This window comes from Ruditapes philippinarum, unplaced genomic scaffold, assembly GCF_026571515.1.
Source record: "Ruditapes philippinarum isolate M1 unplaced genomic scaffold, ASM2657151v2 ctg7373_1_1_1_1, whole genome shotgun sequence".
Lineage (NCBI taxonomy): Eukaryota > Metazoa > Mollusca > Bivalvia > Venerida > Veneridae > Ruditapes > Ruditapes philippinarum.
The window spans coordinates 1-53,377 of NW_026865690.1; the positions used below are offsets into that span (position 1 = coordinate 1).

The 53,377-nt window shown below is 31.2% G+C and overlaps 1 protein-coding gene across 1 annotated transcript; it reads right to left on the minus strand.

The window, feature by feature from the left end:
• Positions 1–12,282: 12,282 nt before the first annotated feature.
• LOC132729999 (uncharacterized) lies at positions 12,283–51,976 on the minus strand. Its single transcript, XM_060715839.1, has 4 exons — positions 51,714–51,976; positions 16,199–16,306; positions 12,748–12,975; positions 12,283–12,456 (listed from the first exon to the last, which is right to left on the minus strand). The coding sequence occupies exons 1-4, from the start codon at positions 51,766–51,768 to the stop codon at positions 12,356–12,358; spliced, it is 492 nt and encodes a 163-aa protein (XP_060571822.1). The 5' UTR covers positions 51,769–51,976; the 3' UTR covers positions 12,283–12,355.
• Between the last annotated feature and the right edge of the window lie 1,401 nt (positions 51,977–53,377).

Genomic DNA, 53,377 nt, shown 5'->3' on the forward strand with positions numbered 1-53,377 from the left:
TGCGACATCGTTTATGTAAAGGTTACTTTATGTAGTTTAAGTATGACCCACCTAATGAATTAACTCGACTTTGAAGAGTATCCAAATAGGCTAGTTCTACTGTCAACGGTATAGAAACTGAGGAACGTGGGTTCAAGCCCCAGAAAAGGCAGCCTTTTTTTCTTAGAATACTATTTACATGTCTCTCGTATCACTCTTTGTAAGAAAAAAGTGTTTCATTTTAATTATAAAATTATTATCGGTATTTATTGGCTAAATTAGGCCAAATTTTTTATCAAATATGGTACCTTATATTTTCAAAGTCTAATAAAATAAACACTTGACGGTAATAGTATTTTATAACTGACAAGACCAACCAATTTAAATGTACTTTTTAGAAAAGCTCGGCAATCTTGGTAAACAGGCCCTCATTTTGGAAAATTTCAGGGGCATTTTGAACAAAAAACTCCAAGTAAGAAAATGGTCAAACAAATATTTAAAATGTGTGGGGCAGGGTAACATTTTTATACATATTTCAAACATTTTGAGTAGAAACAATAATAGCAAAGCCTGGTTTTGACATTGATGCATACATATTTTTGCAGCATTTTATATCATAGTTGAAATAACTTTTAAAAAATGGCGAAGTCTAGAAAATTGAAGACATTTTTTTCTACAAATGAACTTGAGGTACTTGCAAGAGAGAAAAGTGAGAGCAAAGCAGTTTTTTCAGTAATTTTTCTAAATAATCACAAATGAAAGGAAAACAAAAAAGGGCCCAGATAATAGCAAAGGTGAATTCTGTTTCGACCTGCGAAAGAAGCTGCACAGAAGTAAGAAAGAAGTTGAGTGACTTGAGATAAATATGGCACGAACAACAAACAATTTCTTAATAAATCCGCTAAAGTGGGAGGAAATAGCAATTTTCAACTGTTTTCAACGACGCAAGGGTAACATATGCACGTAAAAAGATGACGTCAGACGTTCAACGGCTTCACAAAAAAGTAATTCAAGTTTATTGTCATCATTGCTGTGTTATGTTTAGTTGATATTTGAAGCGAGAAATATGCCAACCAAAATCAACAATTACTTATTATGTAAATTCACAACTTTACTGAATTAGAAAATTAAATGGTATGCCAAAGGTTCGGCAAAACTACTTCAATCATAGTGTGAATGATGGCCTGTCTGTGATATGGATTTAATTTCACTGATATAACTCAGTTTGTACTAAATTAAAATAAGCATTAAATAGATAAAGCATATTTGTTAATTGTAAGCGAATATGCTATATATCCCAGTAAAATTGCAATATTTTTTCACGTCGATGTGTGGTTTATATCATATTCACGAAAAACTAACTAACACATTTTCTTTTTATTTAATGCCTACAAAGTGGAGACAACAACATTTTTTATTTGTTTTCAATGACGTGCGGGAAACAGACACACGTTAAAAGATGACGTCAGACGTTTAACTGCTAAGCGGACCGACGCTACGTAAACAAACGTTATTTTAAATTTATAGTCACAATCGCGGCGTAATTTTTAACTTTTTTATTAACAAAGTAAGAATGACATTTGAATCGAGAAATAAACCATTTAGAACGAAACGCTCGATCAATTATTTATTATCGAAATTAACAAGCTTACGGAGTCATGAAAATTAAAATGTTCGTCAAAACAAATTCAGCTATAAGCAAAGCTATACTAGCAATCTCCTACGCAGCGATTTCCCCTTATCAGTACAATCTAGTGTCTGTGTGAGTGATATAATGTGCACGATATGGATTTTATTTCACTGATAATATGAGGTTATTATACGTTGTTGTGTTAAATACTGAATTCTATCGCCTTGTCAAATATAAGTTTTGCAGCTGTGTACGAGTGCAATTAAACCAGAGTATTGTCAATAACATCTTCATTTCACACCATCAACGTTTTAACAGAACTTTGTTTATTTGCGTACAATATGGATTTGATATGTATTGTTTGTACTTGCAAAAAAACGAGGCTATTTTGATTTCAATATGCATTTGATACAGACTTGTTGGACTATAAAAACGAAAAAGAGGTTTGATTGGAGTACAATATGCATTTGAAATGAATTACCTTTTACTCTTAAAATGAAAATGAGGCTAAATTGACAAAATAGAATCCAATTATATTCGTTATCGTAGACTTACGATGTTGATATGGGGTCAATTTTTTTTTACTGTATCTTAACGAGATGTTTACGATGATTCGTAAATTGCGGACTGTTCGAGACAATCAGAAAAATACCATGATGCTCTTACGTCAGTGTTACGATTGTCGTAAGGGATGCGAGGCTTTCGAGACAACCACACCAGAGCTTCTATCAACATATCAAAAAAGGCAGTGTGCCATAAAGAGATCATTACACATTGTTGAAAAAAATATTCATTATATTGGACACATACACAGCTGCGAAACCTAAGTCACATTCGGCTGACACCTCGTCAAATATAGTTTGACAGCTGTTTAATTGTCCGAAAGAATGAAGTCTTGCTCTAAACTTTGCATATTAACCTCATTATCTTTGACAAAACGAGGAAAACCATTTACATATAATTATACATACTTATATTATGTGATGCAGCTTTCATACAATAATATGATTTAATAGAATCAGAAATCAACAATTGTAAAATAACACTTTCCTTACCTGAGGTATATTTTTACAGGAATACGGTATTTTGTGATTCTATTAATGTTACATCCAAACTTGTCCCAAATATCCTTTTGTATTACACTGACATAACAATGGAACTACAAGAAAAGATAGGTACAACTTTTGCATACAATACCACCATTCTTCAAATATTTCTGCATTTTTGGGGCTGAATGATCAATTATGTTTTAAACACTAGCTTCTGAATAGCCACAGGCAGCTCGGAACAAGATGAATATGGTATTGGGTTGTACAGATATCGTCAAATTAATACAGTTATAAGATAGGTCATTCTAAATTTACTAGAAGTAAACCCGTTTCTTCGCTGAGGTGACGAAAATCTAATGAGTTAAGAAGGCGCAAACTTCTTTGCAAAATACATTTACAAGCTATTTTTATAAAAAGGTTACATCACACCGAATGACATATTAATGTCAGAAAAAGTTAATTACTGCCGTGCTCCATCCTTTAAAATCAAATTCTGTGCTGCAATTGTAAAATTTGCTTTATAATGTATTGAATTTCAAAGTAAAATGCGACTATTCAAGCAATAAACAAGTTAAATGATGATGCTGCACATCAAAGACGCCGCAACACTGATGTGAACAGTCAAAGGTAATGTACAAAATCAGCAAATTGCTCTCTGCAGTTGAATATCCGAAGCAGTAATCAATTTTTTTATGGTATGTGCTGCTTCTTTAATAAATGAAGACGAAAACAAACTTGAGAAGAAAAGTGTGTTCCGATGCCGGGAATCGAACCAGGGCCGCCTTGGTCTGCAACCTAATACATAACTTCGCAAAGTAATGCCATGTCAGACATTCTGAATACTCAGTAAACAATGTTTGTCTGTTTTGACAAGATTGAAATGTCTGCTCCAAGCAAAATAAATTGGGTATCAAATAAAAATGAAATGATTGGTATACTTAAAATAAATTGAAGAAAAAACAGAGGTAGAGAAATAACTACCTTTTATTGAACTTTTAAACGTATTTTTTTTGTTGATATAAAATGATTTGTATATATGAATGAAATAATATTGTAATGAAATATTACACGTTTGTTCGGTAAATATGGTAAATTACCCAAATAGTATATACTGTAAAGGGTCTATACCAACTTGGCACGGGTCAACTCGGCCCTCTATTAAAAACCTAGTATATTAGGATATAGATTGTTAAGTAAGGAGTAAATTACTATCAAAGTATTCAGAAGTACGATCAGAAATTGAAAAAGTTGGCAGTGATGTACCACAGATATATATTATATTATGTAAAATTTAGCTGCGTGTATGTACTTGTTGTTTGAAATTATCTTTGTTAAGAAGAGATATCAAGACAATATATGTTAATTATTGATCCATAAATAAAGTTTTTATATATTGAATTTTTTGACAATAAATGTTTTTTTAACACTTTTTGTTCTTTAATACGACCAATGTTGTTTTAATGTTATTTAAAAAAAGATCTGAAGTAGGTAAAACATGCATATAATTGTAAATTCTTTCTTTCTCAAAATTCACATACAAATTGGTACTATCATCAATAAAACTTTTCAATATACTTGAGCAGAGGTCTGTTATTGTGACACTGTTGAACAATGAAAGTTATAAAAAGATACAAAAGTAATAAAAGCAATCATTGCCAGTAATATATAATTATGGGCAGAGTTGACCCTTGCCGAGTTAGAAAAAGACCGAGCTGACGTTTTGGGGTCGAGCTGACCATGATTCAGTATAATATTATACAGTATAGAAATAATGCATGCTAAAATAACCCAAGAAGGCGGCTACAAAAATAAGATTTGTAAACATGGTTCATAATTTATCTTAAAAATTAATAACAACGAAAATACGTTTTTAATACATTTTTACCGATCTTGTTTTCGCTTTCTCCGGCCATGTGAGATATTTTCGTACGTATTTATTTTTGGCTCAAACTGCACTTTTTTAGATATTTTTTGTTATTCTGAAATTTTGATTTGTTGTAAAATCATTCAAGAATACATAAAATTAATATATGATTAGCATAATTATTTCAACATATAAATGCACTATTTCACAAATAAATCTTATTTTCGTAGCCGCGAACTTGTTTTCACACGTGTGGTTTAAAAACCTAACAGTGTATAAGGGTTAAACAAATTACCAAAATTCACCTAGCCTACATTGTCAAGAAATATTCCCCGACTGACCGAGGCATAAATAAATGATTGTATACTAAATTTAAGATTTTCAATTCAACCCATTTTTATTATTTTCAAAATGTAAGTATACACTTGTCCGTGTTTGTTGTAAAATATTTTCTATATATCGTCGATACAATTACCACTAAATAAAGATTGAAAATGCATTACGGTAATTGAAGGAATTACGCTGATTATACGCTAATTTCCTCAACCGCAACTTTTCGGCCCTTCTTGTTGATATAGATAATAACCGAGGATATTCCGCTTAAAATTTTCTGCTTTAGAATATAGACTGGCTCATTGGCACGTTATTTTATTGGTAAATTATGAAAAAAGATAAAAATTAAAAGAATGTGATATTTAACCATGGAAGTATCATTTTTGTTGAACGTTTATTTCATTCCATGACGCTTGATCACTGAAACTCTGAAAAATGTATGATTTTGTTAGAACAAAAAAAAAATAACAAAACCAGGACTAAAATTTTCCCCATTCCTAACTGAACGAATGCATATCTACTAGACGCCGTGTGCACGCGGCGTCTAATGATGAAGATATAAAATGTTGTCTCATGCTGCATGAATTAGTGAAATCATATGAAACAAGCAATGTTTATAATGATATATTTATATAACCCTTAACTAGTTTGTCTAATGTTTTGAAGCAGTGGTCAATAAATGCAATATGATTTAGTTTATTAATAATTATGTAAGATCGATTGTGTTGAAAGGTAAAAGCTTATTGAAACAATGTCGAGTCCATTCCTAAAATCAACCAGTATTAGTCAATGGGTGTTAAGCTTCTTGCTCAAAGAAACAACGATTTCCCTCTTACGGGGCTTGATATGTGATATTTCGATTACTTGTCCGACGCGTAATTTAGTCGGTCAAGCCGCCAATATGATTAATTTGATTCAAACGGTATGTGCCTGTTCGGACTGCTCAGATGTTCAGACGGGTACCTAGTAAAACATTGCATGTTTCGTCATAACGGGGTAAAGAATATGTTAAGTACGTGCCATCGTCGAAACCCACAGTACACATTTCGTATATACTACATTCAATGTTATGGTAAACGGTAAATAGCCTGGGTTACCGAGGATGAGTACTTGCATACTCAACTTACTGTGGATGAAGTATTCAGCTCAATCATTACAACTTCCAGTATCCGCTGACAGTCCAGGACATACCAAGTTGAGTACTTGTCTGAAATGAAATAATAACTCGTATATGAAATATGACAACGCATTTAGTTCATGTCACATATTTAACCCAGAATGATAGATTACTAATAACAAACTATACACCTATCTATCAAAAAGTGCATTTCTATTGTATTTCTTTTTTATATCCTTTTTCATTTTACAGTAAATCACTTTCTCTATAATATCTTAGAACGTAAGTTTAATGGCAATGATTGTAATTGTATTTCAGGACCTTTGCAACGTCACAATGTGTTGTTTCACCCGTCAATTTTATTTACTATTCTCCAGGCTAGGGTAATCTATATAGACTTAAGAAAAGGTAATGTTCTAGTTGTCTCCCCTCATAAAATCAATATTAATTGAATGGCTCTTGGAGTAATAATACATAAAGGGGAAAAATTACATTAAAATGTTTGTTCGGTATAATTAAAAATAACACGACGGTCAGGACAATAGTGCATATTAGCAATGCTTGAACTGAAAATGCATTCCCGGTGAAGCCTCGGTGTTATATGAGGTTATCAGGTGTAAATGCTAATATGCACTATAATTTTTCGAAAAGTGATATTTTTACATTATCAACATGCAAACATGTGTGGTTTAGGCGTTCAAGACAATATGCTAAATCCTACCTTCATATTTCTTGAGGTTTTGTTCATCATGATTTAGAATCAATTCTGAAATTTGCAAAACAGGAAAGGTTAGCACTACATTTATAGATAACACATCACATCACGACTGTAAACCGGTTGCGTGTACAACAGCTGGTTATATGCGTTATTTTATACAAGATTTGCACTCTCGTAAGTTTTTTATTCTTGCAGCAGTCGGTTGCAAAATATATCAAAGAAAGTTATGCCTTGAAAAAGTGACATAAACGAAGAAAGTATCTTGTGATGACGTTCATCCAGTATATGGTGCTGATTTAAATATATGCTTCTATTGAAAATAACACGAAAACCGTCATTAAATGCGATTTATTACATTAACACATCATCTATTGTGTCAAATATAATGTTTGTCTTAGTTTGTGGCAACATACTTACCAATAAAAATCAATGTTCAAATAGATATGCTTATTTTCATATTTGATTATATTTGATAAAATGGTTGCGGCATTGGAATGCTAGAAGGAAACATTTTGTTCCGTTTGAAATAGATTCATTACAATGAGTGTACGTTTTTGTGGGTTTTTTTCCCAAACCCCAAAACTACACATTGAACGCGCCATTACGTACTAGACATACGTATGCTAATTTTAAACCGGATGTACAAAGTATGTTCTTTGATGTCATTATTTAAAGACAGTATTGTCTGTGATATTTTTATGCAGCAATCGTTTGCAGGAATGACAAAAACTTACTGAAGGTGAATCCTGTCAACAATAGCGCACAGCTCTTCTAACCGTAACGAGCTGGTCTACTCGCAACCGGTTCATGGGTGTAAACATAATCATCTTATAATATATTTTTTCCTTTGAAAATTATACTTAAGGCAAGGGATAACTGAAATTCAATACAGACAAACGCAGCAAATATTTTCATATGAATGTAAGTAATAAACAGGTTTAATTTTTTTATTTATTTTTTATTTATTAAATCCTAGTTATCAGAAAATAAAGCATTAGTTATATGACAAAAGCGATTATTATCCTCTTAAATAAAGTGAGATTATGCCCATATTTAGTGAATGAAAAGGTAAAAATTATTCAAAGTTTACTTTTGACATAATTGTCATCTATTCTATAGTTTACTACGCATTAAAGATAAATAACTCAATACAGCAAGGAAATTTTTATAGATATCCATTGGAATTAACCTATTATGTTAAAATCATAAAATGCGTCCACAGACTTTTATCTTTAAGGCAAATCTATATTTTATCCTAATTATTTTTTTCAAATATTGGCCAATCTGCATAATAATAGTTAATCTTTTGAAATATATAGTCAGCTTTATTCAGCTATTCTTTACACTGTACAAATGAGCATAATGCCACTTTTATTTTGATATTTTACCCTACAGAACGTCTTTTCTGACTGATCGTTTCTGATGAAGTTAACTTTTAGCTTGATATTTTTTGTCTTAAACCTATAAATTGTGGTACAACTACGACTGAGTTAAATTAAATTATAAACAATACTGCAATGGCTTCAGACTTAATCATCATAATCATAAAGTAATCTATCACTAAGATGCAAGCATTTCAGATTGTAAAAATATTTTGCATTGCATGCAATAAATGTCTTATATAATGTATATAATAGTGTTATTGAAACATACCTGTAGCCAGTTCATAGTCAATGTTCACGACTAAAAACAAGAAAAAAGAACAATAAAACATTAAACATTCAACCTTTACCCCTGTCACTTTTTGAAATTATGATCAGATAATGTTCAGAAAACATAATCTGCAGGGAAAATATACATGCATCATTTATTCATTCATGTCATACATAAAAGTTAATACTGTACTAATGTAACGCAATAAACGTATTAAGAAATTTCTTAAAATATTACTTGTGTTTCTTGTCTCAGTTTCAGTTTTAATAATTGGTTTTAGTATTTATAATCGTTACTGATCAAGTGAACGAAATGAGGAAATAACTAACAAAAATCCGTGTTTTGTTTGACCTTTCTTTAACTGAGACTACGTTGGAAATATACAGTGTAGAATGTGTATAAAACATGATAGTTAAAGAAATCCTGTGTCCGCCCGCATGACTCAAAACCAAGGTATCGCTGGTTCGACCCTTGAATGAGGCGGAATTTTTTCCGTTACACTTTATCTCGAAAATTAAGATTAATTGGTAATTTGTCTCTCCCGCTCATTCAGAAATAATATGAAATAATGAGTAGGTCACTTAAAAAAAAAATGGTTATTACAAATTAGTTTTTCTTGAAAGCAAAACGTAACCAAAGTTGTATTATAAAATCCATACAAAATACAAATTCACTATAACTAGACTAACTTTACCAAAAGGCAACATAAGCATAATATATGTTTTATTTGATTTGCCATTTGGTAACCTTTTGGAATTGATATATGACACCAAAAAAATAAAATAAAAGGCTCTTTGAGAAATAAAAATAAAAGCATTGCTCAGGCATGATGGGCCTTTAAAAATAATGCATACATAATAAGTTAAACTGGCCGAAAACTCTTAGAAAATTGTAACATTATATCTTAAATGAGTTTTGATATTGTCACATAACTTGATAAAGAGACGTACCTTTAGGCTTATAAAAGCACGTATCTCCTTCAATCCAATAATAACTCACATTCACTGTTGAAACGTCAAATTTGGGGCAGTTCATAACTGGATCCTGTCAAAATGTAAAGATATGATGTGTTCGCGGCAGGTACATCGTCTACTTTATAAATGGCAATTATGACATTTTACATGTCATAATTATAAACCGTATAAATAATAAACAAAAACAAAAAACAGACGAAAATTTCAAGCGTGTATTGCTAGATCATGATTTGAAAATAGTGCAAACCCTTTCACTGCCATAGGGACGGCATATGCCGTCCCTGTTATTTTCGGCATATTTGCCATATGGACGACTTTAGCCGTTTCTATAATAATAGTAGTAATAATAATAAATCAATTATAATAATAATAAAAACAAGGGTGTCATAGTCACAAAATACGCCCGTTTACGAAAGCTTTAGGTGGAGATGGGGGCATTATGGATCTATAAAAGTAACATTAAAATTCCTCCATGCATGTAGAAAATATGCTCCGGACAACATCTGGATATTTAATCATCTCCAGTGACCTTGACCTTGCAAATATTAACCTAAATTAAATGTGTCACACCTGTAGTCATGATAGTTACCATTTGTGCTACAATCCATCAATAAATGATGACTAAATGGTCCCTATAACCATCTTCAAATTTTTTATCTGAACTTTGACCTCAATGTGTAACCTTGACTTTGGTCGCAGGGATCTGAATTTTGCATGCGACACTCAGCCTCACAATGGTGAACATTTTGTGCCAAGTTATATTGAAATCCCCTATGAATGTAGAAGTTTTGCTCCGGACAAGCGTTTTTCAATGAGCTCTAAGTGTGACCTTGACCTTTGACCTGGAGACCTGGATCATGCATGGAGCAATACATATCATGGTGGTGAACATTTCCATAAAGTATTATAAAAATTCTTCCATACATGTAGGAGATATGCTCCAGACAAAATCTGGATATTTCACCATCTTTAGTGACCTTGACCTTGCATATATTGACCTAAAGTACATGTGTCACAGCCGTAGTCACTATAATGACCATTTGTGTTACAATCCCTCAATAAATGATGATTAAATCGTCCCTATACACATCTTCATATTTTTATCTTTTTTTAAACGGGCGTATAAAAAGTACATGTAATTGTAATTTAATAACTAAAAAATTCTGATTTAAGATTTTATTCTAGGGAAATACATGTCATTACAATTCTTAATATTTGAATGAGCTGAACTGATATTTACTTGAAAATTAAAATATAATTAAATTTCTATGAGAAAGTATTTACATTTGATAAGGTAATTACTGTATGATCTTTATGAACAAATACCAAGTCTACAGAACACCATAGTTATCACAGTTAAGAATCTTGACCAATGAATGAAACATGTGTAAATAAATGTTACATTCTTTAGAACATACTCAAGTCCAAGAAAGAGGATTATTTCATGCCTTTTGATTAAATTCTATTTTTAGAATTGAAAGTGAAAGTAGATCAAGGGGAGTAATTGTGTAAGTCATTTATGAACAAAGTAATAACTTTGTTGCCGCCCTTTGATTAAATTCTATTTACAAAATCTGGATATTTCATCATCTTTAGTGACCTTGACCTTGTATATATTGACCTAAATTATAAGTATCACAGCCATAGTCTTGATAATGACCATTTGTGTTACAATCCCTCAATAAATGATGACTAAATGGTCCATATACACATCTTCGTATTTTTATCTGAAATTTTACCTCTATGTGTGACCTTGACCTTGGCCGCAAGGACCTGAATCTTGCACGCGACACTCCGCCTCACAATGGTGAACATTTGTGCCAAGTAATATTGAAATCCCTCTATACATGTGGAAGTTTTGCTCCGGACAAGCATTTTTCAATGAGCTCTAAGTGTGACCTTGACCTTTGACCTAGAGACCTGGTTCATGTGCGCGACACTGCTCCTCATAGTGGTGAACATTTCTATGAAGTTTCATTAAAATCCCTCCATACATGTAGGAGATATGCTCCGGACAAAAATTGGACGCCGCCCGCCCGCCCGCCCGCCAGGGGCGTTCCCATAATACGTCCGTTTTTCAAACGGGCGTATAATAATAATAAATATAAAGAAAATTATACCATCGACAATAATTATTATTATACTCACAGATTTGGAAACATGTAATTATTATAATACTTATAACAAATAATAATAATTATATTAATTAATAATATAGTAATTTCTTAGAAAACCCTCTGGCAAATACGTAATCAATAAAACAATAACCCTCTGGCAGCGAAAGGGTTAAGAACAAAACTAAAGACATGATCATGAATTCAAAAAGGTGTGCACCAGTATTTTACAGTTATACTTGAATAATAACAACACTATGTAGTACTTCTATTACTATGAAATTTTCAATTATATTAAATTAATTAATCACTTATTTCTAAATGTTGCAAAACAGAAAGACAAAATAAAACATTGCCTTTCGAACATGGAAATCAGTTTCCAACATTCTGAATGTTACGCTTGTATGAATATTTCCCATGTCAGTAAAATTTCTTCTTTTGCATGTCGAAATGTTAATCAACTTTTAGACCTCCCTTGAATGGAATGAAATAGTCATACATTTTGACAGTAGTACACACTCAAACATTGACATACTTTGAAAGCAAGAAAATAAAACCATTAATCCATGAATAAAACATACTTATTTAATTGGATGTCAACGATTAATACTGGAAAATGAAAAGCATCCTATGTCATCAAGCCTAATCGTCTTCTCATGATAATATGTGATATAGAGTGATATCATGTAACATTCAATGAAATCAACCATATAGACCCTTTATTATAAGCAATAAGCGTCGATGAAGAGTAACTTCCCTTACCGGATGTGATGTAAATTTGGGATTGTTCTATACAGAGCGCTTCTAATGTTAGATAATTATTTCTACATTAATTTTCCTTTGAAAGTCCGCACTTTCAGCACCTTTACTATAGCTGTTTTTTATTTGACAATACTTAAGAGAAGACCCGAATCAAAAAATAATTCATATTTTAACACACAAACCGTCTTCTATTACTACAATATTAGGAACTTGACCATCCAGTATAAATTCATAAGAGGAAGACATGCTCGACTCTTCGAATCCTAGGAAATAAAAGAAACAAGAATCAATGTGTTAATGTTTAACATATATTTAGATATATATCTTATTTACAAAAAAAGACTAAAAATATATGAACATTTTTAAATAAGCAATTAGTGGTGTTTTGATAAACGTCTATAAAGGATAGGTCACAAGGGAGCAATTAAAAAAGAAATAGAAGAACATGACAGACCTGATTCAATGAAGTCCGCCAATGCAAAATAATGGCACGTGTAATTTCTCACCTTCCTGATTGCACCTGATTTATGAGAATTCATTCTTCTTATATATACCTGTAGGACATGATGGCCCAGCTTTAAAAATGCTGTAAGTTCCTGGAATCCATTGTCCTTGGTCAAGAGTGCTATCATTTCTATACTTCACACAAAAAGGGAACACTACCTTTCCTATGTTAACATTGCTTTTAAACCATCCCCGAGACTCTGACTCTGGGCAGCCATATATGGTCGGTGGTAATGAGTACGGCCCTGGCGGCCACACGCTTTGTTTTTCTTGCCTTTCTATGAACAAAACGTAATGCACAAATCAATTTTAATAACAATTTTCTATTAAAAATAAATATATATAGAAAGCATATATTCTGAACAAGTTGTCTATATACACTGTTAGTCTTTAAAAAATTTAAAACATCAAAATTTGTAAACGGCAAATGTAAGATTTTCCCATCGTATATGCTCGTATATGCTACCTTAAGCCATGTTTGGTGGTTTTCGTTTGATGTTCGTATAACCCAAAAGCTATGAAAGGTATACAATCTCTATATCGTCACAAAGGGGTTGCTGACTTTAAATCTTTTAATTTAAAAGCTAATTTTGGTCGTTCGGCCACCAAAATAAGAACAGGAGTCGATATGAAAGCCATTTTAATAAACAAATGAAGCTTTTTCCTGTTTGGATTTTACATGAAATTTATTAAATTGCAGCTTTTGATCTGATGTGGAAATGCACAAATACTGTTTTCAGCTGACCCACCCCCCTTGCATGGTCATATGTTTGTTTTTGTTTTTTTAATTTAAAGTTTGAGCACGTATATGACTCGCATCGTTTTTTTTTTGTAAGAAGTCTTCTATTAAAATTCAGTTATTTCAAAATATCAAGTTGACATCGGATAGCAAAAATGGTGCCATAGGTTTGAGTTGTTTTTGTAAATGAAATTGGAAGTTTATCTATTATATATTATATAGGCTGATAGGACAATTATTTCGTAATGAAACAGTTATTGTTTAACAAACACAAATACAAATATTTCAATATCATTAAAGTTTTTCAAGATTTACTAGAGGTATTATAAAAGTGTTTGTAAAATGCTGATACACAAAATGGTACAAAAATGATAGACTTATTTCCATAAACATATACGAGGGGTGATCCAAAAATTCGTGGACAATGTGTGTATCTCCATAACGTGACGTCCTACCGAGGTGAACTCTTTGGATATTATTAATCAATGCTTTTTTAATAAATTGACCAAATTTTAAAACACAAATTGCATTTTTTATCTATATATGACAACATAAAAACATTAAGTATCAAAATCGCGGCGCAGCTTACTTTTTCTCTGTGATGTAAACGTTTTCATCTCATTTAAACACATGTAAAACCTGTGCAAACAAAGAAAATTGCGGAAACGTTATAATAACGTTGTTTTGATGTGTATGACGGCATTCTGTCAGTATTAGAAGACATTTTGAAGTTGCGGTTATTTTACGCTCGTGCTTTAAAGGACAGGTGCTAAAAACAGCTTTATCAAAAATGTACGTCACGGATCCAGCAAAACTTCGGACAGTTATACAGATCTGTGTAAATCTTGGAAAGACGCCTGTCGAGACAAAAACAATGATCGAAAGTGTGACAAATAAACCGTCAGTGTGTCGTTCTTGGAGCAGAAGTACTCAGTCATTCACCATATTCGCCTGATCTTTCCCCGTGTGACCTCGCCTTGTTTCCCAGGTTAAAGAAAGAGTTGAGAGGGAAACGTTTTGACAATCTGGACGAGTTGAGAGGAGCCACCCAATGCATACTGTCATCATTCAGCCAAGAATGGTATGCGAGTACATTTAGAGACTCGTTCCGCCGCTATGAAAAATGTGTGCGAGTTAAAGGGGAATACTTTGAAAAGTTATCAGGCAAAACGGTAACATAGATTACTTCCTATGATAGCATAACGTCGTTTGTGACGTTGTGAGCTGCGCCGCGTTTTGTCATGTCTATGTATATAAACTGGTGCAAAATCGTTTATTCTTGTACAATCTTTACAATATTTTGAGAATTTGTCGACATATGCTCACTTAATAAGATACTAGAATTTCATATGATTTGCTTTATTACTTTTTGTTTTATGCAGCGTGTCCACGAATTTTTGGATCACCCCTCGTATTATACGTGTTGTATAATCCCTTTGATGCTATAGAAATGTATATGCCATTTATTTGTATGATAGTAAACTGCTGATAAATATCACATGTTATTTCTACCAGTCATTTGCTGGAAAGTGTCAATGAATAACAAAACTCATACACATTCAAATATCACAAATATATGTAATTTCACTTATTAAAGTGTATAAAGCTAGATATTTACTGCTTAACTTATTTTGCAAAATGCATTAGTAATAACCTGCCTAAAACATTTTATTTCATTATCATACAATAGTCTTGTATGTTTATAAATAGAGGCATACTACGTCGTAACGTTTAATTTTCGATAATCGAACAGATTTTTGAAACATCATTATCTTATCGTTAGGTATTCTTTTAAAATATTTGATAAGATATAGCTTAATACCCTTTAACTTCTTACTAATTTATCTGAATACAAACGTGTGTTTCTGTGGAAATCATGTAATAATCAAAGGGCTGCATGCTCTGTAGTATTTTTTTTATCTTTCCTGTATAAGTTTATTTTTATATACTATTATTCATCTTACGCAGCGACTGCGTTTAACAGTTTGTGATTGATACATATGGAATTTTGCATGCTTAGAGTTGCATCAAAAACCATTTTTCATTTTTTATTACAGCCACACTTTATCCTTGCATATCGTTGCAACTTCCTTAAAAAAGACACTTAAAAAACATGTTGCCTCGACAAGGATTTTAACCTTAGGCCTCTCACACCCTAAACGAGCGCGCTACCTCTGCACCACAGTGAAGTAATACGTATGTAGCGGGAATAAAAACAAATATATTGTAATTCTAAAATTGAGAATTTTCATTTCATATTTGTACTCCTTATTAATATGGAGGTATTTTGCTCACGATAAACCTGTTGTTAAACACTGATGAAAATAATTTAGCGAAAATCTTCTCGCCAAAACAGTCCGACATGTATATATTCCATTACTCGACAGTCAGATTTATTTGTGTACTACGCTCTGGAGTATTCGGTAATCGACATAGCTAAAATAGCATTTTCATTGATTAAGCTTTACGGAAATAATCGAACATTTTTCATTGGGTAAAAAAGATATTCATCCGCGAATTTTGTGATTGTAACCTCATATTTTTATTGACTAATATAAACTTTTAATGCACTGTAATTCGTTAAATGCTTACATTAAAAATTATTCTTTCTTTTAAATTGCTGGTTTTTAAGCAGTTTTGAGTGAGAACTACTTTGCGTTGTTAGGTCTGTAAGGAAATTGTGTGTTAGACCGTGGATGTTAGCTATGTATTTACTGATCTTGCGATCAGAAAATACAACAAAAAGAGAAATCTTTACATACCTTTACTGAAATTTAGTTTTTCACACGTTACTCGGTTCGTACCATGTTCAAAACATCTTGAGTATTGGTACTCCGTTGGTTTATAAACTACTTTAGGTTGTAGAGATACTGAAATAGCACAAATGAAGGCAACATATTTTAGTACAGAAATTTCGGATAGTGCAGATTTCGGACACAACATAGATCTAACAAATGTCAATAATAATTGTGTAGTTGTCAAGCTATAAAACTAATTTCATTGTTATAATTAGTTAAGTATCTTCTTTTGTAGACCTTTCAATGAAGTTGCTACAGTATCTAGGTGAAAGACAAGTGTTAATAATGTGAAATCAACATGGCAACATTATGTTAACCAACAGCACAGTGCTGTAATGGGAATGCAAATGAAACTGGAGCACTGTTGTTTGGTGAAGCATGTACATGAATGCGAAATGAGCATCTTTAGATCCAATTTGGTGCATCACATGAAAAGAGGATTGTAAACAAAGGACAAGTAATTTGTGCAGACAGGTGAGTTTGAAATATGGACAGTTTTAAAGTTCACTTCACCCCTCTTTCTGATTAAAGCACCACACCTCCCTAATTGGTTATATGTTGCTATGTGCTTTACACAAATTAAGGTGGGACATGTGAAATGCAATCAATTATGGTGATTAAAATATTCATTGTTGTAACTTATTTCTTGTTATATAATAAGTATGGACCAAATCAAAATATTGTAGGGATATTACTTTTCCCCTAATATATTTATATGGTATTAATGATAATCAGTTAAGTACTTTAAATTTTTTTCTAAAATATAACTATCACATTAAAACTTCAAAATAAGTTTGACTATCTAAAATAACTTATTTTGTATTAGTCATTTAAAGTGGGTGACCTACTATCTTAGATGAGATATCTCTTTCACCCCTCTTTTGTTCTAACATTGATACTGGGAAATACATGTATGTCCCAGTTTGACAGTAGATTGATAGTTATGTTGAAAATCACACATAATATTTTTTATCAACAATTATAAAGCAGATTTTTCTTTATTTTTATGTCACATTGATACTTAAAATTGTCTTTCATGTAATGTTTCAGAAAATGATGTAATATATCAAAGTTCCATGTTGCAAGTTAACTTGTCAGTGTTAAAAATATTGAAAATTGCCTTGAGTTAAACATTCCATAAAAAATACTTAAAAAAAGAAAATAATTAAACAAACAAAAGGTTTATTTGTTGATGAAATATTTATTCTAGAAATAATCAGGGATGATGGGTGAAGTGTCTTAATGATTTTGGGATGTGAAGTGTCATCAGATGTTAAGTGTCTTGTTTCCACATTTAAACAAGTACTATTGTTATATATTGTAGTAATGTTAGATTTGTGGGAATCATTATCATATTTACTCATAGGTTTGTTAAAGTTTATGTAGATATTATCGTAGTAGGCTTCTTTTCAGGTATCACTTGATTTTCTTTTATACATGTAAATGCTATATAGAGTCTATGAAATTGTAGCTGAATTTTTATCTGATTCTCCTTACAGATATAAGGCAGCATGAATAGTTAATACTTGGTGGATCTGCTGATCAATGTGTTTGTAAAAGAGATGAGGCTGTATACCACCAGGGTTAGTAGTGACAAACTTATTTTAGAAACAGTATTATAAAAGTAAAATTGCCTTACACTGTCAGAAAACTGACAGTTATAGAAGAATATCAAAAACATTCAACAGCAAGAACCTATTTGAAAGCTCAGTGGCTGTGACTTGACAAATATTATTACAAAGACATACCGAATTATTGAATAAAAACTATTAACATTTAGTTATAAGGATTTCATTTGAATTATACATTTTCATATTTATCTGTTCTTGACATTTCATATGAGATAGTTTGTAAAAAAATATTGTATCAAATTACAATGTTTATTATTTGATTTTAAGTCAGTTTATTCTCTGCAATGTTTCAGAATACTGCTGAATGATGGAAGGTTTACAGCTAATCAATCCTATGATTGGAATCAATATCCAGGGACAGCTCTCCCTTAAAGGGGCCAAGTGTTGTGACCCTGTTATTTGGCCAACAAAGGACATCAAAGTCCTAAAGATAGTTATGAAGAAAGTTATATAGACTATTAAACATTTCATCAATTTATATTGAATAAAGTACATTATGTATAATTTAATACATTCCATAATAACTTTGTTTCTACATGCACAAGAATAAAAATAACACTTGAGTATGGTCACAAAGGGATAGTCAGTGATCTACAATTATTATCCTGAATGCATGTAAGAAGCTTTATTTGAATGCTTTTTTATTAATGATTAATAAAAACATATACATAGGTTAAGGTCTATAAGTTGTTTCTGAGTGTATACATGTACATGTTTGTACTGACTGTATATTCACTTTGTCTTAAGTGTCAAAACTATAGCTATTAATGTATGTTAAAATCAAATATTCATATTTCTTGAAGTGATAACTTTACTGAATCATTCTTTTGAATAACATTATGAAATGTTTGATTCATGTTCAAAACTTGAAAGGAATACGCAGCAAAATGATGTTCTTCTCTGTATTCAATTTGATTACAGTGACTTTACAAAAACAAAGATATATGTGCTACAATTCATCTGAAAGTAAATAACATGAGATAAATCAAAGTATCATATGTGTATATATTGATATTTATTGATTTATTGTTACTTGAATGCATTAAAAATTGTTGGGATGAATATTAAAAACGCAAAGAAAATAACACTAAAGGGACAATAATGAAAATAAACAATCTTAATGTAAAGCTGTGAAACTTTCTATAGAATTCCCTGGAAGTGACATTTTATATTTAATGTGCTAATTTATTATTTGTCTTAACTGCTCTTGTCTGAATAGTGTCTTTTCGTTCAGCTCGACATTATTGTTGTGCTTGTAAATTAATAGTTTCAACTTTTTGGCATTTTCTAGTTGGGTGGTTCCAATATTCCTACTTGAATAATGTTGAATCAACCTTAGGATATGTTGCCTGCTTTTTAAATTTGTCTTTTGACGTCTTATCTGTGATACGCAGGCTTCATAACCTCTGATCCCCTTTCAAAATAAAATTCCATTTCATTTAGTTCCGCCCATTGTTTTCTCGTTTAGGGCACACTCTTTTCTTTACTTGGGGACCATATGCCGCTTTTCATGGAATGGCACTACTGTGTCAGATTGAAGGTTCCATGATAACCGCCGTATGAACTCATCTGCGGATGTTTCTAAACTCAAAATTTTACTATTTCATGTTGAATTCTGCTTAAGACGGTGCTAGGGGGCATGGACGGTAACTTGCACTTTCCAGTACCGTCCATGAACAGGCTCAATCAAACCGAGCCTTCAATATTTTCATATTTGCCGTGTTGGGCTTTCTTTAGGGATTCTGTATTTATCTATTCTATTAACTGCTCTTGTCTGAATAATACCCTGTGTCTGTTAAAACATATTGTTTTTATAATGTTATCTAGTTTCAAGATTGTTTTCTAGCAGATATGTATATCAATTCTAAACAGGTATTATTAAAAATTAATATGAATCATGTCATTTCAATGTCATAATTTTCTTTGCAATATGTATTCATTGTCATACTGGAATAATAATAAAAGACTTTGTAACATTCGAACACTAACTGTTCTGTAAATACTTTTACAAATAAGCCAGCCATATTGTTTTCAACTTTTCCTTAATCTTAGCTGAAACTGCTAAAAAATTATTCTAATGTTTGCAAATGTTGTTTAGCATTTCACCTCAGAGCCCTGTGCATATATTTTGTGTGCCACCTGTAACTTATTCAATGTCATGAACGCATAAACATGTTGAACCTTGATGGGTGTCTCTGTATTCAAGCATCAACAACGCTTTGTTCGAAGTAAACACTAGCTTTGCTTTGGAAGCCTTTTGCTTTACTCACACAGTTAGGACAAGATTCTTTTCAGTTGACAGATCATAATGATGTATACTATCACTTTCTTTGACTTTAAGTCAGAATATTCTCATAAATACAGGGATGTAAGGGATATATTTACATAGTCATTGGTGATATTTGATTGTATCCTTGGATGACCAGAATTACGCTACCGCTTTTATTAGAAATAATGTGCCTAACATGCAGAAGGGATTTAAATTTTGACATCGTCTATAACATGTTTTGTAGACGGATCTATGTCCTCCTTTTTGATGCATGTCTATGTTTTGATCCGCAAATAAGTATCTATTTGTCTCACGGATTTATATAAATCCTTCAATGATTTACTGTTTCTTTTTTTTAATAAAGATCAATATAGAATGTGTCCCATGTATTTTTTTAATCTTCTACAAGAAAAGAAATCGCATTCTAACACAAAAAACTTATCGTGTACTCTACTTTATGTAGTTAATTTGGAAAACAAAGTAAACCCTCGGAAGCATTAATCACAACAAAATTACATAAAAATTGCAGGCTCGGTTTGATCGAGTCTGTACATGAGGGATAATGAATACGTGAAACATCCCTCACGCCCTTAAATGTATTTAAATGTACAATTTGATCCTCCCCCATACTTTGCCGTTATCAAAGCTACTTCGACGAGGCATACACGGTATTCAGTTTATGCATAGTTTTTTTTGTATAGTATATATATGAGATTTTTTCAAAAATCGTTATTTCTTTGTTTTGGATAGAATTTCGGGGTCCTGTGGTTCATGCAGTCGTGTTTACATTGACAGGTGCGCGGGAAATCACGTGACCCGGAAACGTACTTTCGACTATATGGTAACAATATACGGTCGTACCGACCGAAAATAGTCTTAGCTGCGACTGAGGGCGTACGACCGTGTTCATAAAATGGCCATGAGTAAATCGTATTCTCGGTCTTAAGTATCGGTCGCAGTTACGACAGTCTTTGTTGATAAAACTGCACCCAGAACTTTAACTCAGGACCAGCTGCCGGTATCCTGAATAATGAAAAGGGTAGTGACCCTACGATGTAGGCAGAGACGGCGACAGAATGGTGTGCTAGTGTACGTGGACCCCTAGTAAAGATAGACGGTTTGTAAGGCAGGCCCTTTGCTGGGCACCAACAGCCCTTGTCAGGCCTACCTCCTTATATTATTGCCTAAGGTTACTGTACGATTTAGGATGTCATTGGCCGCCGTACTACATCTTATGCCCTTACGGGCGGATGGACCCTCATTAAGCATAAACTACATACATACAGACTGGTCATGAGAGATCTTCATATCACCGTTAAGGTAATACAGCCATTTCATGAAACCGGAAGTGACGTCACATAAATAATAAATCGCTTTACTTTTGGGACTAATAAAATGGTTCGTATTAACATATTACAATACAAAACAATACCAAGAATGTGTTCTTGTTTCTTCTATATAGTGTTCAAAAAGTAAACAGTAGCTTTATGATATTCTTGTCTCACTTGATAGTATCTCAGCCATGTCCAAACCATACACACCGTGCATGTCTGGTCGGTCGTGTGACAAACATATTTTCTGTAAGTCGTAGATGAACTCAATCCTCCAAACTCGCAGTGTATTGACCTTGTTGCTGATCCAAAACCAAACCAGCTGACTCTGCCATTTTGGACCGATTTATTAATAGAATTATGAACCGTTTTACTGTTTCATTGAACCGAATATCGTGTGAGTACTTTATTCTGCGGGAACTTCATTTCTGCTATTTCTGCGTTTCAAAACGACACCACAGATTTAAAAACCGCAGAAAGTAAGCCTTTCCCTATTGTATATGTCGGAATATGTCAACTATTGGTATTGTATAATTACATTACCATGTACCGTGATCGGCTTTTGTAGATGGGAATTTTTCTTTAAGAATCATTCGTGAACATATTATTAAAAATGTAACTTTGCTTGTTCTTTTGTTTAAATAAATATGTTTCTATGATTTTCGCTCGCTCTTAGCTTGATTTTATTGTAACGTAAAACTTTATAGTTTGACGGGTGTAATAAACATACCCATTTGTATTTGTACAATATTTTGTGTTTACATTTATTTTTCACACTTCATATTTTTTTCACATACAGTATTATTACACGCTTTTTTTTAATTTGTTTATTAACGTGTTTATATTGATACAATTTGATTAAGACGAAACACATTATCTGCATGTTAACCAAAAGTAATGTACATGTAACATCAAAAAATCTTGAAATGGTGTTTGTTTGTATCGGTTAATTTTGTAAAAAATATCTTAATTAAAACGCAGAAACAAAAAGCATTATTGCGAGAATGATGACAACGCAGAAATAAGATACGCATGAATTAAAAAACCTTATTTAAACAAAAATCGCAGAAAATTAAGCCCGCAGAAATAAGTACTTATACGGTAATTGATAGATTCACAATTTGTTACCTGTTCTAAAAGCTATAGGTTTTCGAAAGTTGATTGATAAATAACTAGATATACTGTCGCTTTATGCTGCGTTTAATTGCAATGTCATATGTCAAATTGAAAACGGACTGTTGCAGTATTTCATAACCCGTGTATCCTAAAGGGAGACACAGGCAAATTTGCATGTTTTCTTTATAAAATTTCCATTCATTATTCTGTAAATGTCCTCAAATTAAATACACTAGGCAGTCACAGGAACATAAATGTTCTCATTATAAAGAATACAATGGTGGTTTCCTAACTAGACCCACGTGTGTCAGCTTAGAGCTTAAAGATTTCACAATAGTTGTTGTCAGAGTGAATTTTGGAAATATTAAAGAACATGTCAAATGAACGACTTAGACTTGTTTCAATCATACAATATCAATTATATCAAATATTGTTACTTCCACGGTTTGTTTTAAAACTACTGGGTGATTCTGTTGGCGTCTAAATGTCGTTCAACATATAAAGATATATTTAATACGCTTCAAACCCAAAATATATAGAATTTATACATAATTTCATGCTGGGACTTTAAAAATGCTAATTTAGCGTGATTTGAGTACATAAGATTTGACATTTTTGCAATTATATTGCCTAAGTATCCCTTTAACACTGACTAGTTAACTAAGGACAACACAAGAACCTTTTATGTACCTTTTAGTAATAGAAAGAAGCTTGGTAGACTTAGAAAATTCAAAAATGAACGCGCGATGTTAATAAAAATTTAACAATATTCATACTGGCTGTGCAAGTTCTGACCCTTTTGATTTTTATTCTGTTTTATTCACATGTTCTGTTAAACTCAGAATTGTACTTTCACAAACATGAATTTCAGAAAGAAATAAGCATGACAGCCCTATGAGAATTATATTTACCAGTTTGCGCTTTAAATGCGTAGCCATTTACATTAATTTTGTTAACTTCAGTATAATACGATCGAAATTCTTAAAATACCACCTTGTTAAAACAATATAGATTGCACACTTACATAACAATGGATGCAAAGTATCGATACAAATAAAATGTAAGAGTAAGAGTAATGTCACTCGATGTATGTGCATGTTTTTGTGAGTCGCTTAAAAATTAGAAATAAAATTGGAAACATGAATTTGTTGTAGGAAAATTTTGAACTATTATATGGAGAATTAATAGTAAATTTTTAACAGCTTCTAATTATTTAAGATTTATTTATTTATTTAATAGATACATTTAGGAACATAGCACATGATACAAATAATAAAAGCATACGGTTAAGACATAACATATAAATCATATATATGAAATGTGATCATAAACATCATAAAAGAGCACACATTTGTCATAAAAAATAATAAAAGGTACTATGCACCTATGGATAGCCCATTAAGCTAAAGGCTTATGTCCAATGGGGTCCATAGAAAAAACAAAAAAAACATAATTACAACCCTTTCCCCATAAAAAACAAAGCAAAGTAAAATAATCTAAATAGCTTTGGTCAAGATTTTGGTTGAAAAAAAAAAGAAATATTTTTTACAAAAGTATGCCCTTTTAAAAATAAAACTAGTATCACTATCACAGAAATATTGGATCACAGTGCCTAACACATTAGTTGTACACATATGCATCTTCTGATAGACTTAAATAACTTTCTAGTAGGTAATTTTTTTACAGATTTTTTATATTGCACAAAATAATTAATGGATTTTACATATTCTGGCAGATTATTCCAGTCTTAAATTCCATTATTAAAAAGGTCTCTTTCATCAAGGAATTAGACTGGGGGACAATAAAATTAAAATTGCTTGATCTAGTATTGTAAAATCTTACATCAGCACAACACCTAAAATCGGCTCTAAGGTATGATGGACTCTTTTTGTAAAAAATCTGATACATATGATTGAGTCTTATCTGTTTGACTCAGTTTTCTATGTTACAGACGGAAAATAGATGCATAGACAAAAAATGTGTAGTGACAAATATTTGCCTTAAAAGGTAAACACCATAGGGATTTGCTTAAGAAATAATATCGGTCTAAGCGGTGTGTATCGTCTATTAAACACCGGTTTTGAGTTTTGATGCGTAGCAATTAAATTGAAAGTTGATTTTTTTCGCATCAAAACCATAAAACCGGTGTTAAATAGCCGATAAACACAGCTCAGACCGATATTATTTCGATTCTAACAAAATAAAATAAGGAAGATCACATATGTTATTTTTTCAAGCGTAAATAATTGCCGGTGCTAAGATATAGAAAGAAATAATAAGGAAAAAAAGTTATTGTTTCAACAATAAAAACATACGTCTTAGAATGGAATGTATTATGTTAGTGCCAATTTTTTCATTTTTGTATGTTTGAAATGACGTCAGCGTTTTACTTAGGATGACGTCATTACACTGCTTATGGATTTGCGCCGTTTTGTCAAAATAATGATAAACTTATATGAATCAAATCAGTGGCGTTAGTGTGTGTAATATATCATTTCAGTAGTGTATGAAAAGAAAACATTATAAGAACTGAAAATATAGATAAAAATGCATTTTTGTTGCTTTAAAAGGCTTTGTTAACTATATAATCAAGGGACAAAACACAACAGCCGCACATACAAGTACATGTAGTCCCTAACCAGTGTTTATTGGCAGTTTAACACCGTGTTTTCCTTCTTTGTCTAAAGTGACAAAATCACGAGGAGTGTTAGAATATTTTATCAATTCAAATAAGAATGAAAAGTATATTTCTGAAATGGGTAAGAAAACTCTAAATAAAAGAGATAGGAATAGGTCGAGTAATAGTAGCATAAATGATTAAGAGACTAGTTTTGATATAAAAATAGAAGACAATTACTTCATTAGAACGTTCAAAATATACAAATGCAGGCAAAACAATTGAAACTATATCTGTAAGCAATAATTATGATGTTGCAGAACAGCTGAAACAAATATACAAAAAGCTAGAAGATATAATTACGAAAAATGATACATTCTTGAAAAATCTAGTTAAAGATCTTAAATTAGAGAAACGATCTGAATTAGTTTCATCAATTGAGAAAAAGCTAGACATTATTGAAACCCAAAGGTCTGGCTATGTGAAAATGTGAAGGAACATGCCAAGTTGAAATCACAAAAAGTTTAACTTAAAAAACCATTAAAGCTAAAGATAATAATCACACAAACGGAATCAATACGATTGAAAGGGTAACAAGATCGCACGGTGAACTACACAATGATCAGGCTCAATATAGGCGAAGAAATAACGTTAGAATTCATGGTATCCCGAAAATGAATGGAGAAAAGGCTGACCACACAGTCCAAAACGTTATAAGCATATTAAATGAAAAGATCTCTAACCTAAATCTTATGATGAACGAAAGAGATATTGATCATCAAATCGGAAAACCCAATCAAAGTATACAACAAATAATTTCGATGAAGCTTAGAAATGAACGGAAAAAAATGTTGAAGATTAAAACAAAAAACAAGTTAAGCGGAAAATTAACACATTTCTAATCAAAACAAGGGTAGAGGAATAAGTAGTTTGAAGAAACAACACAGAGAAGCGAAAGAAATGAGACGATGGTTGAAATCGTAACTGAAGCCGTAGAAATTATAGGATCTAGCCAAATTATCATGAAGTTTCTTTCGATAATGAAAAAAGATTTAGTTATTACGAATAAGAAACATTTGAAAGGAAGCAAAATATTTGTGAGTGAAGACCTTGCACATATAAATATGCATGCATTAATGGTGATCAAAAAAGTATCACAATGGAGGTCCAATCTGTTTGGACAAAAACTAAAAAAGCTATCTACACAATAGATATGGAATTGAGATTTATTTCATTATTAAGATTATCAAAAGTGGCTCAACATTTAGTGGAATAATATTCGATAAACATATGTATATGAACGAACTCAGTCAAAATATACAAACAAAAAAAGTCTTTTCAAACAGAAAATTCAAGTATCTGTGGGAATATTGTATGTATACTAGTATAAGAGTTAATTGGCATGTGATATATATATAACTATCATACACATCTTTTGTTCATATAGGACAAAAGTGAATAATTATCAAAATTGTATGCATAATTGAAAATCTATTGTTTTAAAAAGAAAAAAAAGTGAAACAATGTAAAATAATCAGAATCTCGGGTTTGGCAAAATAGTTGGTAATTAAAATGTAAAAAGTTTTCCAATATGCATGTTTGTTTTATCTTTATGCCTATATAAAGCATCACAGTATGCATTTTGAATAAATAAACTTTACATGTTTTGTCACACAAAAATGTTTACTTTGAAAGTAAATATGCTACAGTTAAAACAATGTTATGATTGTGTTTATGATTGTGTTTTAAATTTATATGATCAAATATGCTGTATTATGATGTCTAGTTTATTAAGATGAAACAAATAGTTTTTACATGCTTTTCGGTGGTTTATAGAAATATATCAGTGATATAAAACTGGTAATTTCACTGCTTAAAACAGTGAAATTACCACTTTGATAATTTCACTGTTTTGAATTTAAGCCCCTTACGTTGTTTCAGTGAAATACCAGCGTGCACAGTACTGGGTACCAACTTAATGACGTGACGTCGTAAATGACGTCACGTTGTATTATTATTTGGCGCGCTTTTTCATTCAGTATAAGCTTTTATGTCTTTTTAAAACGTTTCTTTGCATGTAATAAAAAGAAAATTTGTTTAGTTTAGTGTAAGATTGAAATATATTTCACCTTGTGAACACCAAAAGCATACAATATAAAGTGAAAAAGAAGAGTAAGCAAAGAACACATATGTTGATGATAAAATCACTTTAAGTCTACTTTATTTATTTGTTTAAGGTTAACAAAATATGGATCGTTTTAAATGTAAATGAAAACTAGAAATGTGTCCATAGGACACGGGTGCCCCCACCGCGCCACTGTTTTGTCAATCTTTTTACTAAGTCAAGGGAAATAACTCTACAAATACTGGATAAATCCACAAGCGAAACCCCATGCTGAGCAACCTGCCCATAAGGTTTAATGACTCTATGTCAAATCCTTTTTGAGTAACTTGCGACACAAGTTGAAAACTGCCAAAATTTCTAAGTGAAGGGCAATAATTCTAAAAATACTAAATAAATCCAGAAGAAAATACCTGGTGCACAACTGCACATGCTGATCAATATTCCTGTGAAGTTTCATGACTCTAGGTGAAATACTTTTTGATTTACGTGCGACACAAGTTGAAAATTGCAATATTTTACTTAGTAAAGGGCAATAACTCTGAAAATACTAAAAAATATCCAGACGAAAATACCCAGGTGCACAACTACACATGCTGATCAACATTCCTGTACAGTTTTATGACTCTAGGTCAAATACTTTTTGAGTTACATGCGACACAAGTTGAAAATTGCAAAATTTTACTAAGTAAAGGGCAATAACTCTAAAAATACTAAAGATATCCAGACGAAAATACCCAGGTGCACAACTACACATGCTGATCAACATTTCTGTACAGTTTCATGACTCTAGGTGAAATACTTTTTGAGTTACGTGCGACACAAGTTGAAAATTGCAAAATTTAACTAAGTCAAGGGCAATAACTCTGAAAATACTAAAAATATCCAGACGAAAATACCCAGGTGCACAACTACACATGCTGAAAACATTCCTGTAACGTTTCATGACTCTAGGTCAAATACTTTTTGAGTTACGGGCGACACAAAAGTGAACGGACGGACGGACGGACAAAGGTAAATCTAAATGCCCGCTACTAAAGTGGGGGCACAAAAAACGCTATTGTTACAGTTCATTTTTGTATTTGTTTCAGTGTATTAAGTGGGCTGGTTTTGTTTATTTTGTTTTATGGTTTTATAATTTTATATATGATTAAGTTTAGTCTTCAAGGAAACTACAATAGTTACTTTAAATGTTAGAAGGTTAAGAAGAATTTGTCAAAAACGTAAACAGTTATATATTTTGCTGGATTCACAGCCATTTTCTATGTATATGTTACAAGAAAACCACTTAAAAAATATGAACTTTAAAAAATGAATGAACGGCAAAGCTTTTTCAGTGGAAATAAACAATCAAAACAGGCGTTGTATTCTTGATTGAATATGATTATAATATAAAACTTTAAATAAAAACGAATTGATGATAGGACATTTAATAATGATTGAAGTGATAATAAATGACATAGACTTCACAAAGATTAACATTTATAGACAAAATGATGATAACATATATATGAAATATATATCAAAAGTTTATTCTTGTAAATGACGACAAGAACATTATAATCGGTGGCGATTTCAATAAGGTTATTAATACATGTACAACGGTTGATTAAAAGAATGGACATCTTCATACAAGTGGAAAATGTAGAGATAAGATAGAAATATAATTGAAACATATAATCTAATTGATATTTGGCGTTTTAATCACCCTGAGGAGAGGCATTACATGTCAAGGAAATCCAGTCATATATTGTGTAGACTTGATTTCTTCTTTATATCTGATTCGCCTAGAAACATTATTTCAAAAAGTTATATTTTAAATTGCTTTAAAAAAGAGAATACTTTAGTTACTTTTACAATAAATGATAACGCAATGAAAAAAGGATCTGGACACTTCAAAATGAACACTGTTTTATTGTTAGACGAAGATAATCAAAGTCAAATTAAACAAATTATTCATTTAACAGCATTAATAAATAAAACATCCACTACAAATACTTTGTGGGAGATAATTAAAGGTGCAATAAGAAAAAAAGACAATACGTTATGCAAGTTTTAAAAAAAGGAAATATTTAAATTTTATCAATGAAATAAACAATTAGAAGAAAATATACTAAACTCAATTTCAAATGATTTCACATGTATTTCAAAAAAGGGTTGTTCAATGATGGATTTTGGTTTTGTACCCTATAGTCAACTTGATATTTTAACTGATTTTAATGTACATAAAGTCTCTGATATGTTAAATAAATTTGACATGTTCTCAAGGTTTGACAATTCATATCCTGATCATTCTATCTTATCTTGGAAATTTAATTTAGATAGTGGTTATGAAAAGAAAGCATTAAAATCTACTACGACACATTTTTCATACCATAAATTTGATGTTAAGAATGTTGATAGCATATTTTTGATGGATGATAAAAGTATACAAGATCTTCATAACGTTTTTTTTTTTAAATTAGAAAGTAGCCAACAGTCTAGAGTTGACCATGATAATACTCAGAATATAATTATGTGAAGTTATAAATGAAAATATGTACAAGCACTTATCATATAGAAATATTAAAATTTTAACTTGTTGTAATAATAAAAAGAGGAAAATAGGGAAACACTGGTGGAATGATGAATTGACACAAGCATTGAATGACATGTGCATACATGAGAAACAATGGCTTAAAAGCAAAAATGGTCATCAACAATCTGTTTTAAAAGCTTTGTATGTAAATAAAAGAAAGTTTTTTTATTATAAGGTACAAAAAGCTAAAAGGTTTTTTTGGTTTAAAACCCAGAATGATATTTTAGAAGAAGCAAATAGAAATTGTAATGAGTTTTGAAAGAGTATAGGTAGGGTTAGCATAATTTCTAAGAAACTTTTACCATTTGAAGTAAAGACGGAAGAAAACTTAATTTCCAAATATGTAAATGTTGTTTTAAATAAATGGAAAGACTGTTTTAGTACTTTGTATAATGCAAATTATTGTACTCCAAAATATAATAGAAATGATAGTTCTGATGAAATTTTATTTGAAGAAATGTTTTCAGTATATGAAGCTAGAAAAGCTATTGTAGATGCTAAGAAAAATAAAGCTGGTGGTTTTGATAATATACCTATGGAAGTTTTAAAAAATGATAATGCAATTTCCTGTTTACATATGCTTTTTAATACATGTTTTAATACTGGTAACATTCCCTCGGATTGGGGTAAAGGCATTATAAATCCAATACCAAAAGCAAATACTACAGATCCTAGGGATCCGTTGAATTATAGGGGTATAACTCTTGCCCCAAGCATGTATAAATTATATTGCACAGTTTTAAATAAAAGATTGTCAAAATGGGTTGAAGAAAATAATATTTTAGCTGAGGAACAAAATGGATTTAGGAAAAATAGGAGCACATAGATCATTTATCATCTTTGTCTAATATTATTGATAGTCGAATTAAGAAAAAAATATGAACATTTTGTGCATTTATAGATTATAGAAAGGCTTATGATATGATTGATAGAAATCAGCTTTGGGAAAAATTGTTTGATTATGGAATAAAAGAAAAAATGTTAAATGCTTTAAGATCACTGTATAGTTCAGTAAAGTCATGTGTTAGACTAAATGGTGTAAACAGTGAGTGGTTCAGTGTTAAAACAGGCCTACGTAAAGGCTGTAGTCTATCTCCAATTTTGTTTAATTTGTTTATTAATGACTTAGTTGAGAAAGTTAAGTTGCTAGATGTTGGTACAGATATAGGTGGAGATGATAAATTATGTATTATGTTATATGCAGACTATATTGTCTTAATTGCAGAAAGTGAAACAGATTTGCAGTTATTGCTTGATGTCCTTGGTAGTTGGTCCGACACTAATAACATGTCTGATAATGAAATTAAAAGTAAAGTTGTTCATTTCAGGGAAAAAGAATATCTTGTAGTAAATTCAATTTTCATTGTGGTTGCAATGATCTCAATATTGTAGATAGATATGTTTATTGAGGTCTTACCTTAACCGAACACTTAGACTATGGATTAACTGCAAAGGTTGTTGCACAGTCTGCTAGTAGGGCACTATGTTAACTTATTGCCAGATTTAAAAAATTGGGTGGCATGCCACATAATGTATTTACAAAGTTATATGATAATGTGGTATGGCATGTTATTGCATATGGCGCAGCCATTTGGGGAGAAAAGTCATATTCATGTATTGATGCTGTTCAGTACAGGGCTATGAGGTTTTTCTTGGGGGTAGGGCAATACACGCCAAATAGTGCAGTAACCGGTGATATGGCATGGGTACATCCAATTGCTAGACAGTGGACATGTGTTAATAATTTTATTGTAAGAATTAGTAATATGGATAATGATAGATTGAACAAAAGAGTGTATAAACAGTTGGATACAATAAGTAATTACAGATGTAGAAATTGGAATTTTAGAATTAAAACACAGCTTAGGAAGATAGATTGTGATGAACTTGTGAATCATATAGATACAGGTATGAAAAAGAAAGCTTTAAATGATAAAGTTCATACTTACCTGATGAATAATTTTAGGTTAACATGGTTAGCAAATATAAATTAGGATGTTAGTAATAATGGAAGAGGTGGTAATAAGCTGAAAAAATATAAGTTACTAAAACAAGATTATGGTACAGAAACATATTGTAAAATTATAATGTCTAAGTCGCATAGAGCAGCATTTGCTAAGTCTAGAGCTGGAGTGGCACCTTTAAGAATTGAGACTGGATTGTATGAGGGTCTACCTATAGATTCACGCCTTTGTCCGTTTTGCGTCAATTTAGTTGAAGATGAGTTTCATACCCTTTTCAAGTGATCATTATTTGATGATATAAGAAATGAGTTATTTATACATGTAATTAGGTTATATAATGATTTTCATAATTTGACAGAGGAACATAAATTTATTTTCCTCTTTACGAATGATGATGTGATCAGATGTTGTGCAAGAGCCTGCTTTCTGATATTACAACGTAGACAGTTGTTTTTAAGTAAATGAGATGTAAAAATAGTTTGTTTGTTTTAATCCTATTAGTCAATTTTGGTTTATCCTGGGTTAAACTGTTTTACTCTACTGCTAGAATACACTTGTTGATCTAATTTCTAAATATGTTCATTAAATCAAACATATTATCATTATTTTACAACCATTTATAGTGTGGAGTATATTCTCTTTTGTTTTACTTCTCTTTTATTGGATTTTAAAAATAGATAAGATTAACAAGAGTATACTAGTTCTTATATGTTTTATATGAAAATAAATTATATGTGATAATAGTTACATATGTCTCTTATAAATCTTAGTTGATTGGTCTTACATGTATTTTAAATGTATATGTTTCTTTAAATGTACTGTATTTGTAAATGTGAGTAAGAGACTGAAATAAACGAATAATAATACTAATAATTGGATCTTATAAAGAAAGAGAAGATAAAAATAAGTTAAAAAATGAATAAAAATACAAAGACTTGGTGCAATTTACGAATATCGTGTAAACGGCTGGTTTTTAAGAGCAAGAGCTATTCATGTAGAACATAATGAAAAAAAGTAAATTTTTTGCAAACTTAGAACAAAGACAAGCAGAGAAAAGGTTGAACATAAATCAAAAGGAGAAAATAAAGAAATAACAGAAATAAAAGAAATACTACAGTACAGATACAGAACTTCTCAAAACTCAAATAATAATTTTTAATACAGATATAAAATCATTGAATGAAGAGGAAAGTATCATTATTTATGTGAAGGGAAAATTAACGAAAATGAATGTATAATACATGTAATAGCGTTTCAGAAATGAAAAATAATAAACGTCCTGGATCTGATGGTTTTACTGTAGAATTCTATAAATTGTTTTGGAATAGTATAAAAGACTATAATCTTGTTTTGATAAATTATTCTTTTAAAACTACAAAATTAACAACACTTCAAAGACAAGGAATAATGTCCGTTATTCCTAAAACCGGATTACAAATAGATTAAATTGTAGAACAATAAGCTTGCTCAACGTTGATTAAAATGCAATTTAAATTAGAATAAATAAAGTCTCCCATCTACAATACGTTTAAATCAAACTGGTTTCATAAAAAGTCGATATATTGGTGGAAATGTAAGGCTGATTATTGAAATAATTGAACAACTGCAGAAAGAAAATAAACCGGGCTTATTATTCTTTGCCGATCATGAAAAAGGATTCGACAGTCTAAGCAATCAATTTCAGTTTGATACACAGGATAAATTTCACTTTAGCAAAGACCTTATAAAATGAGTTAAAATCTTAAACACAGATATATCAAGTATAGTTATCAATAAAAGACATTTTCCGGAGTCTTTCAACATAAAAAGGGGGTTTGTCAGGGATGTCCGTTATCATCTTCATTATTTATTTTATGTATAGAAATATTATCAAATTTCATACAAAAAAAGTGAAATTAAAGGGGTAGAAATCGCAAATAAAACAAAATAAGTACTCTTTTGTGCAGATGATGAAACATTTGTTAATGATTGACCGGTGAAGTCTTTTGTTCAAACTTGTTTTAACAGAATTTAGCAATATCTCTGGGTAAAAACTTAATACAAAAGAATCTATAGTTCTACGAGTGGAATCGCTTACAATGAGTGATGTAGAATTATGTAAACATAATCATTCAATTTGACATCAGATTCAGCAAAAATTCTAGGAATTCTTTTCTCGTCTAATTACAAAAGAAATACAGAGATAAATTTAGAACCAAAAGTGAGAAACTTTTTTCATTTTCTTGGAACAATGGCAACACAGAAAACTAACCCTTATGGATAATGTGATAGTAATAAAAACATTTGCCTCACTTTTATACTCAGTTTCAGTGTAAGAAAGCTAATCATATGATAAGATAAAATAAATAATAAAACTAATGGGATGGCAAGCCAGAAAAAATCAAACGTTAAACCATAAAACTTAATGTTAAAAAATGTGGTTTAAAAATGATCGATATTTTTACCTTTATAATTGTAGTAAAGGCAAAGTGGGACGAACAGTATATAAATGAGGACAATAAAGGATTATGGAAACTTTTTATCAAATAAAACATGATGGTGATGACCTTATATTTGATGTAAATGTTTCGAAATCAGACATCAATAAGTTATGTCCTCAAATAATTAATTCATTAAATTAGTTTCGTTCAACAAGAATACAATAATAGAAAAGAAAACCTTAAACATATAATATTTTATAACTCGAACATCAACATTGTTAATAATTTGGTGTACTATAAAACATGGCATAATAAAGGTATTCTATATTTATAACATCAATATGATTATAGGAAAAATGAACTTTACAAATTTGATGCTCATAAAAATATCTATGGTGTGAAAAATACTGAATTTTGAAATATGACATGCTTGTGTGTAATATGAAGTTTCAATAAAGTTAAAAATCAAAATATGTAAATAAGCTGTTATATAAATTAAATATATAACTTTAAACTATGAAAGGTTAAAAAAAACAAATGAAGAGTAATGGGTAAAAGACATAGATACTGATTTGGATTGGCATAAAATATATATGGTTCCATTTACAGGGCTGGGAATCAAAACTGCGTCGTATCCTGAAAAAAGTAAACAAACGCCGCCATCTTGGAACGAAAAACGTATGTTTTTGTTTATAACCCTTTTTGTTGGAAATGACTGAAAACCAGGTATATGTATTAACACGCTCAACTATTTTCCGCTTCGTTCGGTATATGTTGCTTGCACAACTATTTTGAATAACAAAAGTTATAGCGAACTTGCAACTGGAAGCGGAGTAGAATTTTTATGAAGTTTTGTTGCTACGACGCAGTTCATATTGCTTTATCTATCGTTTTTTCCTTCAAATTAATTATATACTAATTTAAGAATACGCCATAAACTTCAAAATATAATTTTGCATCAAATGTACTATTATTTCATTAAAATTGTTTTTTTTTTTATTTTCCAAGAAAACAATAATTTATACGAAATGATTCGACGCAGTTGAAAATAAAATATGATACGACGCAGTTGTATTTTCATTGCAGGCTGCATATTGGTTCAAGCATGCTAGTAAAGTCCAACAACATTTCTTTTATGCGAATTTTTTATCATTATGAATGACCTATACAACTAAAGTCGAGAGCAGAAGTCACTCATTGGTCCCACGAAAATGGAAAATTCTATTAAGGCTTTTCTTTTCCGTTCGCATTTTTAGCACATGTCATAAGCATCTACAAATTCCGAAAAAGGTGTATCAGATACATTGAAACACGTGATCGCACAACCATATTACAGCGTACGTGTTTAATTAAGTGCTGCCTAAGCATGCCTATAAACTTGTTACTAATAGGGGTGGTTATATTTTTCATATGCGCAAATTGCATGGCTTCCATTGTACAATTTACAACAATTTGCGGCAATTCCGTTATTACTCATGTCTTTTACGCGCCGATTGTTTTAATTAATTTTCTTAATAATCGATGAGAACAGATGAGCTTTATTATTTGAAATTTAAATCGGTATTTGAAATAAAATATTATTCCTCTTTTAATACATGATCAGGAAAAATGGTCATTTATTCTGAACAATAAGTTTTTAAAATTCTATTATAAATGGTTAAGCTACGATATATTTTTGCAAGTACTGCATCAGTTTCGTTCAATCATTTTTATGTTCAGCGCCGTGGAACTTTACCGCTGATTTTGTCGTATTGCATTTCTTTATCGACGATGAGAACAGTCAACTGAATATATTTTCTGAAATATCTTCTCCATTAAAAACTTTAAATTTTCAAATTCGGGTTAAAAAAGATAAAAAAAATATTTTGCAAAGGTATTTTACTCTTTGCACCGATAAATTTGATATGTACATATATATGCACGACATGATGTTTCAATAGTATTGAAGAAATTTTCCTATATTAGATTAAAGCCGGGAAGAGAAAACTTATGTCTGATTATCGCACTGAATTTTCGACGGACTAAAGAGAAGGCATCTAAAGTGTAATTTTTATTTGATAGTGACACAAAAAACATTTTTTTTTCTTCAGAAAATGTCTTCACAGAGGATTACCCCCTGTGTACATTGAAAAATGTTCTGCTATTCACGCCACTGACATCCTTATTTTAAACGAAATATCAAAGTAAAAAGTGATCTTAAAGAGTAAGGAAATATTTCATTTTAACAAAAAATTAAATGTCATTCTCTTTATAGTTAATTCATATACTTGTAATCTTCAAACTTCATGTCAGAAGTTTATTAAAAAAAACTGCTTCCTTGTACAGCTGACATTTAAGACCAGTGGACCGCCTCCGTGGTCGAGGGGTTAGAGTCGATGACTTCTAATACAGTTACCTCTCTGGCGTGGTTTCGATCCCCGGGAGATGCTTTGGTAGTTTAGCGCGGAGGAAGGTAGTCTAGTACTGGTGTAACTCTCCAGGCACGATGTTTAGGAAACTTACCGCCTATATGACTTAAATACGGTTGGAAAAAGGCGTAAAAAATGAAACTGGGAAAAAATCAGAGAGGCCGACCGAGGCCGAGCTGTTTATGTTAAAACCACTAGGGACTTCTGATTCTTTCGTAAGCTAATGGTTCTCTGTAGGTATAACATTTTGCATGAAATAATGCACAAAGGCGCACCCCAGTAAAACTAAAGTGTAGAGTGAAAGTTTGAAATAAAACCACAAAAAGCATCACCTAGAACAGACAGACCAACAGTTTTTTTTTCACAAAATGAATTTTGTGATTCACGTTCTATATTTTTGCCAAAAAATACGGATAATATAAAACATAAAGGAAAAAATAAGCAATTGTTTCAGATATTATGATGAATAAAGTAACATGTTCATATTTAACTGAAAAGTAGCTTTTGCAATGAAAATTGGACATGACACAATGCTTTCTAAATAATCAAAAGCATCTGCGCTGCGTTTCATGGAGAGTCCTAAGTCTTACGTTTGTCTTAAGATAAAAATTATGACAATTTTGCGTTTCAAAGAAAGTCTTAAAAAAGGTCCTAACTTATGACTCCTATACTTATGACCAAAAACAGTCCTAAGTCTAGGAGTGTTTTAAAGGTATCTTAAGATTGTCCTAAGTCAAAATCACTCCAAAACCAAAAAACTTTTTATTGAATTTTGTTTTGAAAACTATATAGAATGATAGATAATGGTCTAACTAAGAAAATAAATCCGAACACCAATATCTTTAATTCAGTCATTAACGCTGTACAGACGTTTAAAGAGTTGTTTACATGACGTCACATTGTAGCGCTAAAATATCGCGTGCAAAACAAGACGCATATTACTGCGCGCTGTACAATTGCAGTTGGGGGTTTGTAACCATTTTTCAATGTTTTACTATGAAATTAAATCAAAGGGTTATTTCATCGTTTATTGTGAAATATGGTATATATTTTCACTCAACATGATAAGAGGGCAATACATTACTTTTTATACTTGCTCTGATCAATTACACAGTAAATCCAATCCGGTATTATGCCCGTGCCATTGTATTTTGTACCATTTTCAGGAGAGCGAATTTGTCATAAGTATTAAGTTTAAGACAAAAGATATGACAGTTACTTGAAACGGGTTTAAGTGCAAAAACTTTTTCTCCTGAAGTTGGTCATAAGTCCTAGGATTTAGGATTAACTTAGGACTCTCCATGAAACGCAGCCCAGAACATTAAGAATGATCTTAGTATTTTTATCTGGCACAAGTGATTATCCGGCTCGTGAAAATCTGTGGCATTTTATCATGTTTCCTGAAAATATATTCCATATTTCTCTCAAACGAAAAAATAACCTTTTTATTTAATTTCATTATCAAAGAAAAATGGTTACAAACCCTATTGCTTGCTACGCAACTGCAATTGTACAGCGCGCAGTAATATATTATTGCGTCTTGTTTTGCACGCGATATTTGGCGCTACATTGTGACGTCACGTAAACAACTGTTTAAACGTCTGTATAGCGTTAATAACTGAATTAAAGATATTGGTGTTCGGATTAATTTTCTTAGTTAGACCATTTTCTATCATTCATTCTAGATAGTTTTCAAAGCAAAATTCAACAAAAAGTTGTTTTGTATTTATCAGATTTTTCAAACAAAATGGCAAAAGAAGTCCCTTAAAATAAATATGAGTTTTAACTCCGGCCACTTCATATTTATATTTCATATTTATTTTTAAAAATATGAAATATATTTGACTGATATAGCACCATATTTCAAGGATAAAACTAAATAAATAGCCAATATTATCCCTGTTGAAAAGAATGCCAAAAATACAACTGCGTCGTATCATATTTTATTTTCAACTGCGTCGTATCATTTCGTACATATTATTATTTTCTCGGAAAATGAACATTTATTTTTAATGAAATCATAGTAATTGATGCAAAATGATATTTTGAAGTTTATGGTAAACTCTGAAATTAGTATATAATTGATTTGAAGGAAAAACGATGGATAAAGCAATATGAACTGCGTCGTATCCACACAATTTCATAACAATTCTGGCCCGCTTCGAGTTGCAAGTTCGCTTTAACTTTTGTTTAACAAACAACATATACCAAACGAAACGGAAAATAGTGGAGCGTGTTAATACATATATCTGGTTTTCAGCCATTTCCAACAAAAAGAGTTATAAACAAAATCATACCTTTTTGGTTCCAATATGGCAGTGTTTGCTTACATTTTGTAGGATACGACGCAGTTTTGATTTCCAGCCCTGATTTAAAAGTTTCTGCTTCTGTGATTGTATGTATGTCTTTGTATGTATGTAGGTTAACAAGTATCTTTTGAATGTGTGTGTATGTATGTTCGAGTATGCATATTTTTCTGACCTTTTCTTTGTTGTTATTTTTTCTCTCTTTATTTTACTCCAAAAATGTTAAATATTATTGAATATACTTCAATGTTCTTTTTTCTCTCATTGTTTTACTTTAAATAATGTTAAATGTCTTGGAATATACTTTAATTCTTCAGGTTTTTTTTCGAGATGAATATATATAGTAAAAATTTGGAGTAAATGGATATATTTGTACCGTTTTTTCTTTTATTTTTTTTTAAATATAGTTATGAATTGTATGTTAATGTGTATGTTTGTATCGTTATACTTCAAATATGAAATGAATAAATAAAAAACAAAACAAAACAAAAAGCAAGCAATTAATATATGCACATAATTGTATATGTTTTTAGCTTTTAATTTCTTAATTAGCAAAATATGTTGTGTAAAACTATTGTTCAAACTGCTCTTTACATGGATCTACAATATTAAAATGTCTTTATATTTTCTGTTTGAAAATCTATTATGTCTTGTTTCAAACTAAGTATTACAGTAATTTTATCTGCGAAAAGTCCATCATATCACTGTTAAACTGTTTTCAACAGCGTCTTAAGGGCTTTAATATTTATAACGCGTCGGTTGTGTTTGTTTCTAAAGATAGGTCAAGAAACATATCGTCAGCTTTACTAATTTGAATATAGTGTGCGGACCGGTATATTAGAGGTGTCAAGGATTTTCCTAATTATTAATTGAAATTAGTGTCAGTAAAATTAATGTTTCACCTTATTTCTTTTGATTTGACAATAATATGAAACGATTTATTTGAAAACAACATATTTATCATAGAGAAAAGCAGAGGACCGCTTTAAAATGTTGCTATAATAACTAGCACTTTACATTTATTAAGTGTCTTGTGTAGTATAAAGAATTAAATTTCAGAACAAAATTAACCAAATCTCTTATATACCTAAAGTGTCCATCAATTATGGACGGACATGTTAAAGCGTAAACGTAGAATAAAATGTGGTTTAAGCGCGCAGGGTCAGTTCCTATATGCAAATTTAAATTTAAGTATGGAACAAAATGACATGTGCAATAAGAGATGCAATCGGAACATCCTCGTCTATTATCTATAATAACCTCGGAAACAATACGGATTAAAAGAAATTCTACCACCTAGTTTCAGATGTAAACAGAAACAGAGATAATGCAAAACGAATGTATGTAATTGATATCCAAAAGAAAAGTCTGTTTCGGTACACTTTGTCTGACAACAATTTGTAATTTAAATATGCCCACTGATGTACAATTTTAAACAAATCCGACTAAATGGCAACAGGTTTGGTTTTTTTTTGTATTTTCGGTTTCTACAACCATAACAATTAATATGGGAATAATGCATTGTTTGATTTTGTATCTATGAATTCACTTACTTTAGGTGGACTTTTACTTCGAATATTTGAAATAAACTATCAACAACTTCCAGCATTAAATTACTATTTGTTAACATAATTAGTTTCTTAGCGTAGGTAAGATCGAAATACCGCATCCGTGTATTCAAAATGTGTTGTCCGAAGACTGACGAAAAGGGCCGAAAAGTTGCGATTGTAAGAGATGATGCATTTACTATACGGGTCATTTGAACGCTGTTCAAAACTTCAAAAAAGAAACATAACAACATTTTACAAATTTCTGCAAAAAGCAATAATACTCGTAGTCAATTAAATTTGTACGTATGTCTGAAACAATCATTATTTTCTAAATGCTCTTGATTGTTGAAAGAATATTTTTTGAGTTACAAAGTAAGTATCTTTTTAATATTTAATCAAGCAAAATAACATGTAGAAATTTTAATTGAAACAGGAAAAACTGAATGTAACACTATTACCGCGATTTAAATGTCAACGGGTCAACTCGGTCAAGGTCAACTCGACCAACTTTTGAAAAAAAAATTAAACGTATTAACTTTTTTCTGATAACTTGCATGAGGCAAGCTTGTTGAAAAAAAAGATGTATCTGGTATATAATTATGTAATTGTACATTGTACTTCTGCAGAATTCATGTATATTTACAAGAAACTTGTTGTGTTTATTCTTGCAGATTAATTTAATATAAGTTATTGGTAAATGTTATTTTTGTAGATGCCATTCTATACTATTTGCCGCACAAACGTTTGATATTTCATTACAAAAAAACATTTCATCCTTTATTATTTCATAAATACAAATCATTTTAAAACAACAAAAATATGTTTTAATACATTATATAAAAGATAAATTTTATTTTCTAAGCCCGATCTTATATTTGCTTTACATGGCGATTTGAGCTATTTTCGGCTCAAACTTCACTTTTTAATATATTTTTTTTTGTTTCTGAAATTTTAATTTGCTGTAAAATCATTCAAAGAATGCATAAATATATAACTAGCATTAATATTTTAACAGATAAGTGCACTATTTAAAAACATAAATCCTATGTTCGTAGCCGCGATCTTATTTTCACGAAAATAGCTTATTTTCGATATCCATCTATACCCTAAAATGTGAACTTTGTACTTTCTTTTAACTGATTAAGTACGTATGCGTCATTAGATTGCATTAACTTTGACATCAAATGTAACAAAACGTTATCTCAACTCATCAAATCATTTAGACAAAATGACGATTAAAATTAACAGCTTTACTGCATTTAAGTGAGCTGCCATCTTGCCAGTTGATCACAAATCACAAAACTATGGTGTCTGATTTGTGCCATTTCGTTACTTTGTTTGGTTGTGGTTGTTACAAGTAGCAAAATCTTGAAAGAGTGACAGATTGAGAATCATATTTTTTTTGTTTATTTTGTCACACACTTTTTCCATCTTTGTTCAGTATTTTATAAATAGAGGGGAGACAATTTTTTCCAAGTGTCACAGGGTGAATTTTTTTTGCAGAATTTGAGATATCCGGCCTCTTGAATATTTTCTCCCCTAAATAGTAAAGTTCTTAAGCTTGAGATACTTTCCTGCTGTATTGAAATTATCCTCAAATTTCTCAGGTTAAAAAGCAATGTGAATTTAACTCTGATCTATATTCAGTCACAGCCCCAAGTTGGGCGCCATATGTCACAGGGTGAGAAAAATGTGCAACCTGACCGGGACTCGAACCTAGGACTCTCAAAATACAGTACCACAGTTCTTACCGACTGAACTATCTAGGGGCTTACAAATCTTTGCCTCTGATCCGTGGCACAATAAATATAATATTACATCAAGGACTCACTTTTTTTGAAAACTTGTCAAATATCAAATAAAAAATAAAGGGGAAAGGTCTTGTTTATTATAGTGTTAATTACTGAAAGGGCCAGTCATTTCTAACTTATGAGACACTTTTTGCTTGCATACCTATTGTACCTCCCAACTCCTACCACTATGCCAGACGCAAGGCGGATATAAATCGGTAATAATTTGTTTTAACTACCTAACAGCTCAAGAAGCGATCATTTCAGAACTAGTCTCACGAAAAACATTCATATTTTAATAACGCTCACCGTGGGGCTCGAACCTTCAACCTCACAATCTAAAGGCATACACCTAAACCACTAGGCCAACGGTACCAAATACATGTACACACTGAAATATGTACTTTACCCCTTGTTGAAATTTTACAATCCCCCCCGGTGAGAATCCTTGATCCACATCACTCTCTATACATTAAATTTCTATAATATAAACAGCAACATATGGTGTTTTCATTGTCACTCCACCAATATCTCTCATACATGTTAATCGTTTTGTATAATTATATGCAGCAAGATTAGAAATGTTAAATGCATATAAAAACTTAATTATATATCATATTTAGAATTATCACAAGATTCTTAAGTCCTACCAATTGGTCATTTTGTTACAGAGTGAGAAAAATGTGCAGCCTGACCAGGACTCAAACCGGGGACACTCAGAATACTGTACCACAGCTCTCATCGACTGAGCTATTAAGCTGCTTACACATCAACTCCTCAAAATAGTGAACAGTTCTGAACCATTATAATTATTTCTCCAAAATATTGCAGTTTGTCTTCAAATTTCGAAGTGTAATACAGAGCTATGTGAATTTAACTCTTAGATTTATGCAGTCAAGGCAACATGTTGGTCGCCAATTGTAACAGGGTGAGAAAAAATGTGCAGCCTTACCGGGATTCGAACCTGGGATCCTCAAAGTACCATGCCATAATTCGACCGACTGAGCTATCCAGCCACTTACACATTTTTTCCCCTAAACAGTGAACAATGATATAATCCTACCAATTAGATACAAATACTGTGTATTTAAAATCTTCACGAAAAGTTCTGTTATCAATGAACACGTGCAAATTAATTAAATGGAAATCTTATTCAAAGGAGACGATCTGTTGTCGAGTTGTAACATCTTGATCTTGTGATCCAAAGATCATGAGATAGCTAAGATCCCATCTTCACCATGATAAAAATTGTCAACAATCTTACAGATGGGACAAATGTCCCATATGTTCAGGACTGCTGAGGACCAGGGTTGCATCTGAAACTAGGCAAACTAGGCAACTACTGTATATTTCAGTTCCAATTCATGCTATATCTCACTCGAACACTTTATCTAGATCATTTACCTCTAAAATAATGATATAAGTGCCAACAAATGTGTTTTACTCTATTATCATTCACCAAAATATTTTTCCAGGAAGTTGTGACTGTTATGAAATATATTTAACTAACACAACTCAGATTTTTAAAAAAAATCAAAGTCATTAAAATTAATAATGTCTTATGAAGAAACCTAATAACACTAGAATTAAAAATTCATTTTATTAAACAGTTCTCTGTAAAGTATATTTTATGTTGATGCTCTGACATTTACCAAGTTAGGTTAAACTTTAAAATAATAAATTTAAATAAATAGGTTTATTCATTTATCTTTGAATTTTATTAAAAGTCCCATGAATGGTTCAGTTTATATTTTGAATCATTTAGCCATGGGCAAGCATAATGTCTCTGACTGGTGAATACTTGTACTCAGGATATGTACTCAACTACTTTCTTATCAACAAACCAATTTAGAAATTATACACACTCAATTGAATTTTAGTGAAATTTGACTCTCGTTACCTACAGGTACATTTGAATAATTTTCAATTAAATATCCAGATTGGTGTTGAACATCATCAGATCAGTTCCCAAGCATCATGGCTTTGAATTGGCATAAATAGTATTTTATTTTCCCCTGAAATCACAGATATTAATTTATTGAGTTGATGAAATCTTAACTGATAACCGAGGTTTAAATGAATAAATATAAAATTCCAAGCCGCAAAAACTGGAAACAACAAGTTTAACAGGAATTTAATACCATTCTAAAATTATAGTTCTATGGATAATAATCATTCATGGACATGGACCTCTATCTATCAAGATGAACTTCTTAAACTGGTAAATTCTCCATTTAATTCCATTCAAATTATAAATATAAAAGATATATTTTATGTTTATATACATAATGACTATGATAGACAGATAGGAACAAACAAATTAGTAAACATGAGTGACATCCCTTAAACAGATAAAAAGAAAAAGTCCCTTAAGAAAAAAACTGAAACCCAAAAGAAATTTTCATGAACAGCAAAATTATAAAAATTTGACTTATTTTGGCAGTGATTTAGCAGTAAGTCATAAAATATACAATTTCTCCATTAGTTCGACCTCCTTTTTTCTAGCTTCCATTTTCTCTCTTTTTTTGGCTATATGTTTCATATTTTCTGTTAATATAATTATGATCTATAAATTTTGTCATGTTGACAAGTTACATAATGTATCATAGTACAAGTTGTGTTGTGTAGCATTAAGACACATTTACACTGTCCTTGTAATGGCCACGGTATCGATTCAGTGCCTTAAGTCGGTGAACCGGGTTGTATCGTGGTGTTTTTCTGAAAAATCAAATTGCGTTTACAAATCCCCGACAGAGCCCAGGTGTATTCTCATTTCAGTACCTAAAAAAGCATCGGATATATACAGCAAATGCCGATGCTAACCCGGTGTATTTCCGGTTGACCCCGGTGGAGACCCGACTGGACATGGTTTAAACAAGGTCCATCCCGACCATCACCGATTTATCCACAGTAACGCTACGGGTAATACCGATACTGTCCCGGTTACGCCTGAGTAATGCGCCATTATGATTCCCGGTTCAAGTATATGAGAATAAAACTGCTTGACCTACAATGCCTTCAGAGTTTCAGGTAAATTTGGAAACGACACCCTCAGATAGCGCAATGCTTGATTCCGGTCAAACGGCACATTTTTCTTACCCTGTGATATTTGGTGCAAAATGTGATAGATAGCTTATGAGAAGTATACTCTGTTATTGATGAAATGAATTGTTGAAAAATTTCAATACGGTAGGGATGTCACAGTATAGTTAGTTGTTCAATAATAAGGGGAGAGGATATGTAATTAAGAAATCTTATATCTCAGTTGGTAGAGCTGTGGAATGGTATTTAATGCATGACAGGTTTGAGCTCCAGTCAGGCTGAACTTTTTCACCCTGTTACTTTAAGGGTCCAATATGAAGCTATGGTGGTCAATTCACTTTGTCACTTAATTGTTCCAATAAAAAAGGACACATTTCAATATAGTGGGGGTTATGTCAATGCATTGATGATAGAAAATGTTTAAGCTGTAGACTTGTAGTTTAGTCAATATTGTTTAATATTTTATCATTGTCTATGTGACTTTAGATTTGATAAAACATAAGAACAGTACAACTTCTTAATTTGACCTTTTATGTATGAGGGGGAGAAGCCCTTAATTAACTCCTCACTAGTGAGTTTTATTTTGCATGATGATGATAGCTTGAAAGGATTTTAATTAAGATTATTAAAATGCAACATAGATAATAAGACAGACATTTCCTCTATTGGATTGTAAAAATATTTATGGATTGTCAAAAAACTATATGGAGTCCTCCTCGGTGACATTAAACAGTCCCAACTGGTTATACATGTTGGAACTTGCATACCATGAGATAGGGTGGTCTGTACCAAGACAGAGGCGGACCGGAGGTCAAGACAGGGAGAACCGTGAAGGCACTGTGATGTTCAGATCCCCCAATCAGTAAAAAGTGCACTCAAGACCCTGGTCTTCAATTACTTCATTTGTTTGAGGATAGGTGCCAGAAAGATAACTGGAACAGTGTATGGTATCACAAAAAGCACAGATTGTAATAAAAGTCTGTGCAAAAAGATAATATAAACTGAATTCATAGATTACATTAAAAGAAATTTATTGATTTTTTATAGTGAAAATGAAGATATTGGGCATTTTGTTTTGATATATAGCATAGTTTGTACTTAATACTTTATAGTGCACTCTTTCGGTAAATCCACATGCTTTAAAAGTGATTCAGTAATCTTTGGATTCCCACAGTCCTCCCCACCTTGCTCTAATTATGAGGTCCACGATGTTTACCATGCCAAGTATCTTACCTTATATTATTTGATTACAGCTTGGAATGAAAAATGAAATATTATTATAAATGATTTTTAAAAAGCTTTTATTAATTTCATAAGGTTTGAGTGGACACATCAACAATGTAATTATCATCTTATTGTTTTGAAAATGTGTTTGACTGCTGGTCTGATGAATGTAGATGCTGCGGTGGCATATAGCGATTCACCTGCGTGTGGGTGCGTGCGAGTGTGTGTGCGTGCATGTGTGTGTATGTGTTTTTGTTTATTAGATTACATAGTGAACTTAAAACATCTTCAGGTGCAAAACATCTTGTCCAATTTCAACCAAATTTGGCAGGATTGTTTCATGGGTGAAGGGCTTCCAGATTTTTTAAAAGAATTCCATAAAGGCCATGAGCATAGATATTTTGCTTAAGGCATATATGGTAGACCATCACCAAGAGTGTTCAAAAAACCTGGGGGTCATAGGTTTTCTTTATATGTAGTATAAACTTGATTTTTTTTCTCCTCTGAATTGACAAAGGCTAGAGGTTAGATATTTGTCATGAAGCATTGTGTAGTGAAACTCTACCAAGATTGTTTAATTTATAGCCCTAGAGTCAAAATTGGCCTCGCCCCTGTGGTCATATATACGAGTAAAATGAAATAAAATAATCTTGTTGTCTGAAGGTCTGAAGGCTTAGCGCTTTGATACTTTGTGTATAATATCATCAGTAGATCCTCTACCACTGTTGTTCAAATGTTGGCACTAGTGAATTTGCCCCAGGGTGTCATAGGTTTTCCTAGTATGTAGTATAGTAAAAACTTAAAAAATCTTTTCCTAAGAATATACAAAGGTTAGACGTTAGATATTTGACATAGAACCTGCACTTCTGTAGACCTAGACCAAGATTCTTCAAATTATAGCCCTAGGGTCAAAATTGGCTCTGCCGGGGGTCATAGGTTTCCTTATATGTATATAGTAAAAAAACTATGGCATGCATTTTTTCCAGTGTGTGTGTGTTTAGCATGTAACTTTTAGTCTTGCTGGATGATACAATTCTACATTTTTATAGACGTTTATAGTAATAAAAATAACACTGAAGACTCTATTTTACTACTCCAATATTGTAAACTGTAGATAATAGACAGGTGTTTCGCAAACTGATTTCTGTAATGCTCTTCATTTTTTCAAATCATATAGTCTAGTATCTTAATTGACAGGCAAAATACAACAACAAAACCTTCTCATTGTCACATTAATATATTGAAAAGAAATAAGCCTAGGTTTGTGTAACTTGTTAGAGACATTGAAAGTAGCCTGAAGATGACCTTTATTGATTTTGAGGTCAGTCGAAATCAATATGGTTTTGTGGTCACAAAAAGAGACCGTAATGTCAACAGAGTCAAGTAATGTATACCTCAGTCATTGCAGTGCTTTGATTTAGAATATAATCCTGAGCACTAAATCTAAGGTCTGGTGGGTTTTTTAATTTATAAACTATATACCAGAAAAAATAAAAACACAATTATATGTATTCATATGAAAATGACGACTCATATGAAAAATCGAGTAAAATGTGTCTTTTTAATACATTCCCGCGTTTTGGGCAAACATAGCATTCGCACAAAAGTTATACCAATAGATGCAAATTAATTTTGAAATAAAATAGTATATATTTCGTGTTATTTGGAGAGTATATTAGACCGTACGTGTGATTATCACGGCACTACTCCCAACTGTGTGATTATAACGAAGCGTGGTAATAAAACAAATTTTACAAATAGTAGTAACTATTTATCATTCGGATAACACTGATTGATTATAAAGTCGTTCGTGTGATTATCACGACACTACCCATAACCGTGCCCTTATTACGCCCTTATTACGCCACCGCATAATAATCCACGCTGCTCACAATACCGAACCACTTTATAAATTGTTAAAACTATTGAACACAGATAAAATTCAAATTGTAAAATTTGTTTTCAGTTGCATGGTGAACGTTGCTCGAATAGTCAGTAGAACCCCATGACCTTAAGTATATTTTAATAACCTTCTCGTCAAAAACTGTGTTTACCATAAAACATTGAACTCCCTTCCCTATAAGGTATGCATTAATATGTTCCAAGTACTAAATATATAAATATAACTTTATATTTGTATACAGTCTAAATAAAAAATACACATGTGAGCAGTTATTTAATGAGGTAGTTTTATAAAGGGGACGTAACTTTGTAAATAATCAATTATATTCAGTTCAATTGTGTCTTATTTGTACATATGTTTTTTACCGTTGCCCATTTATCATCCTAATCAAAACTGTGTTTTGTCTTATACTTAACCTGTTGGATGCGAATATGTGTATACAATGTTTTCAAATGGAATTCACGGTTTGCTGGAAAAAAACAACAACTAAAAACAAAAAATAAAAATGTAATAATTGCCTTCTCCAGTATCTACACCCACAGAGCATTACGCTAAAATATTATGCTAATAAGAGATTTATCAGGTGGTAAAAGATCTAAACGATCAATAATGTGCTTTTATAAAAGAATTATTGTCCGACACCCCTGTTTGTCAATAAATTGATATAAGAAATGGCAAACACTTCAAACGGTATGTTTCGTGTGTTTTTTTTTCAATTCCCTGCAATTATTTCTTTTCAAGATGCTCCTGTATGTTGGATAACAAACATATATGTAAAAAAGAAAGACACTTATTTGACACAATTCATTTAGGAAAACAATATTGTCGTTCTAGTTTGTTTGGTTAAATATAAAACCATGCTGCAATATCAGTAGCTATACCTGATTGCACTTTTATTGATAACCATTATTTAATCAATAACCTACGTTCAAACGCTTTGATTTGTTAAGATAATGTTATTCTAATTAAGAAAAAAATGACACATCAATGATTGTCTATTTACATCCCTTTCAAAATATAACAAACACGCATAGCTATTATCAATATTTAAAATCACATCTGTCTTGCACGAAGTGAAAACACGATCAATATAAAAACTTAGATAAGAAGAACTAAAACTTTAAAAAAAAATATTTATCAGAACATAATTATTCTTATTCATAACGGAAGTTGTCATAATTATTTAAATATCGGTGCAATACATGCTTTTTAAAACACTCCCGTGTGTTAGAAAATTAATTAATTCCCACAAAAAACTATACCATTAGATGCGGAATTCATTTTGAAATAAAATGGTGTATGATATAATTATTTTGGAGTAAATTTAAGACCGTACATGTGATTTTTACGACACTACCCCTAACCTACGCCGCCGCGATATAATCACACGCGTGGTAATATTACCACGCGTGTGATTATATCGCGACATCGGTCCTATTGACAGCTGGTGTTTGAGTCCTACTTTTGCAGCCAGTGCAAGATTCTTATAACATTATCATTAACTTCATTATTATTTTTTTTTACTTCTATAAACTTTGCCATTATAGCCCTTTCATCCTCTGTACAAGTCTTTAAAATCATTCAGGTTTTCTCTTATATTCCCATTTAGTGCACTATTTGTTCATTTTTTTTTCAATAAAATAATGGAGGGGCCCATTACCTTGTTTATGAAAGAGGTATTTCTGCTGATTCTGCTGGGCGCTATAACACGTTATGTGATTATGTGCGGTCTTAATTATCAATGCCGACGTTCTTTTATATAATTATTCTTTATACTGTGTATTACATGATATTGTTCCAGTCTACAGCAATTTATATGTATTATTTCTGTACCCTGGATAATATTAGAAAAGTGCGAAAGAAATGAACAAATAATCTTTTGACATGACGGGACCAAAAAAATATTTTTTCGAAATTGATGTTCTATTTGGTGTTACTGTATACCAATAACATGAGTCTAAAATTTCAGATCATTTGCTCACTCTATTTTTTTCAGAATAATTATTGTATTGTGAAAAATGACCCAAAATTGAATAGTGATGCTACGCTTTTCACCTAAATAAGGCAAAAAATAGCATAATGTGTGATATTCTTTAATGAGTATGTTTCTTGATTATTCTATGCATATCTTTCTGTTTTTAGTAAACCGGCAGATTTTTTTAACAAATTCAAATTTAATATTGCAAGGCTTTTACACCTCGGTGGAATTTAAATGTTATATCAAAATCAATATCAAATCTAATTATTCTCATAGACATTACTAAATATTTTACGAACTGCGCATATCCCTTTTCGAAAGAAACCAAAAACAAACAATTTTAATTTTCAAAAAAGGTATGTAGGGTTTAAAATTACATTTTTTAGAGAAATTATGAAATCATTAAAAGCAGCACGCATTCAGAAGACCGTGGTACTTATATTTCAAAATCTTTTTCAAAGTACATAATAATATGTTTTGACATTTTCGTTTTGAAAACAGACAGTTATATTACTTATGCAATTCTTTTATAGATTCAGGTACCATGTGACAGTGATTGAAAAAGCACTGAATGCCGGGATTTTTCTCTGCAGTATATAACGATAAGATAAAAAATCAGGTTTTATTTTTTAAATAAATGAAGAAATCTGCAAGAAAGAATTTTCATGTTAAACCAAAATACCAGTATTTAATGTTCATTTTTATTTACATTTTACCCTCTAAAGGTGTGCTGCTTTATATGACCATACTTATATCACGTCACTATATTTTTCGACAATTCCTGTTATTCCTTTAAAGCAATGCAGACTGTATTAATTGCCAATATATAATCAGACTGATAGCAATAAAAAATTACTAGCATTACATGACGTTATAACAATAGATAGATAATCAGACTGTACATTCGTACTTAAATTGATATTTTGATTACTGCAAACTTTAATTATTATAAAATGAATTGCAAGTATAAAATTTGATTATCTGATGATTTTTTTTTTACTTTAAAAATTTACGTTTATGTTCCTTCTTTTTCATGATTAGATTTAACAAAACATTTTTAACCAAATACCTTACTTCAAGAACTATCAAATAATATATATGTTTTGATAAAGATCATTACAACCTATGTTATGTCAAACGTGAGCGATTTTAGTGTAAAGAAGAACACAACATCCATCTTATAAGAAATAATATCATGTAACATGCTGAATAAAAGGTTTGATTACTAACCTGAATTTAAATAGTTGACAAAAATTAAGATGATGATCCACCTTGGACCATCCATGATGATTGAAGGGATATTAATTCCACAACACTCAATGCATAGTAAAAGTTCTTATAAAAACAATTAAAAAAGATTAAAAAAAAATATTTGGAAAACGAAAAAATCCGCGGAGTGATTTGTTTCTCTGCTTCCTGCTAGTAGCTAGAGCTGAAACAAACTCATCTGAGAAGAGATATTGAGTCTCTGTTTTCGCCAATCATTAAATGTCAATGTTTGGTATTTCCATGCATAAACATTTATATTTATGTATTCATTGATCAATTGTTTTCCATTACAAGCATTGGCGTTTTCGTTTGTTTTGTAATGTGTTTTATAATTCCATAACTATATGACATTTAGTTATGCTGTTTTGGGATTAAATTGTTTGTCCAATTTGGTAATTGTGGTGTGAACAAAATATACAAATGTAACAGATAAAAGGGTCTCTTTTATGAAACATTCCTAATATCCTGTTGAATAAATTTCGCAAAATATCACATTGCCTATCCCTATAATTAATTCGTTTCCGCTAATTGATATTTGCATAAAGTGATTATAACCTAATATCAAAATGCCAGTGCATGCTAACTTATTATTTATCTGCTTCTATTGCCACTATCATTGTCAGTAAATTTCCGAAGTAATGCCATGATTCATATGTGTACGTCCATTTTTTTGTATGTTTTTCGTCGCACCAACACAGTATAGATCATATGGCGACTTTCCAGTTATAATGATGGTTGAAGGACCTCATGTGCACTTGAGTAGAACCACCAACGTTCCGTTACAAGTTGTATTGAACATGACAGTCAACTAAGCTCTTCTCACATTATAAAAAAAATAGATTATCAGAAAAAAAACTATTTATGCTTATGAAAATGTGTTTGTTGGTTACATTTTTTTTTCGGGGACGGGGAGGTTTTATGTTGCACCAACAAGGTCAAGGTCATATGACAACGTAAAAAAAACTTTCAAAAGCACAAAATGTTAGCCCCTCCCCCTCCAATCACAGAGGAAACGCGCGCAAAAGTTCCTTTAAAGGGATACTCAGGCAAAATAATGGCAAAAATATAAAAATGATTTTTTGTACTCGAATCACCCTAAAATGACATTTCTTAAAGTCCCAACATGAATTTCTGTATAAATTCTATATATTTTGGGTTTGAAGTTTAAATATATCTATATATGTTGAACGAAATTTTGACGCGAACAGAATCACCGAATAGTTTAAAAACAAGTCATGCGATTTGAACAAACACTGGAAGTTACAATAACAAATATTGTGGATATTGTATGATTGAAACAAGTCTAAGTAATTGATTTGACATGTTTTTTAACGTTTCCAGAGTACAGAGTGACAACTATTGTGAAATTTTAGCGCTCTAACCTGACTCACGCGGGTCAAGTTAGGAAAACACCATTTTATTCTTTATATGGAGAAAAGTTTTGTTCCTTTGACTGTTTAGTGTATTCATTTTGAGGACATTTACAGAATAATGAATGAAAATTTCAAAACTAAGAAATGAAAATTTTGCCTGTGTCTCCCTTTAACAAATAATTTTCTTTTTTATTACTTCTTTCTACATCAGTAACATTAATTCACACAAAAACATTCACATTTAGTGCACTA

Coding starts and splice junctions, on each gene's coding strand:
- LOC132729999 (XM_060715839.1), bottom strand. CDS start 51,768: ATGGATGGTCCAAGGTGGATCATCATCTTAATTTTTGTCAACTATTTA. Junction 12,976..16,198: donor AAAACTAAATTTCAGTAAAG/GTATGTAAAGAT, acceptor TTTTGTTCATAG/AAAGGCAAGAAAAACAAAGC. Junction 12,457..12,747: donor TGGGCCATCATGTCCTACAG/GTATATATAAGA, acceptor TTTATTTCCTAG/GATTCGAAGAGTCGAGCATG.